We start from the raw sequence: 72089 nt of genomic DNA on the forward strand, positions 1-72089 counted from the left end.
ACCGATCATATCATGATAGAATTCTGCTGCAAATATAATAGGTTGTCCTTAAATTAGTAACTCTCTATTTCACATTCTTTGTAAATCATGCACTGTGGACAAATCATAGAGTACTTTTATCTTTATTGATTTTTCACAGCATTAATTTTTCTTATAAATCATCTTTACCATCCTTTTCTCACCAAAATCACTTTTTCTTCTTTTTCTATGTAATTGCATAGACTCTAGTCTGTTCTCACAGACTCTTCCAACAGTTTTCCCATAAACATTTTTGAATCACAAAGCAGCAAGTAACAATGAATGAAAAACAGTACTAATACAAAAGAGGAAAGAACAAGAGGAATACAGTAACACCTTCAAATCAGGCATGAAACCAGCCCGTAACAACATCTTCTTCCTTGCGTTTTGAATGTGATGGTCATCAGCAATCTCAGAGCAGTCATCTAAGCACCATTGAGAACTTGAAAAATTTTAGTTGTACAATTTACACCGAGAGTCATGAAAACATGACAAAATCTAACATTCAATCATTTTGACCAATGGATGTACCACTCTCAAAAATGTGCTGAAATTCTACAGGTAAAGCTGCCAGACAAACTTATGCAATACAGCACTATTGCTTATTATATTATGAATACTTATTTTTGACATTTCAGTTATGGTTTGAATTGAATTATTCAGTACAAAGTGCATTAAGTACTCCCATATTTACATTTTTATAGGGAACATGGTATTTTGGGCAACAGGAATCCCTGTATCATAAGGAAATGCAGAGAATCAATACAGAGGATTTAACAGGATGGCCATTTCTTAACAATATTCTGATCATACAATGTACTGAACCAAGGGTTGGTTATTTTATCTCATCTATCCTCCCCATAGAGAAAAAAATGTCATTTTCTCTCTCTTTCCATCAAATTCTCTGCCTCCTTTCAGAGCAAAAAGGTAGCTGCGGCCAACAATGTTCAGTTTCCTAGCAACCAAAGCATGTCGATACTGACCACAGTTCTATTTTATAGAGCAGTGCATATCACTTGCAGCATATTTATAATCATTGCATTTTCCGTGATACGAGCTGAAACACAAGTCGACTGGGAGTACTGCAGCTATTGTATCCAAGAAGCCACATTTATCATAATTATTAGTATTTTTTGATAATACTTGTAAGGCTTGAAATACTGCATATTGGCAAGTTAATAAATACCTGAGTTGTTGTTCTCTTCTTTTTTTTTTCTTTTTTTTTGGGGGGGGGGGGGTAAAGAATGAAGCAAGATCTTTGCTACTTGGGATTTGACATCTGTACCTTGCGTTTATGACCAGTCATGCCTAAATGCAAACAACAGAAATATATTTCATATCCAGCATGACTGGAAAGAGAGACGCCATGCAGAAGATTATGTGGTACCAGTGGTATTAATAAGTATAAGTGAAAGAAATAAACATTTAAAATGTTGAGTTTGAGGGTCTCAAAATCTCTCTATGGTTTTTACATTTAAAGAAAAAATGATTTGTTATTTATCAAGGATATTCATCGGCAGCAGTTTATTTTATAATGTCATTCATGTACTTTTTATTTCTTTATAGCAGCATTTATACAAACAAACAGTTCTGTTGGCAATTTGTCACACTATATTACTACTGAGTACATCAATGAACCTCATTAGCACCATACTTTGGCTAAGGTTGGGCTCTAACAATAGGCAAAAACTATTCCAAAGTGGCTTTGAACTAATCTCACAGGTCACAAGAAAGCTGGCTGGCTACCCCAAGTGTCTGAGCTCGAGCTCTCTCTCTGCCAACTTCTGTACCCACAAAGAAATGTGCAAAGATATTCAGTAGGCAAGATAATACATTGGATGATTTAACTTCTGATTTAACTGAAGATTTCTTAGATTGTCAATGGCATAATATCTGGCAGAGGACTGAAGTAGGATTTTTGATTGGTAGTCAAGAGTGGGTTGACAGAGTACATGAAAACATGTCACATGAAAGACACTTATTGCTCTGGAGCTATCTAACAAGACTACAACTTTTTCAATTTACCTGCATTGTTGGGGGACATTCAAAATCTTTTGACGATGCACTGACACATCACCTTCTAGGCTAATGGTGATAATATCATCACACTCTGGTATCAAAGTGAAATTTCACTGTGTGCACATACATGTTTAATTTCTGTATATAAGGCTCAAAAGTCAAGATCTTAACCAATGTACAGGTACTTTGGAAGCAAACAAGAACATTTAAATTCAAAATCTTCAACACATAATTCTAAGAACACCTTTTCTTTAACATAACTATGCTCACAACAACACAATACCAACTATTAAAATCTGAATGACATGAAAGCAACAACGTTTGAACCTGAAAATGCCAGGTGAAAAAAAAGAGAAACTCTTTACGGTAAGATTGAAAAGACAGATCAAGTAAGCCAAAAACTTATGCAAGAGTTGACGGCTTTGGAATCTAGCGTTCAATCAAAAAGTCAGCTCTTGACAGAATTTAGTCTTTGACCAAGAATCAGCTTTTAACAGAGCCTAGTCTTGGATCAGGAATCAACTTTTAGCAGAGTCTAGTTTTTGATCACGAATCAGCCTTTAACCAAGTTTAGTCTTTTGATTTAAGAATGAGCTTAGAAGTGCCTTCTGATGTTACTATCTCAATTTACAAAGTGAATTTTTTAGTACTACATTGTCTGCATCGGAGGTATCTCGTAATGTTGATGATACAAGTCTCCCAGGATAAAAATCTTTAAGCTGACAAAGGCCAGTAATGAAGGACTCCCCCAGTTTCTTTTGCACAAAACTTGTGCCTAATGCTTGAGCTTTCACTGCCCACACAGCTGTGGTTCAAAATTCAGAAGTACCCTGGAGTAATCTAGACTATCCATGAGGCTACACACATAGTGAAAAGTGAAAAAAAAAAAAATTAGCATGAACATGAAAACCCCTGGGAACCACAATTTGCACAACAACTCTTTTAACATCATTGCAAACAACTAAAATCAATGAAAAGAGCTCAATATTATCTGTGCAGGGGAGAAAAACCCTTTCTTCAATAACGGAAACTGAACACTTGAACACATTTGTGGTTGTAACTTTTATCAAATGGACAATATCCAAATAATGGAAATTCCTATCTTGAAATTTGTAAAAAATGGGAAGTCAAAATTCCATTCTTTTTCTTTTTACTTTCTTTTGAGAATTTGAAAAGATATTCCTTTTCATAAGAAGTTCATCATACCAAAATAGGGTCTTCAAATTTCTATATTGCTCTATATGATATAAATGCACTATATAAAAAGAGTAGAAATTTTCATGAAGTATAAAAGTCTCCAAAACCTACCATGAACAAGTCCCCACAATCTATATTTTGATAGTTCTGACATGATGATAATTCACATTCATAGTTGCTGGATTACTAAAAGGGCTCTCCCACACACTATGATTATACATTATCCCTTCCGATGCAACTCTTACTGTTCGTTCATCGAGGGTGAACTCAGTACATACTCATTTATTCTGCAATGATTGATATAAAAACATCTGCGCCATCTTTGGCACAAATTAGGGATTTTGGTGGCTAAAATAAAGTGTTTTGTGTCATCAGTACCACCTAGGCTGCAGACATGCTCTAATTCTCCTAATGACAAGTACGTGTAGTTCAAAGGAAAAACAGAAGATTACTGGGGCCTACTGATTCACTACTATAATCAGTCTCAGGGATGGTACAGGGAAACCTGTTCAGAAAGACCATGTGAGGAGGAAAGATGATATCCATCTTCCATGGCAGGTGACCTTTAAAGACAGATGCATTTACATGTGAAATGTACTGAAGGTAAACATAGTATCCGGCCTTTCTGGACAGGAGGGTGATAAATCAAGTTTGACGGTACATTGTATGTCAATCATACACTGTCACAGCGTTTGCCAAAAAAAAAACAAAAAAACAAAAAAACACAAAAAAAAAACACACACAAAAAAAGAAAATTCAGCCTCGTGACCCTTATATGACCTCAATGAGCTTGTGTTAACAAATATATCCCAGGGCTTTTTACCTGGCACAGATGTGCTACAATCAGAATTCAACAGAAGGTACCACACCTTACATACTTAGTCCTCACAAAACAACAAAAATATACATAGTAATGCCGTCTCACTTTCATGCCACATAGAGACAATATTCTGCTTCATACGAGTCAGCAAAGCAGTTAGCGATAAAAGGCAGTATCAAACATCACAAAGCACAAGAGTATAGTGCTATCAAATGTAGCACACAGGTTACTGGAACTGACATTTGAATTCTGCTCTTCCAATTATGACAAACATGCGGACTTGACAGACGATGAAAACAACTCTCAATTGCCTTTCCATTTCTCCCCTACAGAGGGCACCAACACAGTGTTTCCAAGGCACATCTAGGTGTATTGCTGATTTATATTGCATATTCAGGTGTGCCTGCATCTAAACTACCAACACTGTAGGAAGCATACTGTCTGCTGTTGTTTGCTAATACTTTTCAATTTTCACCCAAGAAAATGTGTTTTGTAATACCCGTGAGACAAGTGACCTGTGAACATGTGACATGTTTGCTGGCACACTTGAGAAGCTGTGGGCAGGTAAAGCTGCCATGTGAAAGACAGTACACATTCCAATACTGCACAAACAAGAAAACTACAATAATCAGAATAGCACTCATGACCGACAGTTCTTCATGGTGGAATATGCAGCCAGTACACGTCATCCACATGGACGAAGCCCAATGAAGCAGGTAAAATTCTATAATGTCGCTACTAGTAGTGTAAAAGCATTGCATATCACCTGACATTTCTTGTGACAGCTAACATGCCTCTCAGCTGATCATTTCTTAATATCAACGAGCTTCAAACTACGATGTCAGCGCCGTCCTTGAATCCTGACATACACTTACAAGACATACAATAGGTTGTACCAAAAAAAAAAAAAAAAAAAAAAGAACACAGAGTATCACAAAGTACTTTTAACTGATAGCTCTAACATCTCACACGGTCTCACATACAAGTACTACATTTTGTAGATGAAAGCAACATGAAAACATACAAATCTTGATGGCATGCCACAATATGGACATGCTTGCCACAAAACAAAAAGTAGTATATACAGACCTTTTTTTCACCTTAAGATAACTTAATCTGTAATTACAAGTATATATATGAAAGTACTTCCTGTAAGTAATGCCTTTCGTCACACACATAGATTCACATCATTCTCCCTTCTGCCACTTGGCAAGACATATTAACACTTCTTTACCTTCTTTAACTGACTTTAATATTATACTGAGCTGTCTACGAACAGAAGGAAAAGGTAATCATTGGTACACTGCTGAATCACACACTACTGAAAAAGGCTACAACTTTCTTATGAGAAGACTATGTTGAAAAGTATGAGTTTGATATATTGCCTAATGTCCAATTTTTGCACACATGAGCTGATATTATGGTGATCAATATATACAACACAAATGAGAGCACACTACTCATCGCACCTACGCCTGTGAACATCACAGGGCACGATCATACGGTTGCACTGGTGACCTTTGCATGTGGACTGAATACGAGTTTCACACAAAATATGGCACGGTATCTTGTAGTGAGATTGGATGAAAGCAAAACAAAAAGAAACAAATATGAGCAAAATAAGAAATGGTGTCTGTGACACTACATAAATTGTGAGTTAAGTACAATGCATAGCAATAAAAGTGAAGGGTTGCAGTAGATTGGAGCCAACCAAAGTCCTACTCATTATTGCTTTTAAACACAGAGAAAACACTATCTCCTACGGACAATCACCTGAAACTGAAGCACAGGATAAGTCTGGCTGAAAATTCTCATGTTTTTCTCAGAATGTATGGCCTCTTTCAGCCTAAAATATTCAGCTTCTCTATTACCATTTGCTAAGCCAGTGATCGGATTCCAGTTTTTGATTTTGATGGGATTCACTTTGACACCTCTGTAAGTTACAAAGCTGGGGTTCAAAAATAAAAATGTAACCATGGAATACTCACAACTTACTTGTCATACAAGATAAACATTCATCTTCAGAGCAAATTCATAGTATTTCTCACGATGAACTACAACGTATCGAAAATGACTGTGTTGACTTATACATATTTGCCTACATATTGCATAACATCAAGGTATTATAGTTTGTACCTCAGAATGATTCAGACTGCGTTTCCCACAAGTATCGAGTTACTTGTCCAGTTGCGTTCTCTCTCTCAAAGCATAACAATCAATGAAAGCATAACTTTTTCTTTTTCTTTATTGCATGGCTGGAGCATGTTTAAAAAAAAAAGTTCCCTCACCTTTGCTATATTTTTCAAGTGAGCTTCTTAAATATCAAATTGCCATGTCCTAAAATAGTCATGCCCCAAGTTAAGTAAAGAATGGTCAAGTTGTATCAAGTAGCTTATGTAGACCTGACATCTATCAAATTCTGCCTCAGGTCTACTATGAGCATTTCCGTCTCATCTAAAGGATATTGCCTACTTTGTTGGCGTTAGTCATAAGAATTGGGTTCATTGAATGAAAAAAAAAAAAATCTTAAATTTGATTTAGAATATCAAGCACTGACCCTTATCACACCCCACCCAGCTTTCACTTAGTAGCCCTTTCATACTATATCCTAAAATCACATGTAATTGAAATCCAATTATTACATCATGAGATTAATTGTGCTTATGGTGAATCCACAAACATAAACTGAAAAAAAAGGAAAAAAAATACAAAACAAAACACCACATGCAGCACAAAACAAAAAAACCCAAACCCTATTCAAAATTCATGACGACATTCACACTAAAGATCCAAACATGCAGGTCAACACAAGAAAAGACTTGTAATATGTCACTGTCTGATAGTTCTGAGTTACTGTAGTATCATATTTCACAGGCAAGTCCATTTTATCACAAAAAGTTTCCAAACGGATGCTATTTCAGGTGATACATGGCAGGCATCCAAGAGCTTTCAACAATAATAGTATATGAAATATGTTCAAATATACTTTGATATTAAAACTTTCTGTTTATCAAACATATGGAGCTATAAAAGGCAAGGGTCTAGCAATCCTTTGGAGTACTTGGCACAACTTTTGTGTTAAACACATATTTGACACTTAGTAATACTAGCATTTGAAGAAATGACAACATTTCAGCATATTGAGTACCTTTCATATACAATACATCTCTTTCCAAGATTTTGTTGTTGTTGTTGTTGTTCAGTTGTAATAGAGATTTACAAAAATATGACATGGAACCAGATAAATAAGAAATAAAAAAGGAGAAGCTACGTTTTGCGATACAGTGTTGCTGACATGGACCAGAAAAATATGGCGAGTCTCTACCACTTGTAAGGCATGGATGGAGCTGCTATGAGGCAAAACTCCTGGAAGACATACAAAAACTCATCATTTTTATACCCTGATAGAAGCGATGAAGACACACTGGTGGCAGTCTACATGGCATACCAATGGACATATGTCAGTCATCAATCGAGTCCAATGCCAAAGTATCGTCAATGAACTATATACAAACCCTCTATTTTACATATCTCTTTGAATAAATGTGTTCAACGACAGTATTACATCACACAGCCTACTTTATACTACAACAGCACACATTTCATGCATGCCCACACGTTACCCACTATTCACACTGCTCCAAGGGAACTGGCGTACCTACAAGCTCAGTTGTCCCCACCTCCAGACATGTGGGCGGGAGTCCCCATGTGGGCGGAGCCTCCCATGTTGCTCATATTCATGATCACAGCAGCTTCTTCCATACGGGGCGGGGCCATGACTAGATTGGCGTAGCCCGCCGCCATAGGGGAGGTGCAGGAGGGGGCAGTGACGTCAGTGCGGATGGTCTTGACTGCCCGGTCGCCGCGTCGTGGCATCTTGATGGGGCGCTTGCCGGCAAATTTGGGTGCCACCTTCTGGACCAGAGGGCCTGGGATGGCGTTGGGGTCATAGGAAGTGGTGTAACCCTGCTGCAGCTCTGTGGTACCCAGGTATGGTTGACGAGCAATTACTTGTGGTGGCATGGTCTGCTCTGCTTGCAGTACTGTGGTGCCCTGCACATAGCACAAAACAAAAAGTCAACCATTACCTCGGGAACTTACATATACAATGCAGGGGTCGCACTTAACTTTTTTTAACTAGCCAGGCGGACTACTTAGAATGAATTTTGACACTGAAGCAATATTTTGACTAGCCAGACGGACTAGTAACTTCAGAATTTTATGATTTTTAGCTAGTCCGACGTGATTTTGGGTGGCCAATGGCCAGCGGACCATCGCCAATTTCGAACCCTGCAATGCTGTTGCGAAACATAGCTGCCATCAAGATGTGCAGGTTTGATAATTTAATATCCATAAACTTCATTTTTCAGCAAGAAGGAAATTCAAATAGGTCCTCATTTTTAGCTCAAGGAATGCTAAGACTGTCACGATGGGAAAAGAACAGACTTCTAAGCAGATTTTTGCATGATCCTAGCCCTTTGACCAAAATCATGTGTAGTATCTCATTCAACACAGTCCTACAGGACATCCAAAGCAATGTCATACATTATAGCATTTTGTCAAACATTTTTTGTCTTTTGGTTGAAAATGTCATCATCAGGGTACATGTTTATCATGTTTGAATGTAATGAATGATCACATACAAATTTTTCAAATTGTCTAGAATTCCTTGCATCTGTCTTAAAGCTCCTGGTAGTGGTAGCAAATCAAACAAACAAAAACAAACAAAAAATGACATAGAATTTCAAATACATTACTACATGCTTGGATAACCCGCATGATGAACAAAGGACATGATTAAAGTTTACACTGCATGTCACAGCATGACAAGAGTTATAAACATTAAACTGTCTCGTGTTAGTCAAGCCCCCTCAGTTGGGTTCTTGCATAAGATGAAATAAATCCCCCCCCCCCCCCCCACTTGAGTAAAATGACATTTAGACAACCCACTCAATGGGAACGAGGCAAACATCTCACTGTAAAGCCATTGTCATACAACAGAGATTAAGAGGATTAGCAAATGTCTCACTGTAATGCCATTGCCATACAACAGAGATTAAGAGGATTAGCTAAAACCACTATTGATAGACAGTTGGTTTCAGTGAACAAAGCAAAAGTATTCAGGGATATCAAAGCAAACACTTAACAGTATGTGTCAAAAACTTTCAATTATTAAGGCATGGTGGCTTGAGGAGGGTTAACCATTGCCTGGGACAATCTACAATGTACAAACAAAAGAGAACACATCAACAAGCTGGATGTGCATGAAATTTTTGGTGAAAAACTGGGCATTCACCATTCCACTCTAGACTTATAAAGAGGGCACCAACCTAAGCAGCACCAACAACTTGAGCCTTGGGCAACAAAAACTTCCAAAGTGGGAAAATCTGGTTTCTCTTGAGTGTGGCACAAGAACTTCCATTGATACTTTTCCATCTCTTTGTACTCTGATGGCCTATGTTTTATCACACACACACAGACACAGACACACAAACACACTTGCAGGTACACACACACATAAACAACAACAATAAAAACATCTCTTGCATTTGGAATGAATTTAAAACTAGAGAATCCCTGCTTGGCAAACTGCTTGGCACACTCTCTTATTGCCAAAAACTAGACTGACATGAAACATATGAGTGGGACTGTAAGGGCAGCAGCAATTCTGCTTAACCCACCACCTAGGCTTCAGTTTCTGTACCCGTTCACATGGGTGAACCAGCATTTAAGAATTTTTAGCTGGCAGAAATGTATCAATACATTGCTTTGAAAGTGATTGCTATACAGAATCAGAGTGTATGTGAGTTTTGTCCCGGTAGCTTATATTACAGGATATTTCCACTGGCAAGATCATTATCACATGGTAGTTGTTATATTCGTGTTCGTGGTAGTTGTTGAATTCATGTTCATGGAGCACAGCAGTGAACACAGAAATGTACACATGCATGTTACATGATCAGAGTTGATATGTTTACAGGTTGATAAATTTGCGAATAGTACCCAGATCGCAGAATTCCCACAAATAACCCCAGGAAAACAGGTACGGTATGAAGTCTCATTAATAAAGATTGTCTTTTTATGAGTTTGAGGTGACAAAAAATGATTTCAAGTATCAAAACTAAATGCAATCGTAAAATTCGCTTTGTGTTTGCTCTGTATTGTGGGCTGCTCAGGTACAGCCCTGTCGCAATTTATATAGTGACTGGGCTGTGTATACGTGTAGTTAGTGTACAGCTAGTGTATTTACACATGAGTATGCACAGCCCTGTACAGTGTATTTACATATGTGTATGCACAGCCCTGTACAGTGTATTTACATATATGTATGCACAGCCCTGTCACATCATTATCACAGCCAGTCAAGACTGGTACTCTTTGTGGTCTCAGTCTGGTGGCCCCTGGCATCCTGTACCCCCAGCGTCCTGGGCCCCCTGCCTTGGGCCCGCACTTAGGCTCCTGGCCTCGGCCCGGCCTTGGGCCCCTGGGCCACTGGGCCTGGGCCCACTTGGGCTATGGGCCCCTGGGCCTGGGCCCACTTGGGCTATGGGCCCCTGGGCCTGGGCCCACTTGGGCTCTGGGCCCCTGGTTCCGGGCTAAGGCCCGTGGCCTTGGGTCCGGCCTTAGGCCCCGCCTTTGGCCCGGCTGTACTTTGTACATGGTCTATGGAAATCAGGCTTGTCTGTAACTGTATAATTACAAATAATTACAAATTCTGGTAATCACAAATAATCGAACAGGTTCATACTATACATAGGATTATATGAATATATAAATATATGAATATATGATTATATGAATATAGTGAATATATAAATGTGATCAGGCATTCTGTTACGGTGTCGGATCTGCAGTCATTCATATATAACAAATTTTATGCATGTATAAGTGGCATACATTCATGTGTACAGTATGCTACTTGATTGAACCAGCCAATGGAGAAAGATCACACCATTGAACAATACTTGAAAGACGATGTACAGTTCAATGAATCAATGCTTGTTATTATGAACTCTGTAGAGGTATGCAGCCCTCTTCAGATGGAAAACACACAGTTGGCTATCAAACAGAGCTTGCAAAACCATCAACAATTTATAGAAGGGGATTTGTGTGTGTGTGTGTGTGTGTGTGTGTGTGTGTGTGATAGAGCTATTTGGCTTGTTTCCTTTGCATGCATCATCACAAATTCCCGAAGTCTGAATAAAGTGAAACCAAGACCTTCATATAGATGTGCTGAATTGTACGGTGCTGGATCAGAGCACTACCATAAGATTAACACCATGGCGGGAATGGTGCTAACAGTGTACAATCCTTCCTGTGCATTTATGTTAAAGTGTACCAATACCCTGAAAATCAAATTTGTGTACAGCTAGGATACACATAAACAGCCATAATTCACTTGTGATAGCCGATGAAAGTATACATACTTCGATAAATCAGATCATAGCCATTGGCACTTGTGCACTGCACATTTAAATTCTGTTCCATAAGCACCAGTATTGATGTATGGGCGTTCTAGCTATACACGTACATTTTTACAAATAATATCAAGATTCCACGTCCACCGATTTAGTATTTAATCACGGCACACTACATATCACTATCATTCAAGACGTATTTGGAAAAAAGTATCGATAAGGTGATCATTTGATTGAAAGAATTGGGTGATCAATTAGTCAATTTCAAGTAGTTATTATTTTGTCAATTTTTACATTATCAATAGGTATAGGAGTATAGATTTGACTATGATACATTTACATACCAAATTTGAAAAGAATCGGTCAAGAAACAAGGCCAGCGTCGCACACACAAGCAGACCCTGTTAAATTTACCTTTTCATGTATAAAGACAGAACAAGCGAGGGCTCCATCATCAAAAACAATAGGCGTCTTCATTTTACCATAATACACCTTCATGCCAAATTTGAAGATGATCTAAGAAGAACTGCAGCCAGTGGAGTGCTCACAAGAAAATCTCTGTGGCAGACGCGGACGCGGACGCGGCGGCGCAACAAGGCCAAATCCATAGTATCCTCCGAACTCTGTTCGGGGGATACAATAATACATGTAACTCCTAATGTTGGGTTTTTTATCTAGCCCTTGCTTGATTACCACAAGAAGTTGACTTCTAATCCTGACTTACCAGTAAAGATTGGAGTTCAAAGAATTCCAAGGAGTATTAGCATCTCTTTGATACCATTGGTACATTTAATTTTATGCCAGACTGGTGAACAAAAATGGTAAAAAAATGTGGGCCCAGTTTTCTTTGAAAGATGATTATTTTTACACTAAGTTTGTGAACATCAATCACTGTCACAAGTTCATTTCCCCTTCCTCCAAAATATGCTATAAAGAATAGAATAAAATTTGTCTTCAATAAATGTAAAAAAAAACTAGAAATGTCGCGCGACTGGTATGCCTCCGCCATAATGCATGATTTTCCCAATAGGTCTAGATAGTACATGTGGACAATGTGTGATTACATTTTCACAAAATTGGCAAAATATTGAAATGACAAGTTTGTCACAAATGTGTTGAATGTTCACCTTCCTTGACCTAGGTTTAATTGGATGAATAGGAGAGCATGTATCTAGGGATTTAAGGACTTTAACTCAACTTTGACCCATTCATACATTTAGGTATTGAGTAATTTTCAAGGTACAGGTGTGGAGAAAAAGTGCAATTTCTGAATTGAATAGTAAATTGTTACCATTTTCATCTGGCCCTTGACCCTAAAATTCATAAGACAATCACTTTCAGGTAGAACATGCATAATATGTACTAAGTTTCAAGATAACTTGAGCCACTTCCGAGATATGGAGGAAAAAGTTAGTTCAGCACTTTCATTTGATCTTTGACCTTTTGACCTTTGAGGCAAAAAAAGAAGAAAAAAACATTTTCCAGATAATTTCTATTAGGTTACACATGTATGCATACACCAAGTGTAAAAAAAAAAATAACCCTGCTGGCATTGCATGATAGGAGGGAAATAGTAAAATTTTGAAGTGTTGCACTTGACCTTTGACCCCTGACCTTTGATCCCATGAACCCTACATTCTCTAGATAATCACTTCCAGTCAGTATATGTATATACTATGTTCCATGAAGATACCTTGAACAATTTTCCAAGGTATGGAGAAAAAAAAAGAAGTTTTAATATTTTTACTTGACCTTTTGACCTTTGACCTCATGACCCAAACTTTCACCAGAGAATCTTAATTAGGTAATACATGTATACACTAAGTTTCAAGAAAATATCTTCAGGCATTCAATAGATATGGTGGAAATAGTGAAATTTTATGTATTTGACCCTGACCTTTTGACCTTTGACCTTTGACCTCATGACCCAAACTTTCACCAGAGAATCTTAATTGGGTAATACATGCATACACTAAGTTTCAAGAAAATATCTTCAGGCATTCAATAGATATGGTGGAAATAGTGAAATTGTATGTATTTGACCTTGACCTTTTGACCTTTGACCTTGAGCATGTGCACCCAAAAGTTGATAGGCACAACTTCACCCCCTAATACACATACATGCCAAGTTTCATTAGGATACCTCCACAGGTTTTGATAGTTACCTTGTCCACAAAATTCATTACGGAAGGACGGACGGACGGACGGACGGACAGCCCGAAAACATAATGCCTCCGGCACCACTTCGTGGCGGAGGCATAAAAATGTCGCTACGGCGACTGGTGTATGCCTCCGCCATAATGCATGGTTCTCCTAATAGGTCTATAGTACAATGTCTTGACAATGTGTGATGACAGTTTCACACAATTGGCAAAATATTAAAATGACAGGTTTGCCACAAATGTGCTGAATGTTCACTTTCCTAGAACTAGGTTCAATTGGATGAATGATTAAAACATCAGAGTGCAGGTATTTGGGGGAACTGATGATTTTTACTTGACTTTTGACCCTTTTATAAGTTTATGCATGGAGTAATTTTCAAGGTATTGAGAAAAAGTATAATTTCAGTATCAAATGGTAAAATAGTTTTATCTAAACCTGGCCTTTGACCTTTGACCTCACAGTTCCGAAGAGAATCACTGTTAGGTAGAACATGCATAAATATGTAAGTTTCATGATAATACCTTGAGTTACTTTTGAGATATGGAGGAAGAAGTGCAATTTAGCACTTTCACTTGACCTTTGACCTTTTGACCTTTGACCTTTTGGCAAGAAACTTCCCACAGAATATATATTGGGTTATACATGCATACATCAAGTTTTAAAAAAATCCTTCAGGCATTGCATAAATATAAGGAAAGTAGTGATATTTTGAGGAGTTGACCTTGACCTTTGACCCCCTGACCTTTGACCCATGACCCCCAACTTCCCTAGATAATCACTGCCCATCGGTACATGCATTGTATATACTAAGTTCCATGAAGATACCTTGAACCATTTGCGATATGGAGAAAAACATGCAATTTCAACCTTTTTTTCACAAAATAACCTTTGACCTTTGACCCCGTGACCCTAAAATCCAAACAAAGTATCATCCTCCCAGGATATACCCTCATACCAAGTTTGATGCAAAACCACCTCACGGTTCTTGAGATATCAACAAAAACAAAACGGGATGGACATACGGACGTACGGACAGACCGACGACCCGAAAACATAATGCCTCCGGCCACTTCGTTGGCGGAGGCATAAAAACACACACACACACACAGTACTGTTTAAGAAATTCCTGTCACACAAACACACACTCCGAAAATGAAAAGCTGAACTTTGCGACAGCTCCAAAAATTTAGCACAGCACAACAGTGAAAGAAGAGCATACATTCTTTCATAAGGCAAGCTGCCAGTTGCGCTCTGCTACTATTATTTTCAGCCAAGTCTAGATAACAGCCCAAAGTGACAATGATTATCGCTCGGATCACTCACTAGTCCAACATAATAGCAACTCCCTCAAGAAAGACAAAAGAAGTAGCTTCTGTAGGAAGACTAAGAGACCATTGGAGAAACTCTCATACCATGAACTGGCTACAGCTACAAACATGTTCCTTTCACGTCATCAAGCATTAAATCAAACATCAAATTTCTCTCAACACACACTAGCTTTCATATGGGGCTTAATGAAAAGTGCTTGTCCGGACAAACAAGAATAGTCTGCAAACTTTTCCTTTCTTCTTCTATGTAAAAACAAGACAAAATACTCATATTTCTGAAGTACAGATGTCCTTGGTTCTATGAATATTGACGGGAAATGGAAATTGAGAAAGTGATGAAAATACTTTATTGAAGACTACTAGTTTTATTGTGAGTTTATTACAGCTCATTAGACAGTTGTTGTGAAACAGGAGTTGTTTACAAAGAGCTTTTTGTCGAACGTGCTTGGTAATCACAGTCAGGAATTCGGAATGCTTTAGGTATTCAAGATGACCATGCACCGATGTATCAGAAATTAGTGCATGGAATTAATGTACTCCCTATTTGTGATGCGTAATTTGGTATATGTAGTTGGAAAATGGAAGGTTAGATTGGTGTGTTTAGAAATAGGAGTGAGAAGGATAATTTTCGTAATTTTGTGAAATTTTACTGTAAACAGAAATGGACAGTAGGCGGATGAATATTAGTCATTTTCCAGGGGTTGAGTTGCACATGAATGCGCCCTTTGTGCTGTTCGTATGTACCGCGGGAAATTTGGACACTTGCACTGCACTCTGCACGACACACACCTCACTTCGCACTCTCGCACCGTAGCTAGGACAAGCAACCTGCCGCAATGGGTTGAGTCTGGCTGTTTTCTGCCTGTTATGATGTCTTTTGGTTTGGCAGAGTTTCTTTTGGACAACAACTTGTTCATGGGTGAGATGTTCAGCCCTCCGGTACTGGTGTTCTCATGTCTGAGGATGAGGGTTCATACTTTCAAAGAGCGAGTTGCTACCTGACTTAGGGGTTTTCTTTTTTGTGTGTCGATTTACTGACACCAATAAAGTCAAGTGAACTACAATCCTGCGTCTACTCATTCATTTGAGTCCTGGGGTCTATCACCACATCATCACAGCCCCCTAACGTACCACCAATCCACGACAATATATTTTCACAACGGTCTCCACACTTTAGCCTCGTAAATATTAATGACTTTATATTGACTACAGTTATTAATATGAAAAAGTTAAGTCTATTTATCACTTGTTGCAATTCTGCCATGTAAGATATTAGATAGTGACAAAATGAAAAAACAGACCTCCCCTGAATTCTGACACATGGAAAGCCAGGTGACATGCGCTTGAGTTTGTTAATAGCTATGAATCAAATTTTCATGCAATAATGCCAAATCATTTGTCCCTTTCAATCCCCCGTAATCATTATGTCAAGATCTTACCCATTGGTACAAAGAAGAAATGAGGCTGAAACAAATGACATTCAAGTACAGGCTAGTTAACCCATATCCACCCATCTACGGGATATCCTGTAGGTCACGCAAACGCTGCAAATGCCGATCTACGGGACAAGCCGTAGCAGAAATGGCTTGGACGATGACGTCATTTACAGAGCTTATTATAGCCTGTGAACTCTGACCTGATATCCCACAGTCCTTTGCATCACTTCCTGTTACTGATATTTTCATTTGGATTTGTGTTCGCTTTGGAGTTTTACAGCAGGCTGCTGACGGAATAGGTCTACATCTATGTGACATCGAGCACTGTTGTACACGTACGTATAGGCCTACTTTACTGTAGTCCCATCCATAGTGTTTTGAGTTTATAGACCAGAGTAGTCTGCAGAGCGCAGATCTTTGAGTTATTATTCGATATTTCTTCATATTTGTAAGCATTATACCCTATGATTTATATACCATTGGAAAGCTTACATTATGAAGATTTCAAATATGATAGTTGTTTTTCTGTTAAAAGGCCATGAATATTTTTCATTAGTGGTTTCTTTTGAATAAGCGATGTGATTATTTATAAATATGTCAATCATACGAAAATACTAAAATTATATGATGTCACATAATTCATGACATCACACTGATTTACATCTTACATGAAAGGCCATTAATTTGAATTCTCTTTCAATTGATATATAGTTTTCCATACTTTTCTTTTCATAAGTGTAGGTGACATCACCATGAATTTGAGACGGCACAGTTTTAGTGAACGTGCGTGAAATAAAGCCTCCGGCAGTAACAGCCTTTAGACTGCACTACGCGATCACCGGATACGGGTTAATCAACGCACAACTAGCAGAGTACTAAAACATTAACGATGCCTATATAAATACATGCTTCAGAGAGTTTTCAACAATGCACTGTTAAACAAGATGAGGCAGAGTGGATGATGCTACTCCGTTGCCAATTACCACTTGCCCAGCTGTTTTCCACTGTAGCAAGCAAGTCTTGGTTAAGTCTTGTTGTGTTGAACATAAACCTACGCCCCAGGGCCTAACGAAAGGCAAGGGTAGATGAGATCTTGTATTCATGCATATATACCACCAAGGCATTATTAACCCTATTCTAACTGGGGGGGGGGGGGGGGTCAAATTGACCCCCCCCTCGACATTTCACGTCACGATTTCGCAACGCGCAAAGCTTTTGCCGCGTCGTTTCACGACTTTTTTCATTGAAGTCTCCCGCATATTTTGAGACCAAATTTGCGACGTCCGGGTACATCGTTTTGAAGTTACATAATGTTTTGCATATGCATGTCAACCAAAAAACAGCTCAAATTCATGATATCGTGTGCAAATCCAATGCAAATTGTGTTTTTTGGTTAAATTGATATAAATTAGATTATTTCAACTTTTAACCATTGAAATTAATCAATTCTAGTGTAGATAAGCCTGAAAAAGTGCCTGCAACAAGTTTTGGCAAAAAAAAACAATAGAAAACAAAAGGTTGAAAAAACAATAAAATACATAAGAAATTAACAAAACAATAAAAAACAAAGGAAATTAATTTCAATTGAGCTATTTTTTTACACAAAAATTGTTTGATGTGTCTTGAGGAATTCTGAAACAAAAATTTAGCAATCCTCCAGTCTTTTTAATGGAGTTATAGGTAAAAATATGATTTCATGCACAAATTTGCATAATTAATTTATTAAAAATAGAAAGGCAATATTTTTCTATTGTATGATGATGTAATCTTGTAGTTGACATCCAGCTCTATCTTCAGGCAAAATTTTGCGGTGATCGCGCGATTGGCGGCCGAGATCTGAAGAGGGGGTCAAATTGACCCCCCCCCCCCCTCAGTAAAAACTTGGTCTCAAATAGCCCAGTTAGAATAGGGTTAACATACAACACTATGGAGTTCTCATGCCACTATACAATCTGCCAATCTAACAGCAATCAGTGCTGCACATCAGAGGCATCCAGTTACACAAATAAATCAAACACATCCTGGAACTACTTACCTTGCTGTAATGCTAATGGTACCTATAGCACTGGAACTTCAAGGTAAGCAAGAAGAAAGGCAATAGAGTGTCAGTTAACCCTCCTAGACCTAAACAACTGTAAGTATACACCCCCTTCCATCCAAAATGACTGCAAAGTATAGACCTCTTCCCTTCTATGAGAAGCAAAGTTGTTCACCTGACATTAAAGGACAAGTCCACCTTCATATACATAAGGATTGAGAGAGTGCAACAATATTAGCAGAACACATTGGTGGAAGTTTGAGGAAAATCGGACAATCCACTCAAAAGTTATGAATTTCTAAAGTGTCTGCGCAATCACTGCTGGATGAGAAGACTACTACGGTGTATGATGTCACATGCGTACAACAATATAAGGAAAATAAAAAGAGAATTTCACAAATCTTTACTTTTTGAATAAAGTGCACATTTCTTCGATTTGTTACTGAGGTATGTTAGGGGTAATATTATTCCCCCTGCCTCCCGAAAGAGAGAAGTTGAGTGTTCTTTTGTTATGCGAGAAGAATGGAAATATGTTGAATTTTCTTTATTCTTTCTTTATAGAGTTGTACACATGTGACATCACAAGCTATAGTAGTCTTTTCATCCAGTCGTGACTGAGCAGAAATTTCAAAAATTCATAACTTTTGAACGGATAGTCCAATTTTCCTCAAACTCTCACTGATGTGTTCTACTAATATTGCTGCATTCTCTCAACCCACATGTCTATGAAGGTGAACTTGTCCTTTAATTATCTGCCTTTCATCTTCACAGTAACATGTTTTTCTTGCCTGTCGCATGACACGAAGTGCTAGGATTAATACCATTTGCTGGTCATTACTAGTCATGCAGGCAAACTAATGATTATTATCCCCTGTCTGTTTTCCAGAGCACAAGCTTTTCTCAACATTGTTCTGGCTAACCATCTCACAAGAATCTGTGTGACACCAGCAAAAGTCCTCACTTTCAGGTTAACATACAAACTATTAGCTCTTTAGCAGGCTGTAATGCAAAATCTCCCCTGACAGCCAGGCTCAAGAGTGGACATTGCTTGTTTGGTCTGTTGGCATGCATCAAACTCTGAGGACATCAATAAAATGTGTTTGTTGTTGCATTTCATCTTTCTCAACGGTGTTTCAGGCTTGGCATCATACATTCTAAATACAGAAAATGGCCTCACAGTTTCTACAACACACAATAACATCTAAGTTTTTCGGTTGCTAAACACAGATGCCATCAAATGGCAAAGTTGGAGACCTTGCTGATAGGTTTGGGGGTCTCTCTTTACCTCGGCTGGCGAGGGTTCCATGATGGGCACCTCCGCTATCTCTGGAGTCTGGTAGTGGTGGGTCTGTGGATACACCAGCTCATGGCCATGGGGCTGGGGTGGGGTGGGGTACACTGGTGACAGCATGCTACCGTTCACTGGGGTCGGCTGGGCCTGGTGGAAAAGAGAAGACGTTTGTCATGAACCCGAGACACAATTTGTCATGCTCCTTATGTATCTGCATTTCTTCAGGTTTATCCTAGAAATTCAGAGTCAATATTTAGGTGATCCGAGTATCCTCTCGGATCACCTTCTGTATCTGTACTGAATCTTTCTTCTTTCTTTGTTTCTTTCTTTATTTCTCCTCAAAAGTTGTGCAGAGGTTAGCTCAGAAAGTGCATTGCCTCTCAATGTCAAACTTATACCATATATGTATCATGTCGCAAAGACGACAGCGCAAGTAAAATCATAGTGATCAGTCGACCGTGACGTCACTATGACGTCATTATATGAAAACACATTTTCATGCATATCTCATTAATGGAATGGAATATTTCAATGAAATTTACGTCACATATATTTCAAGTCAAGAGAATTCTACACATATTCTTAACATTCATTTTTATCTCAAAACGCGCGCGTACGCGCGCGTTGAAATATTTGTATGCTCAAATCGAGCTCAAAATTTTTTTGCACACGTTTCAGACCATTTGGAGCATTTTTTGAAAAATTGAAAAAATTGGACGGATGCGTACGCGCGCGCACATATTCGCAGGCACAGCTAATATGAAATCGAAATTTTCAATTTTTTCACACGGATGGGATGTCCGAAATGTCAAGGAATATTTCTACCAAGTTTCAAGTCGATCCGATTCAATATGACGTCATACGAGCCCGTCAAATTCAAAATTCCGCGCGTGCGTCAATGGGGATACACAGTGCAACTATGCCAAAAAACCGCCAATTTTAAATCGGATTTTACTCGTCAGGATGGACGGTGACCCCCCATTTTCTTGACATATTCTGAAAGCTGGTGAGTTGTACATGTCATTTCATGGGCTGGCTATGCTGACAAAGTGATTAAAAGATATCAAATTTCTTGATGAAGTTAAAAAAGTAAATTTTCAAAATGACGTCATCAAATTTCAAGTTTACTCGAGCGTATCTCACTTATCCTGTGCCAATTTTCACCTAAATTTCAATATGTTGTAGCTTATGAAATGTTCTTTCATAAATGTAATTACACAATTTTGATTAGATGACGACATCACCTCGAAAAAATGGATTGAAGGTAACCTTGTCAAATTTGACCTGTTTACGTGTAATCTCTATGGGAGTGCAATTTTTATGGAAATGAAAATTGATATGACTATCTTTATCGAGCACTAGCTCACTTATGCTTCGGTGAATTTCTCTAAGATTTTAATATGTTGTAGCTGAGACGTAGGCCTATCGTAAGTGTGCCCTTCGTTTTTTCATACGTTGTCGGGATCACGTGAAAAAACTTGGTTGAAATTAAAGCTTATCTTCGATGTATTGTAATATTTCTTTCTTTTCACAACTTTATGTGCAATAACTCAAGAAAAACATACCCTATCACCACCATATTTTGCACATGTTTAGTTATGTCACGAACATTATTTCATAAAATAACAACTACTTGATCAGACGCCATCTTGGGTATGTAAATTAGGGTCAAAGGTCATAGATGTTTCATCCTGTATCTTGGTGAATACATGTCTTATCTTTCCCATATTTTGCACACGTAAAGACCATGTTACAGGGATCATTTCATAAAATAACCACTTTTTGCTCATATGCCATCTTGTCTGTGCAAAGTGGGGTCAAAGGTCATATGTACTTCTTTTTCTATCTTCGCTATGACGTATTATCTCTATGGGAGGGAATCTTTTAGATGTGAAAATTGACATGACTCTCTTTATCGAGCACTATCTTACTTATGCTTCGGTGAATTTCTCTCAGATTTTCATATGTTGTAGCTGAGACTTTGCACTATCAGGACTCGAATCATTGATTAAAAAAAATCGGATCACCTTAATTTGTCAGTGATGACAAATTACAATCTCTAGTCAACTTTGATATGCACCAGAACAATATCCCCATTGCCCTCCCCCTCTCCCTAACAAAATAAAAATGAAAAGGAATGCCTTTCAGTTTTAATTTTGAGTCCATGACTTTTAGTTTGGTCGTTTTGAATACATGCATATTACAAAATAATTTCTTGTGTTTTACTCAGGTAAATCTCTACTGGCAGGATTGTTTCTTTGCAGAAGTGTGCATATACCCTGTGGCTTTGATCTGTTTATATCCAAGCGTCCCACAAGGAAGAAAATAAATCTGTGCAAGCCAATGTTTCTTGGAGCTGTAATTATCCTTAGTTAGGGAAATAGTTTGTGTCCTAATTCTGGGGATATCTAATAGTAAATGCAGAATATATAAATGTTGAAAAAAGCCACGAGAACCACGGAGAAGGAAAGATTCAGAGAGAGAGAGAGAGAGAGAGAAAGAGAGTGCGACAGACAGACAGACAGACAGGCAGACAGATATGTCCAGACAGTGAGAGAGAGTCTGCATATGTACTTACTTGTGCAGGAACCCATCGCCACTGTGGTTGGAATTGTGGTGCCGACTAGATGCCACAAGAGAGAGAGAGAGATGTGATACACTTCATGTTAATCTTTGAAAGTTTGAGGCACTGATAAACACAAAAAATGACATCTTATATCTACCTCACAGCTCTTCTTCAACTCTTCACAGCCACCATGCAGTACAGAATAACAATCAGAGATAAACTATGACGTCGCTGGGATTTGAACGTGAAATTTTTTGCCCCAACAGCAAAAGACTTTTGAATTCTTGCGGAGAGATTTAATAACAGGTGCAACCTGCACATCCCTGTCATCCCAGCTCCTGGAAACTCAAGGATTTGACAATAATACTGTAATAGACCAATTTATGAACACATTAAAATATAAACATACCTGTGTAACAAAATCATATTCCTGACAACCAGAACACTTGCTGGAGGCTTGCCTAACATAGCATTAACTAGTGCATGTCACTTGGATTCTAAGTAATCACATGCACTGAGTTCCTAATGGTGGATATTTGTTGTGAGAAGGAGAATTGTATTACAAACTCAAAGTAAATCAGTCTTTTAACAACTTCTAAGTGGATTTGTTAAATTTTCATACAGAGTGTGGAAAAAAGGGGGAAAAAATTGAAATGTTTCTTCCAAGACATCCATTGAAGCAAATTCCAATCATTTTCGAAAGAGGGCCACTGAAGAGGAAAAAGCATGCATACATGTATCTCATCGCTCAGTGTTTGGTCAAGGAACATGAATACATCGGTAACATGTTATCAACTGGACTTATCATCAAACAACTTTACAGACATGTTAACAAATTCACTAAAAGTTAAAGAAGAAGGCGATGGGGCTTCACTTGTCTTAGAACTGTTTGTGGCTGCTGGAAAGTGGCGTGGTCAAGGAATATGAATCCATCAGCAACATACTAACAACTTGAGTCTTATCATAGAACAACTTTACAGACATCCTAAAGAATTCACTAAAAGTATAAAGAAGTGGATGGGCTTTACTTGTCTAACTGTCTGTGGCTGCTGGAAAGTGGCGTACTGCTGGGGTTGGTTCGTCACATAGTGGGCGTGGGTTCCAGCCTGGGGAAGCATGATGGGAACTGTGTACGGTGCAAACTGGGGCTGTCGATCACAAATCAAAGAGTTTATCTTGTTTAATTGTAACATTATCATGCTGGATGCCAACACTTTGTGACAATGATCATTGGATAAAATGATTGTATTGTCACATGAAACAAATATGAAAGTCACAGCCAAGGAGTTTACCTTATCTCTCTTGTCGTCCTTGTTTTCTACAATGAAAATTACAATGTTTTTTCAATCTTTTGTGATCAAGGCATGCATGGAATTTGAATACATTACAGAAATGGTCTCTTGACCGAAATTGTACGTGATGAAGGAAAGTGCAGAGTTTAGAACAACTGTGTATGATAAAGAAATTACTGATGTGCAGTGGTCAGTGTTCACTGTGGTGTCAACAACTGTCCACTACCAACTGACAAAATCAGACAAATGACTGTTGGTGTGTGGGTCCAACCTGGGCAGGCTGCTGGTGATGGGCTATTGATGTAGGCGCTGGGTGCCCGTGTGCAGCGGCCTGCACGTCTGAGGGGTTGAAGTAAGCCACGCCATTGTGGTAGGTGTAGCTGTAAGCACCAGAGGGAGCATGGAAGACCATCCCACTGGGAATGAGAGCTGGATCTAGAAGGAAAAGCGGCCAAATATTGAGAGTTCATCTGCTGATTTAGAAGTCATTTTACTTCACTTCTTTTTTTTTATAGCTTTTTGAGTTTTAGTAGGTACAAGACATGAAAAATTCCTAGTGGTACCATTATTCTGCCACAATATTTTTTCTAGAAGCAGTTGAAGTAGCAGTGTCATGTTTTCACATACTTCATGACTTTACTTGTGTTTACAACTTTTTGATTAAGTAGTCCCAGCTCTGATTGGAAGAGAATATAAAATATAACCATGAACCAACGTATTCTTTTCAAAATGATATCAAGAATTATCAAGTAGAAATTGTTACAAAATGTTAAGACCATGACTTGGACCACTAAATTATGTCCTTTGACCTCGACAACCAGATGCAAATAAATCTACACTATATCTTCCCATTCCCATAATAGTAACATTCTGTAAAAGCTCAATGGAGTTGGTCTACCATGCAATCTGAAAATAAGGCACTCCTTCAAAAATTTGTGATGGAGATGAATGTCAATTTCATCTTCTTCACAGGCAGTGTAACCTATAGAATGAACAAAATATAAGCAAAATTTCAGATGCATTAAGCAATCTCAAAGCAACAATCCCAATCCAACACTCAAAAGTACAAGTTCACGAAACAAAGCCATAAAAAAGCAGGCGCCAAACTCACCAACATCTTTTGGAAATTTGACAGGCTGTAAGTAAATGAGAACATGGGTAGAAAAAGTGTGAACAAACTTGTCAAAATATCCAACAAGAAAGCAAACATCATATATTCATGACCAAATCTAGATACACATGAGGTGACCGTATCACAACATTTTACATGGAATACAAAGGCATGCTGGGGGCATTTTCAGTCTGCAGAGAAGGCATGCAAAGTGGTCATGCAAACTTAAAGTCTAGAGGCAACACAAAAATTTGCAGAGTTTTAAAGAGGGCAAAGCATTTTATAGACTTGTAAAACTGGTGTGTGGGGGGGGGGGGAGGGCTTGTCTTTGTCATGATGTACTGTACATCAAAACATTACTGAGTGACAGTATGAAGTAATGATGCTTGCATCCAACAAAGAATCATAAAAACTGCTATTGTCCCCTTGTGGCAATTCAAAATGGTTACCACCAATATCAACTGCATGTGCTTGAAATATTGCAAACATGGAACTAAATTTTGAAGTACCAATGGATGTTTTCATATATATGAAGAAATTTATATGAAGTGAAGATAAAGGAAGGGACTCTAGCTAACATCTCAGTCTTAATTTACTGCACTGGGTCAGGGCAATTCTCATCACTCATTTGATCTTGAAATCAAATGTTGTAAATCTACCATAAAAGCATGCAAACATGGACATCCCTTTGACATCCTTTTAAACATTGAAAGCAAATTCATAAATGTGCAGTGCAGGGAAAAGCAACCATGTGATGCAGCAACATCTTTTACCTGTTTCCTTATTGCTTGTCCTATGTTGAGCTTCTTCTCCTTGAAAACCAGGCTATTTGCCTAAAATAAAACACATTCCGATGATACGGACAATACCACAGTTTCAATTTTCAGTTGGTATGATAGGCAGTCTTTTTATTGTAATACAACTGAAACGTGGAGGTTTTTTGTTTGTTTGTTGTTGTTTTTTGAAAGGGTGTATTCATTTGCTTGAAAGATAACAATCAAAGAACAACTATGCAAGATTTCTGGTTTGTCATTATTAGGACTCCTTTAATATGGACTTAATCAACACACATTTGAAATCTGAACAAACAAGCAAAAAAAAAAAAAAATAAGTACATGAAACACATGAACGAAAACTAGGAAAAGACATTACTCACTATTAACTGCAAATATGTTATCAATGCCATTCAAACAAGAAGGGCTTAGAAATGCGCTAGTAAACCATCTAAGAGCTGCAGAGAAGATACTATTTAACTTCGCGATCACACTGACAATAAATGTACACTATTAGGCTTTAGCTTCAACTTAAAGAATCCTGGATTCATTCCATCTTCCATTCACTCACTTTAATTCAAATAGATGTATATAGTTAGCAAAAAACATAACAAAAACAGACAAAAAAGAAAAGCTGGGTCCAATCTATTAACACTGCCTATTAGTTACAATGATGGTATAGTTTTGGTTGAGATGGGGCTTCAGTTTGTTTGTTTGTTTGTTTGTTTGTTTTTTTTTTTTTGGGGGGGGGTTTGGAGATAATGAGAAACCTCATATGAAATACCAAAGAGCATAATTCTAACAGGAATTCATAATATATTTGATGAAAATTCAAAACTGATTTTCATCAAATAAACTTTTGAGTTTTCCTTGTAGAATTCACATTGATAGTTTCATACATTTGTAGTATCTTGCACAAACTTAAAGCTCAATCCTCATCTCAACCAATATTATATCATCCCTTTAACTTGTATTCACTCATTACCTGATCCTTGAGAATTCTGTGAGCCTCTTCAGGAGTTTCAAATGTGATGAAGCCATACCTGAGTGTGATAAAGTAAATTACGCAAATTTAATTTAATAATGGGAGTAACAATGACTGCAAAAAAAAAAAAATACTAAGCAGAAGTGTATCAATATCAATTAGAATAGCTGCCACAACTTAACTTTTTGGGGCAGTGTCGAGATTTGGAGGGACAATAGCAACATTGCCCTCGATAAAAGCAGTCCACACCTATGTTTTTATGTAATGATCAAATAGAATTACATGATATTTCACTTGGTCAATAGTGATTGCACTAACCAGTTCACACATCACGCACTGCCACAGATGTTTGCATTAAAGATCACATCTTACAAATGGGCACTTCTCACGTTATAAAAGCCAAGTGTACTGTACTCATCTGTACTTGCACCGTGTACTGTATCCGTATATACAAAAGAGTCAGACAGTTGAGTAATATAAAAGTGGAAATTTTCGTGCATTTCGCGCAACCAGAAACTAGCGCGAAAATAAAAGCACGCAAATACTTTTGCTTGCCATATGTTCTTGTGCGTGATGTCTTGATTCCGTGGAATTAAAAACATGCGAAACTCTTCTGACCCGGCCAAGTGCGAAAAATTAGTCGCGCGAAAATATCCACTTTTACAGTACTACGGTGCAGTACATGTATGTGTGACATGGGGCTGGTGGCAAATTGTTGAATTCATGCCCCCAAGTTCAATCAATCAGAACTGACAAGTCATCAACTGAGGTATTCCATACTCTGATCTCCAGTTCTGGCCGTGTCTACCTGTTCATCTGAATCAACTCAATATGTCCTGTCTCACCAACTCATGTTAATTTTCCTCTTTTTTTCTGCATTTCTCCAAGAAACTTTGTCAAATGTCTGACCTTGAGCTTCAATGTCTGACCCTCAAAAAATTTACCTTCACATATTCAATATCAGCTGAATAGATCTACTTGTGTACATCCCTAATCTAATCAATTTTTTTCTAAATGTTTCAGAAGCAATCTTACAAAGAGGGCAATAAAACATTTTACCTACAAACTGACCCCATTAAGAATTTAAGAAAATTTTGTCTTTATTCATTCATTGTATTATTAAAAAAAAAAAAAAAAATTCCTTGCATGTAAATTCACATTATAGCCATGTTACTGAGAGGAATATGTTGAGGTCCCCATTGGGTGTCACATACATGTACTGGTACTGTATAACTTTAAAGCACTCATTCAAAGTCCAACTGGTTTCAATAGTCATTCCAAACAAATTCATCTCTGCATTATATTCACAGTTTGAGATGGCTTAATTGATCCCAAAGGCTGATTTTGATTGATAAACTTTACAGTAGGAAAGACAGACAACTGAAAAGAATGAATTCTGCGGCTAACTTGCACAGCAAGGACATAGAACTGCATGAGATACACATATGTAGCACAAACACATCTCTTGACGTGGTATGTCATTTAGCCAGACAAGTTGCCTGGTATCACAGACACTAATATGACATGCAAATGCAGCTGCTTGCAAACATCACACTACCTCTCCTATAAGCGTGCTACACTATACTAGTAAGTGTATCATCGCCCTACCACCAGTGATGCACCCAGCCACACAGTGTTTGGTAGCATAGACACATTCTGTTTATCTGTTCATTACACCACTACAGATTGTACAGTTGGGGAAAAAATGGTTACAATGCTATACAAGTACAGAGCATCTGCTCTCAGATATGAATTCACAAGACAAACTTGTACTAGAGTTCAAAGTTTTAGTACAATTATGACATGGTATGAAAATGCATTGCAAATTTCCCATGCTTATTGACAATACAATGTATTTCAAACATACCACAGTGGACATGGGCACTCTTCCATGACAGACTGGATTCCATACTGACATTATTTTTGTGAGTTCTTAATTTTTGCAAATTTTGCAAATCACTGCTGGGCCAGGAATGTAACATCAAAGAAAAATTGCTATTCAGATCGGCATCGGTGCAGTAATGACAGCTTACAGGTACTGTAGGTGTCAAATTCCGACAACCACATCATGTGAAAATGTCTATCAGGTGATGTCCTCAACATCTGTATGAAAAAATGATAGCCTTTACACACACACACACAAAAAAAATAATAATAAATCTTCATTAGTCCCATTTTTCTTGTACTTCGGGAGGGCAGCTAACAAGCCATCCTCAAAATCAGGAAGGGTTTCAAACTAAAGAGCAATCAGGGAGATATTTGTTTTCAGGAAACCTCCTGAGGAATCAGGAAGGCTCAGCAGCTCTACCTCAGCACCTTCCTAACCAGCCACGTGATTACTGTCTATAGCGAATATTTTGCAAGGTTTTTATTTTCGCAACTTTTGCAAGTTGGATGCTATTCGAGAATTCAAAGACGTGTGAAAATATTGACTCTGATCCCAACATAAATGTGATGTGCATGCATATTGCATACATTTCTTCATTCAGTTACTGTGTTCCACGATCGTGAGTTTAACCAATGTCAAGAAATCATCGAGAAGACCCGATTCACAAAAATTTAGACTAGCTAAATATATGGCGTGTATGGTAACTTGTAAACGAAAGTACTGTATACACCACTATACATTATCTACGAGTCTATTTTTTCAGGAATTGGGACTTCACAACAATTTCGCAAGTGGATGAATTCATAATCTTGGAGTACAGTGATGAACAGAGAAGTGATGCATGCATTTCAAATTCATGCCGGGATCAGGGATAACATTTTTGCATGTTTTTAAATTCATGAATAGTGCCCGACTGGCAAATTTAAATAAAAACCTCACAAAATATATGGCATATACACAGTAGATCCTTGGTTCTCATAATACCAATATTGCATGACCTCTCTTGTTAATACACCACATCACAATCACAGTCCTGGTGTTTTTCTTAGCTTGCTATACAATCCTTATAAAACATTTCATGTTACACTACACAGATATAACACAAAATCACCCACTGAGGCTTTTATGTAGTACTTTGCAGAAGAAATACCATGTACCCTACTGTAAGTCTCATACCATATAGACATACACTGTGTAATGAGGCAATGCTTACTACCACACGTGTCCGAGTTCTCCCACAAATTTTTGCCAAACTACTGTATTAAAGCATCACTTGCAATCAACAAGAGTATACACACTGTATGTTGTCCCTCCATCCCAGGAATTGAGCAGGCCAACATGATGGGGTCAATGACCTCTACTGGCATTAGCAGCCAAGCTCGAGCACTGCATTCCTCGCCTATACAATACTGTGTAAGGAAGTACCAGCTGGTATCCACTTATAGCTGTGCAACAGGGCTTCTATGGGCAGAGTACAGGGGAGCAAGAGAAGCAGCAAGGCCTGTACTGTGAAGACAGGTCACTATCACAAATTTTATTACCTTTCCTATAACTTTCCATGAGGCAACCTCCCAGTAAACAAATATGATGATCAAGATTTAATCTGATGGATTTTCTAGATAATAAGAGTTCATCCTGACATACAGTGTACATTTTTAAACAATTTTCTTTCCTAAAAATTTATGAAATTTATACAAAGCTCTTTGTTTTCTTTTTCTGGTTTAGCAACTCAGTATCATATTGACCTAAAACATTCAGGGTACAAGTTGTACATTGTACATTGTACATTGTACTTCAAAAGACAAGATACAAAACAAATGCTAGACCTAGACTTCTGGATGTTCAGATACACTGTTCTCTGTTAGGTGTATCTTTTTATTACGGTTTGATGTACAAAAAAAAAAAAAAAAAACAACAACCATGCTTTATGTCAAACAATCTACTGGTATTGTTTCAGCAATGCTAATATGGTGTTTACACTCTGAATTATGAATCATGTAATTTCCAGAATTCTACGACAAAACATGTATGACAGCCAGTACAAAGATATGTTGCTAAGCCAGCAACTGAGATGAAAGGCCCATCGGCCAGACGCACACGTATTCAGGCTATGCATCAGCCTCCTCTACAGTGCGTCCAGGCCCTGTGGTATTCCAGACTGTCTGAGCTGATTTAGTTAGCCCAATGCAAACACTTTGTAGTGAAGGGCATCTCATGCAGCGCTGCATCATAGACACATCTTGTTGGTCATTTACAGGGGTCAGTGGGTCACTACTTTGTACTTGTGATCTACAGCATCACATCTCAGAGTTCATACTGATCACCATGATATACATTTGTGGAGCCATGTAGGCTATGCCCATTGCCTCTTAAAATGCCGTATGTTTAATAGATTTTGAAAGGTTTCATTTTGTGAACCATACATTAGGAAAATAATTGATACTAAAACATGAATGCTTTCAGTAGCGCTGAGCTTTGCTTGAACATCTATAGATCCCTATTAATTTCTTTGAATGCACTGAAAAAACAAAAGGGAGCAGAAATATAAGGAGAGAAATTTGACATCATATGTACATGCATGCCCTTTAGATATTCTCCATAAAAGATGGCACTTGAAACAACAATTTAATACTTATTTTCATAGCCAGTACGAGCAAGATGGTTCATGTACACACATGCTGCAAATTATATGTTTGTTTATAAAAAAAAAAAAAAAAATTGTATCATATCTAAATGCCATGCATGGACAAGGCTGGGTACAAATGAAAACATAGAACCTGGGCCCCATTTCATGAAAGATGTTAAGATGGCAACTCTTGCTGAAATGGCAATTTCCAATGGCAACGGCCAATCAGGAAGCTGGATTCTTGTCGTTACCATGACAATTGCCATTCCAGCATGAGTTGCTATCATATCAACTTTTATGAAATGGGTTCCTGAAGTTGTAGTGAGTTCCAAACAGACATTACATACATGTGACATTATCGATTATAAATAAGATGTGCATCTCTCTGCACCTTTAACATCAGCTTTAATTACGGTAGCAGAGACATACATTGTGAGCAACAAAGCTCCTCCATGACAGGATTGCCCACACTTTCAGTCAACTGTTGTCATACATAAACATAGATCATTGTACAATCTGAAATAACTGGGTCATGGGCACACTGTCTTTGCTCTCTGCATCATAATTGCTGCATGCATTTTGCATTGCCCACTCCACAAAGGCATCTTAACATAGGCCTACATTGTACATTTAGGCCCTATGTGACTGCTGCAGATTTTCTGGGAAATCAGTGCTAAGATTTTATGTCACTGGGAAATCATATTCACCAATCATATTGCAAGAAATCATCTCTGGGGCTGATGTACAGGCAACTTTGACCTTTCCTCTTCAGTGTTTTCCATACAGTTACTGCTGGCCACAGTCTGCCAAATGCTTCAACTTTCCTTTTATTTCTGACCTTTTACATTTATGACAACATAAGTAGCATCTGTGAATTTTATTATCTGTAATTTCCTTCAGTTCATAATTTAATATACATGTACCTTGCTATGATTTTAAAAGTATCAGAATTGAACAACAAAAAGTGGAATTGACTCCTGCTGACCTGAACAATATCACGCTCACATTGTAGTCACATGGCACAATCTAGAGTACTATGGGTATTGATACACGTAATACACAGAGATTTCTCTAATTTTCATACAGCAAAATGTGTTTCAACTTTGACCTTGCGGTAAATTGCTTACAATAAAATCAATTTCAGAAACACTGGTTCAAATTACAAACTGCCACTGATATAAAGTGAGCACCTGTGTTCAATGTTGTGGAATATTCAAAACTCAAGCTTACCCCTTTGATACTCCTGCACGATCAGCAATAATCTTAGACTCCTTCACATGCCCAAATGCAGAAAAAAAGTTCTTCAGCTCAGCATCACTTGTCTGTGCAGGGAAATAAAGAATTTAACTGCATTCTTGTTCACTGATTCTGAAAAAAACTTGATTCCAACACAATATCTTATAAACAGATATCAAGTTACTTTGGGGATTCAATATTTGCTAGGCATGAACTAACAAAAGGATTAAACAAATAGCTCACTGCCAGTCAAAAATGCATGTTTTGCCTTGAACTTTGACAACTTAATGATGTCTAAATATCTCTCATTACAGCACAGATATCTGTTATAGGATGATGTACAATTTTGTATGATTAATTTGTCTAAAGTGGTCTTGAGAAAATAAGAGCATCTCTGCATGATGACTTAAACTGATAGTTGCAACTCATCTGTGCTACTAAATTATGCCTTCCCTAGCTCCCTCCTCCTAAGTCAACATCTAAGTCAGATTACAATTTATTCATCAGAACTACAGAAGGAAGTTCCTATGTATAAGAATGCTCCCATTCAAGGCATAAAAATGGCAACCGACATCCTAGATAACTAATAAACACATGCGCACATGTACACACACACACACACACACACACCGAAAACACACGCATACATGTACACACACACACACACACACACCTGGTGTACATTATGCTGTAAAGGGCAGTCAATTGACAATCCTGCTATCTGAATTTTTCACACTCCTTGCACTTCTATTCACCGATCTGGGAATTTAAACCGGCTGAATTACGTAGCATTCAGTTGATTTTTGTTCTCTTTATCATAGGAGTAGCCCTCCATTCTACATCCTCTCAATAAAGGCATGTGTGAGTAATTCTTGAGTGATGATATCAAGGGAAGGATTTGAAACACTTGCCATAAAGGGCTTTTATTGAAAGTGCATTGCTAACCTTTCATACCAAATATCCCTGTTAGCCTTCATGATTTGCCTAAACCTGATCTCTTTCAGCCTCTGTGCAGTATACTTTAAGTATTATAAAATAAAAAGTGCAATGACACCTAGATACTCACATTGAATGCAATTCCTCCAACAAAAATCCTGTTTGGAATGATAGTCCCGTATCTTGGAGCATTGAGGGCACTAGGCACTGGTGATGCCGCTAGACTGCTAGCAGCACTCTCTATAGGGGACTGAAATAATGAAGGAAAGACAGCAGAATACAAAGTACCAGTATGCATGCAGGTAAAAAAACAAACAAACAAACAAACAAACAAAAACAACATGATAATGATAGCATTCACATTACTGTATATCCCGAATATTTCGTGAGGTTTTTATTTTCACAAATTTCAGGTGCTATTCACAAATTGAAAAATATGTGAAAACTCTGACACGAGTGTGACATGCATGCATATTTTCTATATTCAGTATTGCACTGCACAACTGAAAATTTAACAACTCGCGAAATTGTTGGGAAGTCTTGATTCGCCAGAAATTAGAGCCGCTACATACGTGGCGTGTACAATACCTTGGGTCTTCCATATCACTACAATGTATTCAAAAGAGATACACTTTACTCAAAGTCCATAGCAACTTAGCGACACCTGAGCATCCATGTAGCAAAACACAACTGAAAGCTCCCACATGACCTGTACATACACACGACAATTACATTGTAAGAGGGCTACAAAATTTTAGAGTCTTTTTATAGTCAATCAGTGATATTGGTTGCAATCGGGGAGGTGACCCACCTCCCTGGTTACAATCCAATCTATACAAATCACATCATAGAAATGTACCGGTATTTTGTAAGAGCCTCACAATGTATAAACATGTACATTGTGTCTATCAAGATTATTCTTTTTGTCTTTTTTGCTCAGAATATATTCTACATTGTATGTATTAACTTTAAATGTGGATGACATTAAAGTCCCTTGAGTAGTATTTAGTATTCAAAACCATTATGAATAGAAACTGGCTGAAAAATGCTACAAGGTATTTAATGCTGAACTCGCTTTAATCATCATCACAACAGTAAATACACACTGTATACACATACAATGTAAAAAGAAAGAAAAAAGTATATACTACTAAGCGACAAAGCCTACCAAAACTTGAGAAAGGTCACAAGTGATGGTAAAGGTAACCATTTTTTAATCAAAAATTTGTACCAGTTTAAATAATAATTACATTCATTATAATTTAGATCATTGTCAACACATTATAGGGTTACACTATATTTTGTTCATAATGCAACTCATTTCAACCTTACTCACAAGTTTGTACGGTGTATCTAAAGATGCATGAAGCTGATTTCAAAGTCTAAACTCAGGCTTCAAGTTGTAAATCCAAGGCAATAAATTCTCTGATAAACTTCTTTCTTTTTCTTAAAGGATGTGTACAGTTCTGGTTGAGGTGAGGATTTAGCTTTTAACGTTTTGCGGGATATTCAGAAACCACTCTACAATGTATGAGATGTCAAAGAATATTCAATTCTAAGGGTTATCAAAAGTTTATTTGATGAAAATCAGTTTTGAAATGACTGAGATATCCAAAAACAAGGTGAAACAAAGAGAACCTAATAAAGTTGTGGCCTGTCGCCTTTTATTATTATCATCACTTTTTTGACACATTTTTTTTTTCACATTTGAACACCAATTTTCATCAAATAAACATTGAATCCTTCTAAAAATTATATGCTCTTTCATATTTCATGAGAGGTTTCTCATTATCTCACTTAGGAATGTTCAAAACATGAATCCCTCACCTCAACCAGTACTGTACAGTCCCTTTAAAGAGTATGGCAATGTCATGAGGGCTGTTGCTACCTACAGTATCAAGTGCCTTTCAAAACAATGTTCATTCAAACACTTCATGAGAAGTGGAAAAGTCATGTACATGTAGATTCACACGGTCACTATCACACAACAGGTTCTTTTAAGGCTGGCTTGGGTTCAGACTACAACCCAGCCAAATTTTGCTAAAAATAACACTGAAGTTCCCACACCTCGCGCTGCAGAATAGAGTTGGTGGTGAGCCACCGGGTTCTTGGAATTCTTGAATTTCTAAATTGTGTGCTTACAAACATGAGTGCACTCTTTTGCTTCAGGTTAGGATCGCTCTTTGTATAGATTTTGATTTTGGCATTTATAACCTGCTTCACGAATGTGATGGTTAAAATACTAATATTCTTTTCGATCTGGTGCTTGAGGCAGCCATTTTTTTGGAGGGGGGGGGGGGGATTGGGTAGCTGTCTGAAAGTTGTCCAAGTACATGCAGACAAGAAAATAGTCAATTTCTATTGATTGCTTGCAAACATTAGTGAAATCTTTCACTTCAGGTTTGGAATGCTCTTTTTATAGATTTTGATTTTGACACAGATAACCTGCTTCACGAATGTGATGGAACATGTTCTTTTCCATCTGGTGCTTGAGGTAACCAGGTTTGGGGGGGGGGGGGGGGGGGAATAGGGTAGCAGTCTGAAAGTTGTCCAAGTATGCAGACAAGAAAAGACTGGTAATTTATAACCCATCAGGTGACATTACCAAACTGTTACCAGTATTGCCAAACATTTCATTTCCCAGCATTTTGTAAATGTTTCCATGATAATGAAGAAGCTTTCTTTTTCTTCTTTTATTTTTTTCTACTTATTTGCTGTGTATATTTCTGGGCTGAGTGAGACCTTGTCCAGAAAAGGACCTACATGTACATGTCCCACTGTCTTGACAGTTTGATTGGTATGAGTCAGCATGTTTGACAATAATCAAAGCACTGGAGAGCTGGACAGCACAGCTACATGGAAATTCCAACGATATATAATTTGTACCAAGGATATACCAAGGTCACATACTAGGAGAATCTGCTTAGAGTCCAAACTAACCTCTATGTATTATCCTATGGAAATTCAATGTTTCTTTCATGTTTGAATAGTTGGACTTCAAACATTTCACAACATGTGTCAAACACATTTCCTCCCTGGAGAATACTCTGAGCACTTTCCTGTTACATTTCTTGTTTTCCTGTTCATGTTCTGTTTCCTGTGTATTACTGCACACACAATGTACAATAGTATGTAGATAATGTACACATGTACAATGTACTGTAAAGTACTCCTTCACAGCAGAACATGTTAACACAGTATACAATTTCTATCATAATACTATATAAGTTGTTATTTTCACGAGGGTTTAATCTTCGCGAATTTCGCAAATCACTGTTGGACCGCGAATTGAACAACACGCGAAAATATCTCGAACTGACAGGCATTAGTGCACTTACGATAGCGACAGTGTCAAAATCGCGAAAACAACATCTCACCAAAGTGCCTGTGACCCCCTCATTTGTGAAAATATACAAGCAAAAATAAATTTAAAAGCTTAACTGTAATAGTGTTAGAACTTTAGAAGTACAGTACGTGTAGATGGCAATGAATGAAACACCAGGAAATACTGCACAAGTTATTTTAATCATCATCATCATTTCATCTTACTGACACCATGAGTGGGAGTGTATCACAATAATATTAAGATAATATTTCAGGGTCTACCAATGTACCATATCTAGGCCTACCTACTAACCTTAAGAGGATCTAGAGTCTAGTCCATACCTAGCTATGACTAAAACTAGGTTTAACATTAGTACTAATCACTATTGTTATAAGGAGACTGTCCAGACTCGACTGTCTTTGGTCAACTTTGTTGATAGACAAACATAATTGGAATTGTAAAAATTCAGAACTAACGTTAGATTTTTGTAGCGTTCCAGATCTAAACTCGTTCAGACCGTTCTAAAGCGTAAAATAAAGGCATAAACACTAACATTAAAAGTACAGCACACAACCAGCTGCAGTTCTAAGCTGATAGCACTGTCTACGTCTATCGACTATGATTCTGATTACAGATGATGCTGTCACAACTTGTCCAAAAAGAAGGATCAGGATGATTGTCGTGTCGTGTGAATACTGTGAGCAGAGATAGAATCCTATAAATCATTGCTAAACATTAAAACAATGCGCCAAATCAAAATGAATCACAACGATCCCCGGTCAGCAGTATGGTCAGTACGGCCTACACAGCCAGAGAGACAGAGAAATGTATGCACCTTATAAAGTATCATACAACCAGCAAAATTACTCACCGATGCCTGTGGTTCAGTCATCCTTAAATCTTGGAACCATCAAAATAAGGTTTTTAAAAGCAAGATTGTCAATGACAGCGATTGGGTCCGGCTGCAAATCCTTGCGTCGATCGCCTTTCTCTCTGCACCTTGCGACGTGGATGTGTGCTTGCTCGTCGCGCGCGGGAGGTCCTCGATCCAAACCGAAGTATCGAACTGACCTCCAAATCATGCAACATGGATGGTCAACTGCAGCAGCATCCTAACGTTAGACATCTAACTTCGCCACAATATAGCACCAAGATGGGTAGAAAAGCATCCAGTCCTCAGCTCTAACGATGAGGCCACGACCTTGAACCAGTACACTTGGTACCTTTTATTTTTGGTATTCACGTGCAAACAGCGCAGAACATCTCACGTCTAGATTTCGAGAGACAGTCAAGTACAGAACTCCGCCTCGTTCGCTCGTCCAAGTCCCGATCCCGATCGCGTGTTTAGTATCTCAAGCTCGCGCTATGATTTTACAAAGTACACACACACACACGTACACATTTGACAGCATATAGCACGCACACATTATGCGATCCCTGCACAGACACATGACCTACATAGCTACATTATACGAACCATGTGGCTACTACTAACAGGAACGCTGCTCTCGATCGAGAGATAGTTGTGTGCGAGCAGAGCGCAAGGAGGCTAGGCGAACGAGAAGAGAGCGCGTCGTCCGGATGTTGTCGGCGCGCAGTAAACTATAACGATGCTCCCTGATGAGAGTTTTTAGCTAGCGAGTACCAATACTAGTAGATAAATTATATTTAGCTGTGTGAACGTTGCCAAAGATCACCTCTCCGATCCCCACAAAGGATGGGTAGGACCCCCCACGTTTCTCACACGTATACGTAATCACGCGTATTCAATTTGATCAGGGAGGTTCACCTTCCTGATTTGATCGAGGGCGCGTACCCTCGATTGATGTGTAGCCAAGTGATCAGCGCATTCCATTCATTCCACAAGACGGTCTTTTTGAATAAAAAAAAATGTTTTAATTAGATTGTCTACTAGTACTCCACGCATCCCACTTTCATCTTGTATTTTATTGATGTGTAGAATGCTATCATGAAACAATCATCAAGTTACAATTCCAAATGTACTTCGAAAACACCTTCTAATTCTCTGAACAATGAACGCGATGAATTTAAAGTTTGTCTCGGAAATTCCATCTGAAGCTTTGTAAATTAATGTCGAAAGTTCGCGGAGCGCGCATTCAACACGGGGCACAATTGGGCACAATCATTCGCATGATGTTGAAATTAGGAGAAAGGCAGCTTGTGTGAACATGGCTGGTGTTTGTTATTTATAAATGCGCGGAGCCTAGTGTAACATTTTGTTGTTGTTGTTGTTGTTGTTGTTGTTGGATGTGTGTGTGTGTGTGTGTGTGTGTGTGTGTGTGTATGTGTGTGTGTGCGTTTCACTGTATCACCCATTAGTATTTTGTATGGTCGTGCTTGATGTACGTAATAGGCCCTAGAGCTCTATCAACTTACATAGTAAAAAAAGAACATAGAGACCATGAAGTTCACTGAATTATGAATTAAGGACCCAAGAGATCACTGAAAGTTTCAAGTTTCAAGTTTCAAGTTTATTAAAAGTTTCCACAATACAAAAATTACATAAGAACAATAATATGTAACAAGGAATACATTGTTGAATATGTGATTAAAACAATTTGCAGAATTGAATATAGATTGACAATGCATGTAGATGCATACAGATGTAAAGTGGAGGGGTCTTAGAAAAGCAAGCTTGTATAATAAGAACCCCTGGAAAGGCAAGTTAAGACATGTAATACAGTATAACAACTCACTACTATATACAAACATTAAAGCCATAGAATAATTCTAGTGGAATTCCTCAATCCCTCACACACACACACACACACACACACACACTACCTATGGAATTTTAAAGCAAAACATAATTGGCATTAGACTATGTTACTCAAATGGAAAGCGATGAGATGAAGTCATGTATGTAGAATTTAAAAGGAGCAGCATCAATGAGACTGAGAATATCGATGAAGCAAATACTTCCGAGCCAACACTTTAAATCTAGAAAAAGTGGTACTATCTTTAACATCTGAGGGCAACATGTTCCATTCTTTTATGCAAGACACATAAAAAGAATTTAGGGCAACACTGGTAGCTACACGAGGTAGATGCAGAAGGTTTTTCTGTCGTGTATTATGGGAATGAACAACTGAGTTTTTGACGAACAAATCTAGAAATAAGGAGGGAGAACTGGACATGTGAAGCTTGTACATGAATGCCAATGAGTTAAAACACACTAACTCATTTAGAGGTAAACAACACAGCTGTAAGAACTGGGGGGCACTTGGCCTAGTAAAGTGTGAGCTTGTTATTAGCCTGATAGCTCTCTTTTGTACAATAAACAATTTATGAAGATGGCTGTTATAAGTATTACCCCAGGCAACATTACAATACATCAAGTGAGGCATTATGATGCTATTATACAGTGTAGTCAAGACGCTTTTAGGAACAATAAATTTTAGCTTATGCATCACACCAACACCCCGAGAAGCTTTGGAACATACATTTAGTATGTGTTGCTTCCATGACAGAAATTCATTGATAGTAATACCAAGGAATAATACATTTTCGCTTGTAGCTACTTGATGTCCACCAATAATGAGAGAAGGGGTGTTTACAGGTATCCTCTTATTCCTTGTTCTGAAAATAACACATTGTGTCTTCTGAAGATTAAGTGACAATTTATTACAACAAAACCAACGATAAAGTTTGTTAAGTTCTTCATTTGCTGAAGATATTAAACTGTACGCATCCTTGTGGGAGGACAGAAGACTTGTATCATCAGCAAACAGTGAGTAAGTAAACAATGATGTAGCACTGATGATATCATTGATATAGATAAGAAATAATAGTGGGCCTAACACTGAGCCTTGAGGCACTCCACAATCAATGTGGGTGGAAAGCGATTTGGTCCCATTGACAACCACAAACTGCATTCGGTTTTGCAGATAGCTTTTGAACCAGTCTAAAGGAACTCCACGAATACCATAAGATTTAAGTTTGCAGATAAGAATGTGGTGGTCAATGGTGTCAAACGCCTTGGACAAATCTAAGAAAATGCCTAGACAAAATTTCCCTTCATCAAGTGCATGAGCAATAATGTTAGTTAAATGCAATACACCCATACTGGTAGAAGAATATTTGCGAAAACCAAATTGCTCGGGGATCAAAATGCCTTCTACAGCTAAATAATTATTTACTCTTGAGCATACAATCTTTTCTAACAATTTAGAAAATACAGGCAGCAAGGCAATGGGTCTGTAGTTTTCAATGTTTCTGTTATCACTTTTCTTATACACAGGAACTACTTTGGCAATTTTCATCTTGTCTGGAACTATTCCTTGCGACAGAGATTTATTAAATATGTCACACAATGGGACAGCAATGCTATGGATACACTCTTTGACAACCCTATAGGAGCTATATTATCAGAACCTGATGACTTAGAGGATTTCAGTGATAAAGCTAGCATTATTATTTCAGATGCAGTAGTGGGCTTCAAAAATAAAGATTTGCTGTTTTTTGTAGGTTTCAAATAATCCTGAAAAGTATTGGATGTACTTGGGATCTTTTCACTTATCTTAGCAGCAATTCCTGCAAAATACTGATTGAAATGTTCAGCCTTTTGCGTATTTGCACTTAATGAAATATCACCATTATACATTTCTGAGAGAAGGTTGTGACATTTCACTAAAACAGTTTTTTTTTTTTTTTTTAACGGTATTTTGTGGTCTTGAAGGCCTTGCCCCTACTTAGCATTGCTTAGCATTAGTCCAAAATGTGCTTGTGGATGAGAAGGGGGTTGTTAGGCCCAGGGGCAGCAGAATTGTTCAAAGTGGAGGGACTGTAGGCACCGTCCGGGTTGCGTTTTTTTTTTTTTTTTTTTTTTTTTTTTTTTTTAGACGGCACAGATTGGGGCATGGCGTGTATTAAACCTATGGGAAACACGTTGGGTTAGGGTTAGGGTTTAGGGTTAGGGTTAGGGTTAGGGTTAGGGTCCCCAATCTGTGCCGTCTAAAAAAAAACACGCGTCCGGGTTTGGGCACTGACCACTGCCCCCCCCCCCCTCCCCTTCAAAGAATCTTAGCGTTCCACAGCCCCTGTATTGTATGGGACCTAGATGGCGCCGGTTATGATCAAGGATTTGCAAAGAGATTTTCCCCAGTGAGGAGAAAAATCTCTTTGAGGATTTGAGCTCTCACGCGCCACACGCACGCAAGGATTTTTTTTTTTTCAAATGTTGCTGACGTCAGAGATAATTAAAATAATGTCCAGTTATTACACATATAATAGGCCAGAGTAATTTAAGTTTTTATGATTAGTTTTTGTTGTATTTACATTGTAGGAATCAGCGTGATGTCGTCGGTCGAGCGGTCGGGCGGTCGGGCGGTCGGGCGGTCGGGCGCCCATTGCAAATCTTGCGTCGCGAACTCCTCTCACAGTTTTGAAGCAATTTTGATGAAACTTGGGGGTGCATGGTGACATTGAGGTGTTGATGTGTAAGATATATTTTTGTATTTATCGGAGAAAGCGTTGTTATGGTAACCAAAATTTCCCCCAAAATTGGTGGAGTGAATTATACTTCCACAGTATTCGGCATGTATAATGATTTAAAGGTGTAGTTATGTATATTTTTTTGAAAATCTTGTGGAATTAATTACTTCTACAATTTGGAAGCAAGTGAACTTCAGTTTGGTGTACATGAGGATATCAAGGTGTAGATTTGTATGATATGTTTTTGTGTGTGTGTTTGTCGGAGAAAGCTTTGCCAAGGTAACCACATTTTTTCCAAAATTTTGTGGAGTTAACTATACTTCCACAATATTGAAGCAATTTTATTTTAGATTCGGTATTTGTAATGATTATAGGTGTAGTTATGCAAAACACACTTTGTGTTTGTACCCGACAAGGCGTTGCCATGGTAACGGCATATTTTTTTTTGAAAATCTTCTGGAGTGAATTATTTCCACAATAATTTTGAAGCAATTGAATTTTAAATTTGGTGTATATAATGAAATTGAGGTGAAGATGTGTAAAATATGTTTTGTGTGTTTGTCTAGAGAATGCATTGATGTTGGATATGCCAGTTTTGGCATTTGTTTATTTTGGTGAAGTTAGATAAGGTTAAAAATTAGTGGAAAATTGAGGAAAGAAATAGGGATTCCATCGGGATTCGAACCCGAGACCTCCGGATGCTATAACCCGGTGCTCTACCGACTGAGCTATAGAAAGCCCTAGTTTATTATAGGGTTCGTCCCAGAAACCCTAAATTCACAATGCTCGAAGGTTAAAAATTATGAGGTTAATGAAAACTATTATATTGAAAGTTAATAAATTGGGATATATAGTAGGTGAGATATTGTTTGGTGTATATAGTAAGAATGCAGAAAGGATATGAATGAATGTATTTATGAGTTGAATAAAATTATTGTATACATATAAAAGTCTAGTTGTAAATGTCGGGTTAGGTATTACAATGTTGGTGTATGTTGGTGTATACGACAATGTTAATATGAATTAGTTTCATATACGCATTTTGTGATATTCCTCCAATGTGGTGTACCTGTGATGTATTAAATGTTTATTTTGTTGTGATATCCAATGTACAAAAAATTTCCAGAGTGGCCAACAAAGTAATCAATTGCCATGCCGTATAAATAATAATCACTGGGTAAAGTTGCCTAAAGAGCTTGTTATCTGCATACACTGGCCTTATTGTCCACCATAGCAGCCGTACATAACAGTTACATGCATTAGTTTGCCACGCCCACCGCTCTGAAAGCGTCCTCTCTTTGAAATACATCCTTCAATCGAAAGTAATAAAATCTATGGTATTTACTAATCTATTTGGAGGCATCAATAGGCTGTCGACAGACCACTAAATATACTTGCTATGAAAATCGACGAGAATGTCCATAAAGGATAGGGTTTATTCAGCACATATAGGGACTGTTTCGTATTCTGTGTGCTTAGCGCACTGCCATAAAACCTCAAAGAAATACAATCGCGCTTTCGGCATTGATAACTTTCAAAGTTGTTAAACAATCTGAATTATTTATTTCAGAGTATCAAATTACAACGGCGTAGCCAGGATTTCATCTTAGGGGGGGGGGGGGGCGGTTAGTCTGCGAGGGAGCGAAGCGACCGAGCCCGAGCGAGCGGAGCGAGCGAGGGGGGGAGGGTGTGGCAGGGGGGTGTCCCCCCTCCCACGGTAAGAACTTTTTTGCATTTGGATGTTGTAAATGGTGCAATTTGATGCATGTTTTTGCGCGTTTTATCGACGTGAAACAGTCCCACTTGTTTATGGTAGCAGTTTATTTTGATGTAGATTATTATTGAACAATTTGCCTATAAAAGGGTATAATTTAGATACACTTCTTGTATTAATTCTTTTCACTGAATATCATGAACGCGACTGAACCCGAGCGAGCGGAGCGAGCGAGGGGGGAGGGGAGGGTGTGGGAGGGGGGTGTCCCCCCTCCCACGATAAGAACTTTTTGCATTTTGATGTTGCAAATGGTGCAATTTGATGCATGTTTTTGCGCGTTTTATCGACGTGAAACAGTCCCACTTGTTTAAGATAGCAGTATATTTTAGTGTAGATTATTATTGAACAATTTGCCTATAAAATGGTATAATTCCAATACACTTCTTGTATTAATTCTTTTCACTGAACATCATGAACGCGACTGAACCCGAGCGAGCGGAGCGAGCGAGGGGGTAGGGGAGGGTGTGGGAGGGGGGTTTCCCCCCTCCCACGGTGAGAACTTTTTACATTTTGATTTTGCAAATGGTGCAATTTGATGCATGTATTTGCGTGTTTTAACGACGTGAAACAGTCCCACTTGTTTAAGATTGCAGTATATTTTAGAGTAGATTATCATTGAACAATTTGCCTATAAAATGGTATAATTCCAATACACTTCTTGTATTAATTCTTTTCACTGAATATCATGAACGCGACTGAACCCGAGCGAGCGGAGCGAGCGAGGGGGTAGGGGAGGGTGTGGGAGGGGGGTTTCCCCCCTCCCACGGTGAGAACTTTTTACATTTTGATTTTGCAAATGGTGCAATTTGATGCATGTTTTAACGACGTGAAACAGTCCCACTTGTTTAAGATTGCAGTATATTTTATATCATGAACGCGACTGAACCCGAGCGAGCGGAGCGAGCGAGGGGGAGGGGAGGGTGTGGGAGGGGGGTGTCCCCCCTCCCACGATAAGAACTTTTTGCATTTTGATGTTGCAAATGGTGCAATTTGATGCATGTTTTTGCGCGTTTTATTGACGTGAAACAGTCCCTCTTGTTTAAGGATAGCAGTATATTTTAGTGTAGATTATTATTGAACAATTTGCCTATAAAATGGTATAATTTAGATACACTTCTTGTATTAATTCTTTTCACATCACGAACTCGACTGAACCCGAGCGAGCGGAGCGAGCGAGGGGGTAGGGGAGGGTGTGGGAGGGGGTGTCCCCCCTCCTACGGTGAGAACTTTTTGCATTTTGATGTTGCAAATGGTGCAATTTGATGCATGTTTTTGCGTGTTTTAACGAGTTGAAACAGTCCCACTTGTTTAAGGTTGCCGTATATTATTATTGTAGATTATTATTGAACAATTTGCCTATAAAACAGTATAATTAAAACACACTAGTCTTCTTGTATTAATTCTTACACTGAATATCATGAACGCTGTCTGTTCAGCAATCAAACAGAAAAAGCATGCACACGAGGGTGTAGATAGGGGCATATCCCCTCCCACACGAAGGTGATTTTGCGTTTTCAGATCTGAAATTCAGTGATCTGGTGCAAATTTTTGGTGCAACACTTTTTCATCGAAGTGTTAAAATCACGGAATTTAGCTCTTATTCCGAATGTGCACCATCTGTGCGTATGTATAAAGTCTAGTGAGGTAGAACTTAGGGGAAGGGGGATTCCCCCTCCCGCTCGCGGAGCTTTTGCGTTTTTAGAATTGAAATAAAGCGATCTTGGTATAGCCACAGTCTACTTCTTTGCATGGCGGGGGGGGGGGGGGGGGGGGGAACAGGAAGAAGGCGTTGGCGAGTGTTATCTCCACTCTTCCCTTCCGATGGAGCTTGTATCTTTTTAAGGCTGAAATTGAGATATCTCGTATACGCATAATAAGCATATTTGATGGAATCAACATTTGGGTAATCAAAAAAAAAAATGATGGGGGGGGGGGGCTGAGGGAGGAAAGGGTCGATTAAAAGGGGAAAATCCCCTTATACATGAGGGAACCTTCAGTTTTCGGAATATTAGTGAAAAGTCTTGTGCACTCAGAATTATTCAGAATTTTTTTTAATCTAAAAAGTGTACTTAGCTAGGGAAAGCGGCAAAGAGGGGGAGGGTTTGGGAGGGGGTATCCCCCTCCCAAGCACGAGAGATTTTGCATATTTTGAATTGAAATTCAACGATCTGGTGCACACTTTGAGTGAAATATTCAAAAAACTATATCTTATTTGATGAAAGGTTGCAAAGGAGACCCGCTTCATGTGCATGCATACAGTATACACGCATTTTTTTTTTCCGCCTCCCAACTCCTCGGTCCAAATCTTAGGGGGGGCGACCGCCCCCATCGCCCCCCCCCCTGGCTACGCCAGTGTCAAATTATAACTTGTTTTCAACAGCTTGCAGAATATCCCATGTAATTTGGTTCAGTGGTAACGGAGAAATGTGGATCTTTATAATTAGGCCTATAGAACTTATCACGTGGCAGTTTCTACAATAGTTTGGCACTCGGATAACCTTATGGCATTCATTGATGAATATAAGTATACAAATATTTTACTCATATACTATCTATATAAATAGGAGATGTATTAAAGGAAAAAATCAATATAAATGCGGACTGCGTGAAAGCGGCATTATTAGCAGACAACACATCAGTGAAAGTTTGATGAAAATGATGGACCGGGATTCAAAAGTTATTAATTTTGAAAGTTTATTGTATAGGGCTATTTCACTTCAATACGACCTTGTGATCAACTTCTAGTGGTTAGGCCTATTCTGGGCCCCGTCTTATGAAGACTTGTGATTGATTCAAATCAATCACAACTTTACGATTGAATGCAAATCTATCTTATAAAAAAGAAGAAGTTATGATTGAAACTAAGACGGAGAACTGCAATCAATCAATTACAGGTTGCGATTGATGGCAGCTTTCAAGAGATTTGTGATTGATTGATTTCTATCACAAGTTTTATAAGACAGGCCCAGATGGAAGAAAATGAAACGAAAGTCAACATAATGGGCCTATAATTTTTACCCACTTCCAGCAGGGTAAATAAAAAAAAAAAAAGTGTGTGTGTGTGTGTGTGTGGGGGGGGGGGGGGGGCAAAACCAGGCCCGTAACTGGGATTTTTATGGAGGGGGGGGGGGGGTCAAAATTGGAAATAGTGGACCTTTCTGAAAGCAACCAAGCGGGATAGGGTCTCACTCTGGAAGAGCGCTTCTGGAACCCCCTGAACCCCCCTGCTTGCAAAGCGGTGACACCACCACGTGTTTATCAGCCAGAACTGCGTATCTCTTTAATATGTATTCCTTTGTCGTATTGTGCAAAAAAGTGGACCCCGTATATTGCTGCTTTCACCCAATCCAACCGACTAACGGTTGATCACAGTGGCTAGTTTTTTTTTTTTTTTTTCGCCAAATTTGTTATGTGCTTCTAAATATCTGTAAATAAACTGTATTATAATGTAAAGAGCACAGTCTGCAAGAATCTTCAGCCTATTGAAGGAGGCAGACTTAATCAGAAGAAGAAGAAGAAGAATCCATGTTTTGGGCTTTTCTTATCCTTGCCCAACTTCTCCGCGGCCTACAGGTCTGTACATACATTTTACTCCGTCTAGGTTATCGACTCCATGCGGTCTTGCGCCACCACCTGGTGGTACGTGCGGTAAGAGTGAGAAGCTCAAAGAGATTTTTTCATCCCCACCTGTATGTACGGGGCGCGTACGGGAAAATCTCTTTGGAGTATGCTACGATCTTTTTTGGCTACACTCGCTCTTTGATCACGATCACAAGCACTAGCTTTACGTACACGTTACACAAGTGCATGCGCAGTGTGAGCATCCGATCAACAATCATCTGTCAGACAGATCAGTGCTCAAAGATGGCGCAAAAAGTGGTGTTGGTAAGTAAAGCGATTTTCGTCTTTGGAGATAATATGTCAAGTAGGGAAGAGTAGTTATATGGTTCGTTGAGAAGGACTTCGTCGAACATATTATTGGACCTACTTCTCTGTGGCTTCTAGTAATTTACGTCAGATACGTACACTCAACTTGGTACATAATCCAGGGACCACAGCACAGCCACAGGGTAGGCTGCACTCTTCCACTCTTGCTATGAAAAGCCATGCCCATGGCATGGGGCTGTAGCTCCATGGAATAGCTCCATGAACATGTTTAGCTCCACACCATGGCATAGAACAGCTGTAGCTCCATGGAATAGCTTAGCCATCACTAACAGGCAGGGCAGGGAGGTACCCAGGCCCAGGCGACAGAGCTTCCTAGCACTCCCTTCCCATTGTTTGTATGTGAAAACTGCCCAGTCATCATGCCAGTCATGCACACTGAATAGCAAAGTTTGTTGACCTTGTTGAAGTTGTTGAATAGGATTGTCACCTCTGCTGCCTTGTTGTACTCGGTGCAGTGGTTGAAGGGATGATACGTATAGGCCTAGAGATCTATAGACAGTTGAGGTGAGGAGTCAGCTTCTAACTTTTTGCAAGATACAATTATTTAGTACAAGTACTTATTAGAAACCAAATGTTAAAACCAAAATGTTAAGAGCATACAATTTTAAGAGGAAGTTTATGTTTATTCGATGAAAAACAGTTTTGAAATGGCTGAGATATCCAAAAACAAAGTAATAAAACAAAGCGATTAGAGCCATTCAGACTAATAAAAGGTGAATCCCACCTTTTTGATATTAGACTTGCTTTGTTTTGAATATCTCAGCCATTTCAAAACCGATTTTCAATTTCATTGAATAAACTTAAAGGGATGGTACAGTATTGGTGGAGATGAGAATTGGGCTTTTAACTTTTTGCAAGATACCAAGAAAACACATGATATAGTACAGAGCATGCCATTTTAAGAGGAATTCAAAGTTTATTTGATTAATATCGAGTTCGGACAGACTGAAATATCCAAAAACAAAGTAAACAAAGCGATCGTAATAAAGTGTGGGTCCCACACTTTATTAGAATCGCTCTTTGGGTATCTCGGCCATTTCAAAACCAATTTTCATCAAATAAACGTTGAATTCCTCATAGAATTACATGTTCTGTCATATTTCATAAGAGGTTTCTCATTATCTCACCAAAAAAATGTTAGAAACCTGAAATTAGGTCTCAACTAAAACTATACGATCCCTTTAAAATTCAATTCCTCTTGGAATTGTATGCTGTTGCATATTTCAAAAGAAGTTTCTCATTATCTAAAAAAAATCATCATAAAAAAAGTTGGAAACTTGAAGCCCTATCTCAACCAAAATTGTAGGGCCTACCATCCCTTCAAATTAGCCCAGCTGAGTATAGTATTGTTATGGGTGTGATGATCAAGGCTTTTTTTTATTATTTTTTTTTTTTTATTGTAAATCCGGAAGGGGTGAATTTTGTTCCCCCCCCCCCCCACACAAGATCTTGTCCATCAGTGGCACATTTGCAACGGAATTCGGCACACATGACACCCATACAAGATTTTGGCTTCATTTTTTTTTTTAAATTATCAATAGTTTCTAATTTTAGTTATAATTATGCAAATTAAGCCCAAGTTCTTATTTCAGCATGTTAAACTCCAACATCTGTAAAGCGTTGAGAGTCTTCTTTGTGGTTTGTTATTCAAGAAGTGTACCGGTACACCATAAAAACTTCCAAAAGTCATTTAAATTATAATGTATTTGATTATTTGTGGAATTTGTTATGTACTTCTCTGATTTTTATCCTTTTTTCTGTGTTTTTTTATCAGAAATTGTAAGGTGATCACTTTTCTACCATAATCAGCATTCATGAAATTAAAGTGATTTATAGTAAAAATAGGATTTTATGAGTTTCATGATAGAGCACTTTTTTTCCATAGGAAATGTAGACAAAATCACAAAATTATGCTCATTTTGGGGTGACATGCAGTTACTCAAATTCATGGATGTTGCTTTGTAACAGTAGGCACCTACACACAGATGTTGCAAACTTGGTCTCAAAAGATGTGTGAGACTTGAAAAAAAAAGGTCAAGAAGCATAGTGACAAGGCCTTCTTGCATTGTAGGATTATTGTATGAAATGTTGAGTTGGGCAGTTATTCTTGGTGAGAAAAGCAATATTCTCTGCACTGTTTGCTTTGATAGGGGAGAACCAAATGCCAACATTCTATTCAAATTCTTTGATTTAGCTCCAAAAGTAAAAAAAGAAAATACATCTGAAACAAATGACTGCATTACTTCAAAAAGAATATGCACCCATGTGTATTTTTATCTTTACTGGCTATGAAATAACATCTTAAACATAAAAGCCATATTATATGCAAGTTGTGTGTATTATTGACAGACATGGCATAATACCCAAGAAGAATATCAATGTTTTGATAAAAGTGATGAAATGGACACAGATCACAGGATGTTGGCTGGTTTAGACAGTAGAATAGACCAAGCTTAAGTGTCCTTTTGAAGATGAGTTACATTGTTGTGATTGTTTTTTTTTTTCCTAATTTGTTATTAGGTTACCGGCAGCAACACAGGGATTGGCCTGTCTATAGTCCGTTCTCTCTGCAAGCATTTTGGTGAGAATGGCATTGTCTACCTCACCGCCAGGAACGAAGGGCGGGGCCGGGAGGCCATGGACACCCTGGAGAAAGAGGGACTCCACCCTCGTTTCCACCTGCTGGATGTGGGCAAGATGGCGAGCATGGAGGCGATGCGAGACTTTATCAAGGCAGAGCATGGGGGACTGGACATCTTGATCAATAATGCAGGCATTGCCTACAAGGTATGACTGGTCTCAATTACTTCGATATGCCACATTGTTACATCCTTGCTCTAGGAATGTTGACATTTGCATTTCAACCCATTTTGAGCAAGGTCAACACTGTCATGGACAGGATGGTTCATTTACTGTAGATACCAGGTACTGTGTGGACAAGTATAGTCAGTGAAATATCCTAGATTTTAAAATAGATTTATCCCTGAAAAGAAAGAAGAATGAAAAGTCAAATACTGTAAAACATCAACATTATAGTCATTGAATCTTCAGTTAGTGATGTATAGGCAGGGTTTGACACCAACTTTTATCTCTCTTGCACCATTTGGGCTACTAGTACCTCTAAATTATGAGAAATTTTGGTTGCCTAAAAGAGCTTATGGCCTGAAATAAAAGCATGTTACAATCCATTTTGAAACTTAGTCGCATGATGGCAGTGATATAAATTTTTAGTTGCCCCAGGGGACCAGGCCACCACTAATGATGAGCCCTGACATAGGCATTGTAGCATTTTTCATGTTGCAGATATGTCTACAAAGATTAGAGCGTTTTGATGAGATACAATGAACTCTGAATATTTGATATGCCCAGAATAAAGAATGGCTTGAACTTTGTGCATGTATTCCTCCACAGTCAAATTTAAAGTTAAATGTTCTGATGAATATCTGGCTCTAGCTCTACCTTGAATCTATTATGAAGTGGCAACAAGAAATACAGCCTGTATACAGAATCATGTTTTAGGTACTGTTAACTGAAAAATATGGATGGTTGTTACTGCTTTAAAAGATATTTGTTTTAGCCCATTATTAACACCAAAATGTGTCCATGGTAATCCATTTATGATTTGTGCATTAAAGTCTTGGTTTCAATAACCTGTTGGATCTGTCTTTTTTTTTTTTTTTTTTTTTTTACTCCAACAAATTACTTCAGTCGTATGTGCTAAATTGTATGTCAAGAGAATTGCATAGCCATATGGGCCTCGAGACCTCACGTATATGAATTTTGAGGAAAGATTCCTCATCATTTTTAGCCCTCCATTCTCTTCCTTAAGTTAATATCATATGTTATAGATTTGTGTATTTATGATTGCAGAATGCAGAGTTTTATGCTGGATTTAAAATGAAAATTAATATCGAAGTATTTCAGAAGTTATTACTCAGATTTCTGTCGAGCTCTGCTCTCTGGAAAGATTTAGATTCCACTGGTTTAAAATTTATGGAAACATTTACAGCTGATGTGATATACAGGTATTAGATCCACAAAATCAGCAAGGAGATATTCTGTAGATACCAACTTGTAAATACCCATCTTTGGTTTTAGAGTCCCTTAAAGGGGATGGCTAGTAACTGATCAGTGGGAATCAGTGGGAATACTGGGAGATGATTGTTCCAATTCTTGTGGGATTCATTTAAGAGTGCATTATATATCTATTGTTGTGTGAAAATTATTTGCTTCAGAACGGTCTCATATTCAAGTAACGTGCAGTTTAATGCCCTGTCACTGTACAGGCATGCTAACCTGGGGCCCGTTTCATAAAACTTGTCATCAGTGTCAAGTAAGTCATAGATGTGACAAGCTACTGAAATCCTTGCATCTGATTGGTTGAGAGCAAATTTGTCATAGAAATGTGGCAGTTGTCTCTGATAACAAGTTTTATGAAATGGGTAAACTGCACATTACTTGAATATGAGACCATTCTGAAGCACATAATTTTCACACAACAAATGTGTACTGTTAAATGAATCCCACAAGGATTGGAACAATCATCCCCCAGCATTCCCACTGATCAGTTACTAGCCATCCACTTTAAGGTGTATACACCTCTTAAGGAAGAAAGCTCTCATAGAAAATGAATTCAAATGAAACAGGCAGTGAGATTATGATTTGTGTTTCTGTTACATCATGCTATCTTCTATTTCCCAGGGAAACGATACTCCAATGTCTGAACAGGCCAGGGGAACCATTGACATCAACTTCTACGGAGTTCTCCACATGACAAACTTGTTTCTCCCTCTAATCCGGAATGGTGGAAGGTACTGTGTCTTCATAATTAATGAATCTGTTGTGACTCTTCAGTCAGTGAAACACATTTTGATTCCAGAGTCTAGATGTGTGTGCTTGACGTGTCATAACAACCTTTTGCAGTGCAAGAGTGAAGGGTATTTAAGTAGAATAGGAAAGAGAAGAGATAAAAAATTTTTGTCCCTATTGTCACTGAAATGTTCAAATTTGCAAGCATATGAGTTTATTGTTCAGAAAAAAAATATACTCTAGTCACATTAAAGTAATGGTTTATTGATCAGAATTGTATTTAAATGGTGAATAATGTGCCTGTCAGTAGGGGTTTACACATAGAGATACTAGTAAAGAGCATATATTCTTTAACAGTGCATCTCAGCTTTAGATGTCATCCCCCCCCCCCCCAAAAAAAAAGAGGCAGTTATAACCCATAACCAATTAGAGTGGGTACTGAGCAAAATTGCAATTGTGCAGCCTGGCAGATGCTTCACATGGAACATAAGTCACAATGTTATATCATCTGAATGTAAAGTGTAACTTTAAGATGGCAGTATTTGACATTTGTGTAGCATTCACTCGTGAACCCTGACATGTGTAGGGTGTCGTTATGAAGTATGACATACTGTGAAATGAGGAATGTTTGTGTGCATTTTAATTTCGAGAATTTCATGAGAGCCAAGATTCGCAAAATTAAAATGCACGCAAAAGTTCTTGTCTACGCTATATGCATAAAATGTTAGAGGCATCTTGCGAAAATGTCATTCCAAAATATTGTGTTTTACAGTAGTCAAATCTTAACCTTGTCTCCCATTCTTATGCCAGGATTGTCCAAGTAGCCAGCATGGTGGCACCGATGTCCTACTATCGCTGCAGCGAGGACCTGCAAAAGAAGTTCAAGGAAGTGTCGACGGAGCAAGGGGTCATTGACCTCATGGAAGAATTTGTCAAGTATGCTTCTGACAGCTGTTTTCTGAATAGTATATAGTGTGTCAATTCTATTTTTGTTGTATTTTGATATGTGATCGTTCTGTCATAAAAACACTCTTTTGACATCTTTTATATACATTAACGATGTCAAACCTTTATTGTGAAGATGCATGATTAACGCATTTGTATGAGGCGAGATTTTTATTGACAAGACTTGGAAATGTGCGTGTTCAAGAATGATTGGTATCAAAAAATTATCAGGGCCGAGGGAACTGTATGTGTGTGCTTCTGTGTTGCCTTCATGATCATGTTGATAACACAAACACAGAAGCATGCATATAATGTGCAAAGTGGAACTACGAACGGGTCTGCTGAGCTCCACTGATCTGTCCACCCCTATGCGCACGTCTGCTTTCCTTTAGAAGTGTCATGACTTTGTTGATACAGTGCACTCCCGTTATAACGAAATGCTCGGGACCGGCAGTTTTCTTTCGTTGTAACGAAATTCCGTTATAACCGAAGAAATACAATATATAACAAAAACAAGGAAACCACGCATACAAAACATCATATTCTGTTCGTTGCATTTAGGTGTATCAGAATCTGTGTGTTTTGTAATAAAGAACCTTCGGAACAATAAAACGAACCTTATTTAATTTCAGATTATTGTATTATGATAACGCAAGTTCCTCTTGGAAACTGTGCGTGACACACGGAGCGAAAACACTGATGTGAAGCGTTCGCCCATGCAGAGAGGCTATAAATGCTTATTCCGCTACGTAATTTTTGGAAGCGATCCGCATTTCGTTATAACGGAGCACGTTTCTTTTGATTTTCTTTGTCAGTGGCGCTCGGAAAAGACTTTGTTATAACAAAAATTTTGCTATAACCGTGTTCGTTATAAGCAAATTTTATACCATAGACTTTAGTGGTGATAATTTTGGGACCAGAAGTTTTATTTCGTAATAACTGTGTTCGTTGTAACGGGAGTGCACTGTAGCACAGCAAAGGGAATGAGTTGTACCAGCTAGATGTGCTTACAGTCATGTCACATTGGCATCTTTCTGGTAAAATGACATGTCCTCCTGCACCAATTGCCGCGGTCGTATTTTATCCAAGGGATTAGGGTTAGCGTTATGATAGGGTTTTAGGGGTTAAAATAGTCTGATGTGAGGATTAGGATTAGGTTTCGGGTTATATTTTTCGTTAGAATTTATGCTTGGCTTAACGTGCAGATATTTCATAGGAGCAAACAGTGCAAAAACAAACATCATGGAACTTACATGTAGCTACAATCTTTTTCATCTAATACTTCAACAGCAACATCATGCATGAGTACCTCTCCCTATTCTTGTGGCTCATTTTTATTCTCTTGATGTTTCTGTCTTACAATCTCGTCATGTGGACTGTGCAGAGCAACAGGAACAGGGAACCATGTGGACCAAGGCTGGCCTGACTGGGCCTATGGAGTCAGCAAGCTGGGCGTCGTTGCTCTGACCCGCATCCAAGGCCAGGCTGTTGCTAAGGATACCACCAAGGAGGATGTTCTCCTCAATTGCGTGAGTTTTAACATCAAGATACAAAGGTTTGCTTATACACAAGGGGTCATAACATTGTTTCAAGCAGAGGTTTTGATTATGGTAATGGTAAGATTATTAGAAGTCAGATAATGGTGATGGTATTATTGTTGATATTATGATTGTGATGATGATTATAACATAAATGGAATAAGGAATTAGAAGTGTTGCCATAGCTACACTGAAATTCTCCATTTGTACAAATCTAACAACATATGCCCCCACTTCTTGCATCTCTGCAGTGCTGTCCTGGCTACGTCGTGTCTAACATGACGGCCCATCACAAGTCTGCCATGGCCGCCAATCGGATTCCCACGGAAGAAGGAGCCGTAAATCCGGTCTACCTAGCCCTCCTTCCTCCTGGAACCATAGACCTCCAAGGTGTCTTGATCTCCAAGAAGACAGTCAAGGATTTCTGGAACAACGATATTCGTCCAATATCATTCTGATTCCCCCTACCTCAAAATCCACACATCCTTTTTCCACTCAGCAGAGGCTTAGCTGCCAATGTGCTTTTGTCAGGTTTAAGTGTTAACATCTCTGCTGTATAATGTGTTTGTGTGTAAAAATTCTTACCTATGTAATGTCAGTCCCATTGTCTTTCTGTTGTTTCTTGAGGGCCTTGTAACATTTTGACTTCTGATTTTTATATTCAAAGACTCATTCAGAGCTTTATGTTCAGGTCTTGGGTCAATCCGTTTGTAATAAAAGGTTAGGATCGAGGTTTAAGTTAAAATCTCACACATCGAAAAGATTTATTTGATATTAACTTCAAACAGTGATAAATCACAGGACATTACCCTTTGGTTAATTGTTCAGTGGATATGGTAAATTGGCAGAAAAAAGGTTGAGATAAAGTTTTGATACATTTCCCTCTCCACTCCTTTTCCCCCATTTAGAATGAAATAAAAACATGGCTTAGGACATTTTGTGATAATCACCTATGATTACAAAGCAGTTGATTTTGAGCATTTTTTTTTTTTTTTTTTTTTACATATCCATAGATATTAATGTTGAAATAAAGTTGTCCTAAGGTTTTTGAGATTGAATGAAATTACACATGAAACTCAGACAAGTTATGAACTGGTGTGTGTTATGATAGAGCATGTCAGTGTGCGTTCTGAGCTAGATTTCTCTGGGGTCAAGGGTCAGGGGAGCAAATTCAAATGAGATCACAGTACATGAAGTTATGATTGATGGCAGTGGAAAATTAAGGTCCATTGATTTCAGATATTACATCATCAAAAAAGCAAGGCACCACAGACCTGGGCATGCAAAACATGCGACATACAACACTTGTAGAACTGGCCTATGGGGCCCACAATCTACAAGCTTTGTCTTCTTAGTGGGTCCCTCCATTTTTCGAATTTTGCATACTGTATAATTATTTCTAATCACTTGAGTTATATGATAGTGTATAATTATTATAAGGTGGTACAATCATTGTATATACATATTCTCATGTTATACTTTACGCACCTTAATTTCTGTTATCAAAAACGTGATGTTCATATCTTTTTTGTCGAAAAATGAAATAAAACATTGAATTGAATTGAACTGGTGTTTTGAGCGTTGAGTTAGAGAGTGTGCACAGATTTCTCATTCCAAGCAAAAGGCTGGCTACTGCCTCGTATACCTGATTAAATTCACATCAATAAAGGAAATCCTATGTGATGTCAATCTTTGCAACATTTCTGGTTATTCTACTAGAACTGTTTAGCCTAGCATTGAGATTGTCTGTCTGTGTATGTTCCCCCCATATTTTGTCCATGAGTGAATTCAACCTATGCATTACATTGGACTCTGTGGTGACAAAGTCCTTGAGACCATCAGATTTCTTTCATTATATGCAAATTTCATTATAACCGAACCAATAAACAGTAAAAGACATAGAGCATATAATGTTGCAGCCTGAATTTTCACTTCGTTGTAACCGGAATTTTGTTATAACTGTGTTTGTTATAAAGGGAGAGCGCTGTACAAGCAGTAACACTCCAGAAGTTAATTGATGGGGCAGAATTCTTGGGAATGATAAAACTAATATTTTATTATTTTATTTTTTTTTACAGTTTGTCCCCTCTTTGTGTGCTTTGAAATAACTTATGGTGTGCTTCAGTGCAAAGTTGTCATGTACCGATCAGTTCACCATCGATGATACTATCCTTTGACAATGAGCGAGTCCATGTTTTGAGTGTAGGTCTTCAAAAACAGTGACACTCGTGTTGCTATGTACAAGTACTGTTGTATTTCTTGACTTTTGTTTTATTCAGGATTTTCTGGAACAGTGCGCTTAGTGTAAAATGTCCTCAATCTTGTAAGTCCTGCTTTTGTGTTCTGACCTTTCTGAGACAGGAGTGTTAAAGGTATTGTTTACCATTGGGAGTGGTAATTTACAAAATGTTCGAGTTCTGATCTTTGATGCATATGTGTAGGTCAGTTGTATCACAAAACATCCTAGCATATAACATTTTTTGCAATCAAGTGTAAAATAATGGGAGATATCACTATTTTTCTCAATAGACCATAACTGTAGATGGTTTATTCTAGAAAAAAAATTCATTAATAAACTACATGTAACGTTCACATTTTGTACTAATACTCAAATTTGATTATACTGATTAACATTTTTAAATTGGTTGTTTCTATCCCTAACTCACATTTTAGAATTATTTTTAAGCACTAAAGCTAGGTTTTTGTTTCATCTGCTAATGGTAAATAATGCCATTAAAGTGAATGCAGCCCTTATACTGTAAATTGACACATTAGAGGTGCAGATAATGTTCCAAACCTTGCATTCTTGTCCAATAGAGAAAGCTACATTATGCGTTTTATACCTTGATGCCTAAGATGGCATACATACATCTATTTGCACTCCTATGAGGCAGTGATGTTCAAGTAATAATGGCATACAATGTATAGACCTCCCAACCATACTAAATTTGGAGGAAAGAATCTGAATTTTGGACATTCCCAGCTCTTGCTGCAACAGGAGTTTCCTATTTTTCTGGATAATTTCACTGCACACTCTTATAGGAACTGATTTATCTTTCCTACTTTTGAGCTAAATCATCCCTGTTTTTCAGTCAGAAATTATGTTCTGAATTATATATGTTAGAAGTCCTCTTCTTCCTTGTTATGGATGTTACGAACAGTCAAAAACTGTTGAAAATGAAATGTGTATGAAATTGACTCAATGATCATGGAATGGAAATGTACCTGTGTCCCTGTGATTAAATTTCTCACTTAGAATTATAGAGAAATGTTTGAATAGATAATTATTTTCTTTTTCTATTTTGTCGAGTAGACAAGTTGTATGAGTGTGCCATGAAAAAAAGGAGATGCAGTAATCAGAAAGGAAGAATGGGAGAGAAAACATGAGAAAGAAAATGACAAGTACTGGAAACAATGAAGATGAAACAAGTGAAAGAGGAAAAAGTAACCAAAGTTCTATAACAGACCAGTTCGTAATTCCACTTTGAGCATGAGCAGAAAAAGGTCATTTATACCAATAGGCATTTTGGTTTGTAAATTCAGTGAGATAAGCATCGGTGATGCGATGATTATTCATGTGATCCTTATCTAAATGGTGCTTGCCAGCACATCCACCTGACAGCAAGAATGGTATTTTGCAATATAAAAGGAAATAGGATGTTAATTGCATTCAGTACAAAATAATGAAATGGATGCCTGCTGCTAAATAATTGTCAACTGATAGAGTATTCTGATCACCTGATCTAAATACAAGCTCATTCTTTGAACATGAATTCAATTGTTACGTCGGGCGAGCTTATGCATTATGCCGCTTTGAAAACCAATGAAGTGCCTAACCAACTGAGAAAAAAAAGAAAGGTAATTAAGTACCAATGTGTACATGAGCTAATTACGAACTGGCTTATTCTGCAACAGTGGAGAAATATACCTTTTCCATGAACATTGAATCGAAGGGATGATCAACATTTTACTTATTCTTGCCTTAATTACCAATATCAATGTCACAATCATGATCACCTCAATGCTTGACTCGGTAGTACATGTAGATGTAGCATGAGTATCAGAGCAATTACCCCCTAGCTAAATACAATTGTACAGGGTAGTGATAAGGTGAGAGCAAAAATTAGGGTTAGGTTTAAGGTTAAGATTAGGTTCAGGATTAGGGTCAGGGGAAGGGACTGGGGTAATTGTCCAGGAGGTAGTAGTAATTGCCCTAGACCCATAGCATGAATTTATTATGGAATAGGCCAAGGTATATGCAATGTCACATAAATACTAAGACCATAGACAGTCATAGCTTCCAACACAGAAATTGAAATATAGATGGAACACTTCACCAGTTAAATTTTCCTTTTTGCAGCAGTCGTTGAATTCATTGGCTGTCAATTACCCCCCCCCCCCACAATTTTTTTTTAAGTTTGTTTTTTCCATACACATTCTATGACATTTATTGTATAACAGAAAATTTTTAGTATGGTCAATGTACTGTAGAGATTGCTAAGCATTGCTATAAAACTGTAGGTATCTATAAAGAAAAGGTCACTGCAAGCAAAGTGTAGATGAAATTGAGATCTCCGAGCGTCGTTTCTTTTGTTGGTGTGTGTGATGATGAATAAAACTTGTTAGAAGCCACTGCGGAAGTGATTACAAATTTAAAACTGAAGGTTCAGAAGCAATGGACTTAATCCTCTGTGTGCTTTGAATGTTAACTGACACAAAAAACAAACAAACAACGAAAAACAGAACAAACCATAGCATTGCACTCGTTGTCAAAAGTCCCTGACACAGAAAGGGTGTGTTTTAAGAGGGCAATCTCTGCCCCTTGTACTTAAAATAATGTAATCAACACTCACTACATTTACGTATAGAACGAAGTCCCTGAAACCGTCAGTTTTCTTTCGTTATAAATTTTTACTGCTCCCCCCCCCCCACACACACACCAGTGAGATTTTGCATTATCAGACCTGAAATTCAGCGATCTTGTGCACACTTTTGTTGAAATTTGGATTTTTGATTTTTTTGTTTCAAAGAAAAAAGCAAGAAAATTAAATACATGTATTTACAGAAACTGAATGACTAAATCGCGTTATCCCAGCTCTTGTTCCTCTTGTGCGACATTACTGTGTAGGCCTATAGTGATACATGGAAGTTGACGGGGGGGGGGGGGGAGGGAGGGTGTTAGCCCTCTCCCACTCGACAGAGCTTTTGCATTTTTAGACATGATTTAGAACGATCTGATGCACACTTGCGTGGAATATTCAGAAAATTTTCAATCCCCAAAGTGAGCCCCCTTTGATTTTTTAAATGCGCCTCCCCTTTACGGAATTCCTGGATCCACCCCTGCTGAACAGAAGTGTAAAACGTAAACATGTTGTCAAAAGATGATGGAAGTTGATCATGAATGTATTTGAACATAAACGACTGCTACTTGAATAATGCTCAAATAAGAAATTTTTATGTTTTAAGTACATGTGGGAAATAAAGAATCAGTATGAGCCAAGAAATATGCATTCCAGTACAAAAAACGTAGGCATACAACTTACTTTTGTAATTTAAAGATGGAATTAATTTTTGTAAAACCACAAAATGAGGATGCCAGGATGAGTATGACGATAGTTCAAGTTCAAGTTGTTTTATGTCATCTCCAACAAATTTAGTATACAATGAGATATTTAGGTGACAAACAAGTCACGAAATCAGTACAACAATGTAATGAATAGATGAAAATAATGACATGTAATAAATATAGGCCTACAGGTAATTGTTAACAGAAATGCAAATAAATGTCATATCTTTATGGTAAACCTCGAAACAAAATTGTTGGAAATGGAGGGGACTGCTAAAAAGCAGAGCTTGTATTATGCAGTCCCCTCATTAAAAAAACAAACAAAAAAAGTGGAAAAATGCTTGTTTGTGGCCAGCATTGACCACATCATATAGTAGAGGCTACTATGTAATCCCGTGAGATTTTTGTGCCAAAATTGATTTTTTTGGCTAACTTTGTCAATTTGGGGGTGCTGAATCCAAATAAGTTTGGTTCCATTTTTTCCGACCACGTCTTCAGCCGCCATTTTGAATTCCAAAATGGCCGCCATAGTAAACTGTAATTTTATCCATATCTCATTAAGTGAGTATTATAGAAGCTTCAAATTTGGTGCAAAGTGCATGGTTGTGATGTTAGACACTCTGGTATATCTTTTTCTGATATCGTTTTACAGTCTAAAAAACTCGTTTGTGGCTGTATTTTTTCGCTTTGGAAATTAAGGGGGCGCACCGGGCGAAAACTACTGGCAATTACTGGCAGCAGCATCAGGAGGATGGCATAATGGTTAAATGCGAGCGAGCGAAGCGATCGAGCTTCAAAATTTTGACATTTTGCAGTCCCAAAACAGCCGCTTGTAGTTATATTTTTCGCTTTGGAAATTAAGGGGGGGGGGCGCACCGGGCGAAAACTGCTGGCAATTACTGGCAGCAACACAAGGAGAATGGAATAATGATTAGTAATGCGAGCGAGCGAAGCGAGAGAGCTTCAAAATTTTGACATTTTACAGTCCCAAAACTGCCGTTTGTAGCTATATTTTTCGCTTTGGCAATTAAGGGGGGCGCACCGGGCGTAACTGCTGTCAGTCACTGGCAGCAACATCAGGAGAATGGCATAGCGGTTAAATGCGAGCGAGCGGAGCGAGCGAGCTTTAAAATTTTGACATTTTACACTCCAAAAACTGCCGTTTGTAGCTATATTTTTCGCTTTTGTTTGTCCCACTTTTATGGGGAAACCACCCCCCCCCCCATCGACGCCTCTTCATAATATGAGGGTGCTTTTGTTAAAAGATCTGCTCCACACTCTTTGATAAATTAGGGAAATATACATCAATATCAAAAGTGTACAAAGTTTATCGAAAGGGATCCTGTATAGCAGAGCATTTGCATGTTTATGATTGCAATACAACGATCTGGTGCATAATTCTGGCGATATTTGGACAATATTTTCCATTTAGAAAGTTCGAGATTTGTCCTCATCTCGGGAATTGCTTGGGGGATAAATGATTTGTCTGCCTAAACACATCCGTATAGGGGCGGGGCAAATGCCCCTTTGCCCCCCCCCCCCCCCCAATACATTCGACGCCCCTGATCTTCCCTGGGTATGCCCATAGATGTATCCTGACTGAGTCATCAGTCAATCAGTCACTGTCGTTTCTCAATAATGATTCAGGAAATGGAGGGGGTTCAATTATGGCGATATATTTTTTTGTTATTGTTTGTTTGTTTGTTTTCGTACACTATGATTTTACAGATGGTCCCCAGTTACTCGCGTCATAGGATGTTTACAATGTAGGCCTATACTATTTGACGTTGTCATCGTCTGAGCCATACCTCGCAGTGTATGTCGATGTTACTTTCTTCGCGAGCGAGCGAAGCGAGCGAGCGCCTGAGAAAATTGTGTATACATTTTCCTACAAGATAGCATATATTGTTCAGCTCTGTTACCTGTCTGAAGGCCGGCGTACAAACGTCATGCAATATGCCAAAATTGATACATATCACATTTCTGCTTCCTCCATTTTTTTCCTAAAAATTCAGGGGGGGGGGGATGATTATACAGGCCATTCCCCCTCCTCCATTTCAGGGGGGGGGGGGGGAGGGATATATCCCCCCCATCCCCCCCCCCCGGGATTTACGCCCATGGTGTGTAATTACATAACAAATGGCGTATATGGAATAACTCGCTTGGGTGACTCACGCATACCGCTAGGGATGATTGACCTTGTATATGCACATATGCATATAATTATGTACGTATTTCATGCAGTAAAGTGCAACATAGAACTAGCGAGTTCATTCACAGATTTATCATTCAAAGCAAAAGGCTGGTTGCTGCCTCGTATGCCCGATTAAATTCGCATCAGTCCTTCGTGATGTTCATATCTCTGGCTATTTTACTAGGACTACCGGTATGTAGCCTAAAATTGTGTGTGTGTCTCTGTAGTTGTTTGCTTCTTGGTCATAAAAAATATGATGTCCAAGAGATCAATTTAACCTGTTCTTGATACAAGCAATAACAATAAAAAAAAATATCAATCAATGAGACAGAATACATGTGAGTGATACGACTACAATATTTTCCGCAATTTGTGTATACATGTCTTGTGTATTTTGAAATAGCTTTTGGTGTGTTTTAATGTTTGCCACGTAGTGATACTTGATAGCTAAAATAGCATACTAGCAGGTGCTGGTACATGCAATCTTATATCAATGCAAGAATGTTGAACTGATCTTGGCCTTTAATGTAGATGTTATGTAAGAAGTCTTCTTTATCTTGGTATGGTGACTGCTGAGCAGTAACTAAAAGCTGTTGAAAATAAATGTGTATGAAATAATGCTTTCAGTAGAATGAGATAATGACTGTACAATACTGAATGATCATGCTACAGAAATTTGTGCCCTAAGATTAAATTTCTCATTATGTAGAGAGGGGGCACCGGGCGCGCGCCCCTTTGTCTGTTTTTTCGTTTTTTAATAAAAAGAAAAAAAAATGGAAATGGGCGTGCGCACCCCATACCTGCATTTCATATTGTTCACCAGAAAATGAAAGCCTTTTTCTTTTGCACGAAAAACAGAAGCAACTAATTGCACGCGGGAGCTGTTTTCTTTTTTTTTTTTTTTTTTTTATAAATATAAATAACTTGTCAGTTAATTAAATTCCTGGATCCACCCCTGGAGGAAGAATGGGTGAGAAAGACTATAGTGTGAGAACAGAGATGAGTGTTTGATATAGTAGATGAAAGAGTAAAGGAAGAAAAAGGAACCAAAGTTTTATACTCCCGCAACAAAGCAACAATAGGCCTTTTCCATGAACACGGTGAACAGATTAAATTGAAGACATGATTAATTTACAAATCCTTGCCTTAATTAGAGATATAAACGTCAAAATAATCACGATCACCTCTCTTCTTGATTCTGTGTGGTAGTATATAGCATTTATAATATTTATGGAATAGGCCAAGGTATATGCAACAATATTGGAACCCATGCAGACCAAAGGCACTGATAGCTTCCAACATGAAAAGTGAAACATGGACGGTAAACTTCAAGAGTAATTTTTTGTTGTTGTTGAAGCAATTGATTGGTTCATTAAGAATACTATATATATACATTACATATATATATACACACATATATATATAAGCAGTTGATTGGTTCATTAAGAATACTATATATATATATATATATATATATATATATATATATATGCAATATATACATATGTGTATACACTCTCTAAAAAAAAATCGAGTGAAAATATTCACTCTTAAAAGAGTGAATACAAAAAAGAGTGAATTTAGAGTGAAATTGGAGTACAACATATGTATATATACTCTCTAAAAAAAATCGAGTGAAAGTATTCACTCTTAAAAGAGTGAATACAAAAAAGAGTGAATTTAGAGTGAAATTGGAGTGAATTTTGAGTGAAAATGTTCATTTTCACTCGTTTTAGAGTGACCTCAGGGATCACTCCAAAATCTTCGAGTGATCCCTGAGGTCACTCCAAAATGCACAGAAAAACCCATAGCATTCCACGCACTGTCCATCGAAGAGGTTACAAAGACAATCTCTATTTATTTTTTTATTATAGATGATGACTGGCGGGGGAGGGAACATACCGAATGTTCCACCCGAAGGGTTTGAAATGCTATTGAGGGAGGTTATAAGTCCCGAGACGAAGTCGAGGGACTTATAGCCTCCCTCAATAGCATTTCAAACCCTGAGGTTGGAACGTTTGGTACATGTTCCCGACAACAAAAGTCATATTATATTGTATTATATTGTATTATATTATATTACATTATATTATATGTGACCCTGCACCTCAAAACAAACAAAAAGTGGCCAGACATGAAATTTTAGTTAAGACCATATTCTGAAAGAGCAGACTTTAAGCTTTAAAATGATGTATAACTCAAATCAAATGAACTCTCCTAACCTATCTAAATATTGGAAAGAAAGCATAAACTCAGGAAAAGTGTGAACTGAGAAAAGAGGCTCTGAAGGAGAGTGTCTATTCAAGCGCTTAATCTTTACCAAACCGTGCTGGCTGTGCGATGAATGGGACAAAAAAAAGGGAGTAAACCACCAGAGTAACAACAATGAAGGGATTATCAAATTAAACTGAAATTAAGCATGCCTCATTAACACATTCTGTCCATAATTAATGCCAACTTTCAAAGCAGTAGCACTATCCTTTCAAAAGTTATTAGAGTTGAAAGTGAAGAGTGTGGAGAAGGTTTTTCAGAAATGAAAAAGGGACTCTAAAGACACACCTAATCACACTATTCTACCAAAAATGTTCCAGATGAACTGCTAAAAGAACACACTTTCCTGCCCGTTTTATGATACCAAATTTTAGCATAATGTAAAAGAAGACCCGCACTTTCAGAAAATATGAAAAAGTCAAATTCGGCTAAGTTGACCCATTTCACTTTTTTCAGTCCTCACGCAAAATCAGTGTGTGCGACTTTATGTTCGTTTTGAGGTGCACAGTCACATATTATATTATATTATATTATATTATATTATATTATATTATATTATATTATATTACATTATATTATATGGGTTAGTCAAATACTTCTGTTCGATCACAATGTCGATCATAATGTGATCGTTCAATCGTTTGGTATCGTTTGTCATTTATTACGTGAAGATATTTTCCCATGGGAGAACATACAAAAATGTTCTGCCCATGGGCGAACATAACCAATATGCCTCCATCATGTGACTGTGTTTAGCCAATCACTAACCGATATTTGACTTATATACCCATTTAATATACTACATTGTTACAGGCTCAGCAGAATGTTTTTGAAGATAAGTCATAAACATAATCATGTTCGTCAAAATACTTTGAGTATCCCATCACAGACTGATGATGGTTTCTGTTGTTTTGCATACACATATCGCATATTAAATACATAAAGTTTTACAGACAGTTAAAGTTCAACAGGAATGTACCTCAAAGCAGCCATCCCTATCGTTATGCTGAAAAAGGGAAACATTATGTTAGTATCAGACGTAAGGGGCTCGGAGGGGATCAAAAGAGAAACACCAATCTAATACTGGCTGATGGCCCCAACGTACATTGCAATGGGGCAATAAAATTGTAGATACAATGTACTAACAAATGCAAATGTGTACTTTTATTATTTAGAGGAAATTTACTGAACATCACACTTAGAATAACCTGGCAAAGCACTAAATTTTCTATCTTGATGTAATATGCCAATGTCCGCAAAAGGATTTATACGCGATCGGAAGTCGTCTTCTGGTTCGACAAAATTCTGAATGAAAATAAGGCGCATGGTGATCGAGGGAAACAAAGCTGATCATCGGGCCTAATATTGTTACATATGGCTCATCGAAGTCATAGTCGATGGGGGGGGGGGGGGGGGGAGATGATTGGCGATTGTCATCGTATACAAGCATGAGTACAAGACTAGTCTATGATACGCGATGTGTATGTTAATGGAATGAAATAAAATAAAATAGATGGTTATATTCTTGTTATTTCTGTGTATTTTGTACACTTTTTTCCTTATTTTTATAGGATTTCTGAATTTTCTTGAATTAAGTTGATTAAAACAATCACTCACGGGGGAGTCGATCCATATGAATGATGGGTCTTGGGAGGGGAGGGGGAGGGCACAACTTGGAAGATTATTATGTGCGAGGGAGCGGCTGAGGGTGTGGGAGATTTTGCATTTCAGCCTGTAATTCAGAGATGAGTGCTCACATTTGGTAAAATATCCGATTTTTTGTTTCTATCGAAAAAAAAAAAAAGATGAAGAAACATTAATATTCCGTGAAATATGTGCAGGAGGGGGATAAACACCTTCTCGCCATTTGAGGAAGATTTTGCATTTTCATACTTGTAATTCAGAGATCTATTGCACACATTAATAGTGGTGTAATATTCATTTTTCTTTTTATCCAAAAAAAAAAAAAAGTAATGTAACAGACCAGTTGGGGTAATTTCTGCAACCAAGAAATGTACAGGTGAATTGGTATGAGTGCCTTACTTGAGTCTAGATTTGAGTCTAATCTTGTGGGTCTGAGAGGTGTAGACTACGCTCTCACATTGTTTTTTTTCTGTTTGCTGAAGTACAAAACCCTATTGTGTGGCTCACACACCCTATTGTTTTAGTGAAAGCATGCAGCATTGACCATACAGTGTTCAGGGTTGTGTGTAGTCACCAAAATGTGGCTGGGGATGAGTGGAACACTTGGAGCAGCATGATGGATGGAAGCATGTCTTAGCTCAAAACTTCCAGACGTTTCAACAAAGTTTGTGGAGAAACAAGAGGCCTGAACTTGGTGAGGAACCTGGGCTACAATGCCTTGACTATGAAAATGACAACTTTGTTATTATATGGTTGTACAATAAATGACAAATGTGAGTTTGAAGTATGATTTGTCAAGTGTGTAAAGAAAGATTGTAGTCAGTGCTGATGAGAGCAGCTGCATTACACAGAGTTAGTACATAAGCTAAGGTATGGTACCGATGGTGCAAATAAATGTGTGTGTTATACCTGGCAAACTAGGGAGTAACTTTTCACAATGCCATTGCTGGCCATGGCATGTATGAAGAATACTGGTTGGCTTCATGGTATGGGATGGAGCTTAGGTGATTACTTGTGGTGACACAGTAATGTATGCCACAACACAGGCAAGCTGTTCATGTTTATTCATAGTGTTTCAGTTGGAAGTTTGATGCTATGCAAGTGTAAAATAGTCACTGTGTAATCACTAAAACTTTGAAAGGTGACTGATTATAGGTGATAAGTGATTCGGAGTGATTATGTAGTAGGAAATAAGGGAGATGAAGGAAGACAGGGTATGCTGTTTCATCCTTTTCCCCAGGAATAATGTAGTTTTATGGCATAGGTTGCAGTGTGAGTGAGAATGCCATATTTCCAAGAGTCACTTCATGCTATGTTCATAGTTTAATGTGAATGATGGAAATAGCAGGTATGACAAAAATCCTGTATGAGGTACACCATACAATGGAGATGGCATTAGCTTTACCATCCGGGTATTGGATGATGGTACATTACAGAACTCTATGTGGGGTATAATGTAGCCCTAGATACATGGTGTCAATCCATCACCCAGATAGATGATGAACTACTGTAGTTTTTATCTAGGTGTAGTGGTGCAGCTCTGTACTAAAATTCCAGAAGTGTGCTGTATAGGCTATAACATACATCTATGCTAGCATCAATGTGTTGTATATTCTTTTTTTTTTTTATGGAGAGTGTGCCAGATGGGACATGTTACCGTACTCGCTGGAATGTACAATACTGATGGCACTGGCTAGGTGTTTGATGTGAGTTATCTGTTATGACAGATAGAGTCTATGACTTAAGTTATAGTGCCGTTAGGTACAAGACACTAAAGACGTTTTTGTTACTTTTGGATAATGTTGATATTACAGAGTTCAAGTTCACTGAGTGACTTGGAAGTCACTTTGCACGGAGTCGAGTCTCAAGAGAGCTCAAGAGGGGTGAGTTGTAGTAGGGCAGTGATAAGCATATAGGCTGGCAAGCTCAACGCTGCTTAAATTGTACATAGGTTGTTGTTGAAAGGAAATCTGTTTCATGAAGTTTTTGGTCAGTTGAAATGTGCTTTGTTTGATTCATTTCAGAGTTGATGATGTACGATACAGTCTATTGGTGTTGGTAGGCCAGCAAGCCTGTTTGTTGACAGGGTAACATCATTAAATTTGTGCTGTTTGTAGTACATATAGCAGGCTGTGAGTTATTTTGCATATTATGAAAGCAGATGTTGGGATATATACACTGAGTATAAGACAGTACAAAGCATAATAAAACAACAAGGGGGGGGGGGTAATTACATGCATATGGTTGAAATAAATAAGAAGGGAGTATATTGTGAATTGAAAGAATAAAGATGATAAGTACCAGGGTAGATAATTTGCAGTGATAATTGTATGATCATATGTGTACAATGGTGTACTGTAGGGAAAACGATATGGCTGGAAAATCATAGAAAGTGATATTGATTTTTCCAAATAGTTCACATGGATTGGAATGCTGAAAAGCATGAATAGACAAAATTGAGACATCAGTAGTGTAGCATGTTACAACAGCATGCAGTTTGCAGATATGTCACATGGCCAGTGTGTAAGTCATGATTTGTTCCTTGTTGTTGTTGTTCTTTTCAGGGTTAAGCCACCCTCAATTAAAGTCTGCCACTATACTGAACAAATGATGGAGTCCTGTGTCATTTGTCTCCAACCTGCTGTGTTACAGTAAGAATAGTCATAGTCAGTGAAATGTGCGGGGAGGATGGGAGAGGGGATACCCAGCACAAGAGAACTTGGGCATTTTAGAATTGATATGAAAATATGTCGCATACATAATATTTTCACGGAATATTTGGGAAATTTTACAATAAAGGAGTGCACTAAATCTAAAACCGAGTGGTGGAAGGGTACTAGTAAATTGGAAAGGGATATCACATCACCTCCCATATGAGGGATCTTTGCATTTTGCAACTCTTGTTGCAACACTTCTGGTTAAAATGTTTGGACAGTTTGTTGTCAACAAAAGCAAGAAAACAAAACATTGGGGGTAGGGGTGCATGGGGGGGGGGGGGACGGGACGACAATCAATGTGTGTCCCCCCCCCCCCCCACGAAGATCGACGTCCCTGCCCCTTACTTGCCCCCTTAGGATCGACGCCCCTGGTCATCCCTGTGAGTCCCCATAGATGTATCATGCGCCGGAGACATCATCGTTTGGTCAATAATTAATTGGGGCGGGGATCAATTCTAGCGGTTTCGTCTTGTTTTGTTTTGTTTTTCGTACGTAATTTGTAGATGGTCCCGAGAAGCGCATAGCCTATTGTATGCTGCGTTTCAACATCCGCGAGTGAGTGAAGAGACCAAACCTTGAGAAAATTATATGCATGCAAATCATAAAAGGAAGAATACATTTCAAGCTCTGTTTAGCTCTCATTATGGCAGCAGATAGGCGGGCTTCAGAACGTCGTGCGATATGCCGAAATTAATGCATTTTTTTTTTTCTCCTTCATTTTTTTTTTCTTCAATTTCAGGGGAATGTTTGTACAGGCCACCCCTTTCGCCATGAGTGTGGGGGATATCAATTTTTTTTTTTTCCATAGGAAATTCTTAAGACAAATTTTGCTTGTGAACAAATGTACTCCTGATTGTATGGTTTATGGTGAAACTGGACGTGGAGTAATTTTGAACCATATTAAATGCCGAATGATTGGATTTTGGTTGAGATTAGTCAAGGGAAAAGAAACCAAACACTCACGTACAATTTTCAAATTTCTTCTGCATTTACAAGGAGACATACACTCCCCGTCAAAATCACATTGGTTGTTATCTATCGCAAATATTGTTTATTATGCATTGCTAGGGAATGTGTGGTTAGCACAAGGGGGTGGATCTAGTGCTGCATGGATTTCACACACCTCAAAAGTTGGACTTTTTGATATGTTTATTCAAGAGTGGAGAGCAGCAACATGGTCAAATAGAATCTGTACAAATTATAGAATGTTTAAGGATAATTTGATGTTAGAGAAGTATTTACAAGTCGTGTGTAAGAAAGATTATATTACATTAAGTAAATTCAGATGTAGATCTAATGGATTACCCGTTAATAAGGGCAGGTTTGATGCAAGCCTGACAGATGAATTGCATTGTACTGTTCATCCGACGATATAGGGGATGAATTTCATTATATTTTTGTTTGTCCCTTTTTCAACAAAGAGAGATTATTGTATTTACCAAGTAGCTTGACGGCCAGTAGACCAAGTGCATTACATATGGCCAAATTATTCAATTCAACTAATGCTTGCCATTTGAAAAAAAAAAACTAGCCAAATTTGTCAGAATTATTATGTTTCAGTTCTCTTCAATACCAAAGAAGAAAGACAGTATTTTTGTAGAAAGTAAAGTAGATGTGAATGTTTGTACACGTAGTGGTAGAGTAGTTAAACGTCCTTTACGCCTTGTTTTGTAAACATATTTATCTATATCTGTTATTTTCACATGTACATGTACATTTTACACTTATATTTTTGTATTCATATATTGTAAATATGTTTGTACTCTCATACCCCGAGAGGGGGTCGATCGAGTCAATAAAATCTTACAAATCTTACACATTCTCAAGGGGGCATTTCACTAAGCGTTTTGGCCGGATATTTTTCTGACAAACTGGTACAAGCTAGAGAAATCCTTGCATCTGATTGGCTATGAGCAAATCTGTCCGACAACTTTGTCGGACAAAATGCTTCACAAAATGCCCCCAGAAGGTGGGTTGATGGGAACGCCATGAGCTGCAACAAAAAGGATGACCATGATGATGTAATCTCGGGAATTCCCCTCTGTTGTTGCCGTCTTAAACATTACTATAATTATTATAAATAGTCCTGTCATAGAATTTAAAAGTTGATAATGTATGAAAAACATAACTCTTTAAAGAATTTAAAGATTTATTTTGTGACCAGAAGTATACATTTATAATATTTAAAAAAAATATTAGAAAACTTCACTACTTTTTCTTATCCAAATAAGCCCAGTGCAGGTTCTCGCAAATAACATACGTGCACGTACTGCGGCTTCTGGGGCCTGCCTCTCCTATACCTACCACTGCACTGTCTAACGGTCTACATACTACTAACGTTACGGTAGGCCTACGTAGCTACTCGACGACAGTTCAGTTACCTTATTTCTGAACTGCATGATGGATGCATGCAAGCTGGCCAATTAACTCATCGATGAACGGGGAAAAAAAAAAAAACTCACAGCAACACTGTTTACCCACTGAACTGAATTGTCCTGACTGATCTGATACTGCTGGCACTGTTGTGACATTTGAAGAGAAAGACATCGATATGTGCTTCCAGTCTACTGTTGTGTTACTTGACGCCAAATATGAGGTCGAGGTGATGTTGTGTCTTGTGATACTATAGGCTTACCGACACCGTTCAACTGAGTCACCGTTCATGAGCTGAGGTCACCATTTGCATTGCCATGAGGAAGTTGAGATATACTGACCTGGCCTGGTAACTCAACTATAGAACCAAATTTAACCCGGAAAGCCCGT

General features: G+C 38.1%; 2 protein-coding genes across 3 annotated transcripts; one reads left to right on the top strand and one right to left on the bottom strand.

The window, feature by feature from the left end:
- Positions 1-6773: 6773 nt before the first annotated feature.
- LOC140243648 (uncharacterized) lies at positions 6774-37738 on the bottom strand. Its single transcript, XM_072323311.1, has 11 exons — positions 37338-37738; positions 33272-33391; positions 32200-32291; positions 26456-26513; positions 25471-25530; positions 24698-24722; positions 23858-24021; positions 23323-23442; positions 22307-22351; positions 19723-19875; positions 6774-8107 (listed from the first exon to the last, which is right to left on the bottom strand). The coding sequence occupies exons 1-11, from the start codon at positions 37356-37358 to the stop codon at positions 7721-7723; spliced, it is 1245 nt and encodes a 414-aa protein (XP_072179412.1). The 5' UTR covers positions 37359-37738; the 3' UTR covers positions 6774-7720.
- A 9427-nt stretch (positions 37739-47165) lies between these two features.
- LOC140243292 (carbonyl reductase [NADPH] 1-like) lies at positions 47166-58719 on the top strand. Of its 2 annotated transcripts, none has more exons than XM_072322961.1 (6): positions 47166-47267; positions 50163-50429; positions 52344-52453; positions 53262-53387; positions 54781-54925; positions 55186-58719. In XM_072322961.1, the coding sequence occupies exons 1-6, from the start codon at positions 47220-47222 to the stop codon at positions 55390-55392; spliced, it is 903 nt and encodes a 300-aa protein (XP_072179062.1). In that variant the 5' UTR covers positions 47166-47219; the 3' UTR covers positions 55393-58719. The 2 variants fall into 2 exon arrangements, with proteins under 2 accessions (XP_072179062.1, XP_072179063.1); XM_072322962.1 differs by lacking the exon at positions 47166-47267 and adding an exon at positions 47514-47579 and having other exon boundaries at positions 55186-58718.
- Positions 58720-72089: the final 13370 nt, after the last annotated feature.

Source organism: Diadema setosum, chromosome 20, assembly GCF_964275005.1.
Source record: "Diadema setosum chromosome 20, eeDiaSeto1, whole genome shotgun sequence".
Classification (NCBI taxonomy): Eukaryota; Metazoa; Echinodermata; class Echinoidea; order Diadematoida; family Diadematidae; genus Diadema; species Diadema setosum.

Coding starts and splice junctions, on each gene's coding strand:
- LOC140243648 (XM_072323311.1), bottom strand. CDS start 37,358: ATGACTGAACCACAGGCATCG. Junction 25,531..26,455: donor ACAGAATTCTCAAGGATCAG/GTAATGAGTGAA, acceptor GTTTTATTTTAG/GCAAATAGCCTGGTTTTCAA. Junction 22,352..23,322: donor AGCCACAGACAGTTAGACAA/GTAAAGCCCATC, acceptor TGTGGCATCTAG/TCGGCACCACAATTCCAACC.
- LOC140243292 (XM_072322961.1), top strand. CDS start 47,220: ATGTTTTGGGCTTTTCTTATCCTTGCCCAACTTCTCCGCGGCCTACAG. Junction 47,268..50,162: donor AACTTCTCCGCGGCCTACAG/GTCTGTACATAC, acceptor ATTTGTTATTAG/GTTACCGGCAGCAACACAGG. Junction 54,926..55,185: donor AGGATGTTCTCCTCAATTGC/GTGAGTTTTAAC, acceptor GCATCTCTGCAG/TGCTGTCCTGGCTACGTCGT.